Source organism: Thalia democratica, chromosome 6 (assembly GCF_965202585.1).
Source record: "Thalia democratica chromosome 6, ktThaDemo2.hap1.1, whole genome shotgun sequence".
In the NCBI taxonomy this organism is placed as follows: Eukaryota; Metazoa; Chordata; class Thaliacea; order Salpida; family Salpidae; genus Thalia; species Thalia democratica.
Genome location: NC_139170.1, coordinates 21,627,472 through 21,691,457, shown reverse-complemented (window position 1 = coordinate 21,691,457; position 63,986 = coordinate 21,627,472). Strand labels below are relative to the sequence as shown.

Genomic DNA, 63,986 nt, shown 5'->3' with positions numbered 1-63,986 from the left:
AATTAAATACCTTAAAACAACTCTTTCAAAATATTATATGGACTTATAAAGTTAAAATGTAGACTTTAATATAAGCTTAGAAACTTTAGCTCGAAAATTTAGTTTTAATTTTCGCTGTACTCATTGGATGTTGAAGTACTTAGACTGCACCTAATTAAATAGTATTAATAATTGCTATTAAATAAAAATTAAATACAACAAAAGAGTGGTATCGTTTATTAGAAACTAAATAAACAACACTATAGAAACTTTAATTAATTAATATGGTTACCAGAAAAATGTTCATTAATTCTTTTTTCAATTAGAATTTGTTTTAAAAACAAGCTAATCTTAACAATTTTTTTTTACTACTACAATCTATTTAATTATTTTTCTCAAACAAATGTTAATACTTAAACAGTTTTACGTAAAACATATTCTTAATGTTAGCTTGTTTTTAAATTATTATAGTTTCGACTTAATGTCTTTATTTATAATTATTTTCTTATATTATTCTGCTTAATTCAATATTTTTTTATTTTAAGTATATGTATTTACTATATTATTTGACTTTTTTTTAACTTCCTGCTTAGTAAGACTCTTAAAGTAATCTGGTTTATATTTTTTATTGAAGTTAAGATGTTTCTCGTTTACGTAGCTAGAATATTTTAGTGCAAGTAAGTTTTAAAACTAAAACCTTTGCAAATGATTTGTTTAGATACAAAATTCTTTAAATTATAGTCTAGAAACTACTCTGTAAGTCTAGACTGTAGCGCACCCGTTGTATAGTTGTTATCTAATCTATTACTATTTAGTAGTCCGTTATTTTCAAGTTTCAGCGTAAAAACTTACACAGATTGTTCTGCAACTTGCAAAGACCTATATTGATAATTGAGTTCAAAAATTACATTTATATATCTATTTATAATAAAAATAATTTTTTCAAGTAATTTAATCTATAAAAATTGAAAATTCATTAAAACAAATGTTTAGACTTATACATCTAAATTAAAATATCTTTAAATTATTATTAAATTTTTGCCTGATGGTGCAGGGATTCTAATGATGGTTGTAAAATCTCTCTGAGTTGAAAATTTCAAAAAATCAAGAATTAACTTTGGGGCCAACACATATACAAAAATAAAACAACTTAAATAAAAATTGAAATTTCACTAAAAAAAATGTTTAGACTATTACAATTTAATTACATTTTAATTATTTAAATAAAATTATAAGTTAGAAAATCTTTAAGTTATAGTTAAATGTTTGCCTGATGGTGCAGGAATTCTAATGATGGTTTTAAAATACAGTAGACTACCGCTTAAGTACGCACTTTTTTTGGTACGCACCCCGCCTTAAGTACGCACTTATCAAGAAAGACAAAATCGAGAATCCATTCTCATTTCAGCATTGAAAGTCCTAAGAAGTTCCCTCATATTATCACGGTAGACACATGTTGGCTTTGGTGGTGCAACTTTACCTTTATCCTTAGACTTGTTCCATAGAGTCATTTTCTGACGCTTTCCATCCATTTTTTTAATTTTTCTAAAATTTCTAAATTTGTTTTTATTCAAAAACTTTCAGAATATCTGCAAAAGAAAGGCTAATTTTAGTGTGACATAGTATAAAACTAGTTAACCACAAAAACTAGTTACAAATTTATAAATTCAAAATAAACATATAAAAAGAAACAACAACAACAAAAAACTAAAGTTAAAAAAAAATTAATGAGCATCTTATCATTGTGCACTTATACTATAAATGTTTTTACTATAAACTTTCTTACAAAAACAGTCCTGAAACGTTTTTCTTTCAAATAAAAAAAAATCAAACAATTTTTGACTAACAAAAAATTTATAATAAACGTATTTATCAATTATTTAGAAACTTTTTATAGAAAAAAAGAATCGTTTTAAAATCTATTAAACAATTTTGCAGATTAAAATTATGTATTAAATGTTATTTAAAATAAAAAGACTTGTTTATTTGGCTTAATTATTTGGTGGCTAGTTGTGAGAAAGAAAACAAACAACTAAATTTCATATTATACTTTGTCGTCAAAAAGTACGCTCTACCCGTGCTAAGTACGCACTTTTTGGTCAGGTTCAATTTGCGTACATAAGCGGTAGTCTACTGTATCTTTGAGTTGAAAGTTTTAAAAAATCAAGAATCAACTTTGTGGAAAACAGATATACAAAAATAAAATAACTTAAATAAAATTATTAAAATACCATTAAATGATAAATTAATAAATTGCTACGTGGTGTAGTCGTCTAAAGATGATTTTGAAAACTCTCCAAATTGAACTTTTCAAGGTCTACAAGCTTCACACAACATTGTTATATACAATCAACTAAGTAAAATAAAACTTTAGTGATGATATTGGACATATTTTAACTAAAATTGTACTTACTAGTTGAAAAACAATACTTAATCAAAAGTTATATACACTAAGTAACTATTTATAATGGGAACTAAGAGCATCTTAGTAAAACGTTTCCAAGAAAAAAATGCTACTTTAAAACTTTTACCTATTATCACGTGACAATCAAAATTTTATTTTAAATTTATTTCAGCTGGGCAAAAACGAGCATTTTTTGTTACGGAAACTTATAATCTTTCAGTGTTTAAATTCAACATTCATTATTCAAAGTTTTTCAAATAACCAAAACAAATAAATAACGTTTTTAGTGATACTCTAAAAATTGTTTTTTTTTCAGGGGGTTCACAGGAAAGCAATCAAAACACGCCCCTGGTATAATATATGAAAATATCATACCTATACTTGTACTGTTCTAAACAATATGCTCGTAAATGTACGTCATAAAAGACTGTTACTATGTGCATGGTTCTTATAACTTAAAGTTTAACCAAGTCAAAATTTAATTCTTTGCAAAATTGTTTGTGTTCAATAAATGCCTAGATAAAAAGAAAACAATCCTTCATTTACTTTTTATTTTAATGATATGACAAAGCTGTTTAAAATCATAATAAGTTTAAAATTAAAAGAAAACTAATATTATGATTGCACAAAAGCATCTAAGGAAGTTACTAAGACTTTTTTGAAGAAATCTACGTTCCAAGAAAGGAAATTGAAATGGTCAAAAGAGCTTGGAAAATTAATACTGGAGGAATTAAAGATATGTATCAGAAAATTCTTGAAGGTTTGTATGAAGTTTTTTTAATTTTAATATTTTGTTGTATTCGGCTATATTAAAACAGTTTCCCGCATGCTTCTAATAATTATATATTTTCTTTAATCTAGATAAAACTGTCATATATACAAAGCAAGACAAATCGCTTAAGATGTTTTTTGTCTGAAATGAATAAGAATTGTAAGCTCCAAAAAAAAATTGTTTGGTTTATATAGAATAAAAAAGAAATAAATTAGTTGAACTTATAAACCAGGGGTCGGCAAACTGCGGCCCGCGGGCCAAATGCGGCCCGCAAAGGGTAAATCTGCGGCCCGCGAGCACGTTATTTTTTTGAATGGAATGCGGCCCGCGAAAGAAAATTTTGCGGCCCGCGAGCATGTAAATGTGGCCCGCTGAGCAAAAATATATTTTAATTTAAATTTATTTGATAAATTTAGTTTTAAGTTCCTGTATAACATTTTATAACAATTAAAAGACTTTACTGATTTAGCTTAAAAATGTGAAAAAGATAGGTTTGCATTCCACCAGGTTTTTTTTTTCTCAGTTTCGTAATAACTTTCTTCTTTATAACAGCAAAATATTATTTTTTTTAAAGAGTGTAAAAATTGCTTGGAATTAGTTAAATAGTTATTTAATACCTATTTGGTAAAAACTAAGTGCAAATTTTTTCCGTGTTGTACAAAAGTAATACACAGTAATTATTATTATTATTATTATATTGTTTATTGTGCAATGTTGGACTCAGGCATCAAAACCTGAGCCACTTAAACAGGACACACAAAAAGAAAAAAGAAAATAAACTTATATTCAAAACTTTAAGATAAATTATACATATATATATATACAAACATAATTTAAATAGAAACACAAAGTTAAACACAATATGATAAACAAATGAACTAAATTGAAAATTCAGTTCAAAAAGTTCAAATTTATATATTACTTAGTACACACAGTAAAGAAGTTTGTCTAAAATCATGGCTTATAAAACAATATTCATAACTACAAAATATATAAGTAAACTAATAGTTTGTAGGGGGGAGGCGTAGGGAAACGAATATTTTTCCTTTTGTTACAGTGGAAAATTAGTTAATTTTACTGGTATTTATCGTATTTAAGTCAAATCTTTTTAGCTTTAAACGAAATTGTTCTACCCTCTCACAAGATACTATATCCTGAGGTAGTCTGTTCCACATAGCTTTTGCTCTGTGAAAAAATGCGCCTTGCCACTGACTGTTTTGAAAATCATGTTTACATTTTATTTTCAAATTATTTCCTCTTAGTTGATATTTATTTTGGGAAAAATTAAAAAACTGGTCAAAAAAACTTTTATATTTGCCATTGATAATTTTGTAAAGCATTAATAAATCAAATTCCCATCTTCTATATTCCAGTGATTTCAATCCAAATTTAATCATTCTATCATTATATGACGTGTAAGATATGTTGCAACGATTACAAATATGACGGGTAAAACTCCTTTGCACAGATTCAATTTTGTTAATATCCCTTTTTAAATGGGGTGACCAAATTTGGGTACTAAACTCAAGTTTAGGGCGAACGTATGTTTTAAATAGTTTTGTCAGAATTGAAGCAGAATTAGTTTTAAAACTTTTCAATATTTGATAACATGTAGTTTTTGCAATCTTATATAAATAGTTGATATGTTCATTCCATTTCAAATCTTTGGAAATATAAATTCCTAAATCTTTAAAAACTTTAATTTCTGGTAACTTGATGTTATTGATTAAGAGGTCAGTTGGAGAAGATTCTTTTTTGTTAATGGTTAGAATTTTACATTTGCTAGGATTTAAGTTTAGTTTTCTTGTTTTTAACCATATGTAAATATTATCTAAAGATAGTTGTAATGAAGTATTTGATTGACTAAAGATTTTGGCATCATCTGCAAATAAGCTTAACTCACTTTTAATATCAATGTTTGAACAAATATCATTAATATAAATTAAAAAGAGAAGGGGACCAACTACACCACCTTGTGGTACTCCACTGTAGATTGTTAAAGAGTCAGAAAGCGTATTATTGATGAGTACTCTTTGTGATCTATTATTTAAAAAGTTATCAAACCAATCTTTCATGTAGCCCATACTGATTTAAAATTTTTAATAATCTTTTGTGTGATACTGAATCAAAGGCTTTTTGAATATCCGTATAAACTACTTTAGTAAATTCATTTTTGAGATAAGGAACTAACCAAGAATGTAAGCATGTTAACAGTTGAATGGTTGATGAGCGGTTTGGAACAAAACCAAACTGTTTGTTAGTTAATAATTTGTTATCAAAGAGGTGATTGAGAATTTTTACAGATACAATATGTTCATAAATTCTTGAAAAGCCACTTGTTAGAGATATTGGTCTGTAATTTAATGCATCGTGTATATTACCTTTCTTGTGCACAGGAATAATAAAAGATGTTTTCCATTGTTTAGGAACATCAGATAGTTCTAGAGAGCAATTAAATATTAATGAAAGTGGAAATATTATTGATTGGATAACATGCTTGATATAATAGGGTGGAATGTTTTCTGGCGTTCTTATGATTTTATCTTTTAAGTGGTTAATTGAACTTATAATGTCTTCATAGGTTATGAAAAAATTTTGCATCTTACTACAATTCTTTTGGGGTACCTTAAAAGACTGGTAACTCTCGTCTTTTTTAAAAACTTTTTGAAAATTTATGTTAAAAAGTGTTGCTATTTCAAAATCTGAGGTTACTGTTTTGTTTTTATCTTTATCATATAAGAGATGTATGGAATTATTTAACTTAAGTTTAGATTTCACGTAGCTATAAAACTTTTTTAAATTTGGGTTTTTGCAGAATTTGTTTTCATATTCAAAGTTGTATTTTTTAACAGCTAATTGATATTCTTTAGACTTGTTTTTGTATTTTATCAAAAGTGATTTATTTGTCTTACTTTTTTTGTATAGATTCGCTTTTTCTTTTAATAACTTTTTAATATGAGATGGATATTTTTTACTTTTGTTATTTTTAGAAAAAATTGGAACAAAACGTTTGATTGAGATTTGGATTGAGCTGATGAATTGATCGTAGAAATGCTGGAGATTTTCTGAATTTTTAAATAAAGAGGTCCAATTAATTTTTGACAGGAAATCATTGATGCTTTCAAAATCTGCTTTTTTATAGTCATATGAGACTTCTTTAGCAATAGGTACTATTTTATTTTCAATTTTAATTTTTAGTGAAAGCAAGTTATGGTCACAAGTGTTTGTTAATGGAAAATTAGTTGAGTGTGATATGATTCTATCTAGACCAAAATGATTGCAAATTATGAGATCAAGAATGTTACCATTCTTATGGGTTGGATTTTCAATTACTTGGGTTAAAAAATTGTCTGTACAAAAATCAAGAAAACACTCATGGGGTTTATTGAAATCTGTGCTAGGAATCCTCCAATCTATATTTGGCATATTAAAATCACCAAGAACATAAAAAGAACACTCTTTTGGAAAAACCATTTTAATCATTTTGATTACATTTTGAACAGTCAGTGCGCATCTAGCAGACAGTGGAGGAAGGTAGACACAACAAAATCTTAATTTCATCTTTTTAAAAATTACATCTACACATAGGTATTCAAAATTGATGTTGCTAGTAGAGATAGAATCGTTTTTAACTTTAATAACTTTAAGCGAATTTTTGAAAAGGATAGCAACACCTCCACCCCTACTAGACCTATCACTTCGGTAAATGTTATAGTTAAAAGGACACACTGTGGCATCGTTGACCTTATTAGTCAACCATGTTTCAGTCAAAAAAAATAAATCAATGTTATTCAAATTTATATAGTTCTCTAAAATATAAAATTTATTTAAAACAGATCTTATATTAGTGTAACAAACTTTTAAATAGTTGTTGTTACAATTAATTAACTAAAATGTATTTTTTAACAGTTTATTTTTACATATTTTTAAACACCTAAGTTTCTATTACAGATGTTTTTTTTCTAAACGTTATATTATAGTTTATACAAAAGAAATTAAATCAACATAATAATAATAATAATAAGAAGAAACAAGGTTAATTTTATTTTGGTTATGACACCTTTGATTTATTCGAAGTTATCTTTGCATTTTAAATTAATTCCTATGCACACCAATGAACAAAGATGCTCATATTTAAAACCTAATTTTATCTAATGCTTAACAAGAGAAAACTTAGTTTATGCATAATTTTCTAACATTATTGTTTCATTATTGGTAATTAAGTGTGTACACTGTACAGTCACATTTTAAACAATATATATGACATAAATTAAAAATGTTTTTGTTAGGTATACTTTTTGAATTTTTAAACCATGTTTTTTGGCAAAATAAATTAACTTTTATGCGTTGCATACTATTATAAGATTAATACAAAAATTAATACTATTGTTTATTTAAGGACAAAATTAAAAGCCGTCAAAAATATTTGATACGAGGACTTGAAAAACTTATCGGTTATCGAGTCAACATAAATAGTAATACTTTGATACTAATAAACAACTAAGAAATACATATATGTTATACACTTTAATTTCATGAACAGTTGCTGTTTTTTGGAACTACCTATTTAATACAAACTAGATTGAGAAATGGTAATTTATTAAGTTTGTGAATTTTTAATCAAAATATTTAAAATTCAATCAAATAAACAAATAAAAAATTGCCACACACTCAGACTATGACTATTTGAGGACTTCAAATCTCAAGACAATTTAGTCATCTTTCAGTTTTTGACTTTACATTTTGTATGCTAAAATATCAGGCTAGTTTTAGTCACTCGGATTGCCTTTTTAGATTTAAAGAGTGGTAAACTAAATTTATGATGTATGTTTTGTTCAATGCACAGTGTTGGTTTGAATTAAAATATATTTTAAATTTCAAGTCTTGCAGCTGATGTAATTTAAATTATTATTTATATTAGTTGTATACATATAAGTGTGAACAATTAGGGTTGCCAAAAAATCCGGAAAAAGCTTGGTATTTGACAATTTTTATGTAAAAAATCTGAAAAAGCCTTGAATTTGAGAATCATCCAAAAAACCTGGAAATTAAAACAGTTTTTACATGTAAAGTAATAAAATTTCGATTTGACACAAAAAATCTACCATATAAATATTTTTATTAAAAACACATTTAAAGTATCTTAACAGTACCTTTTAAACTTTTCTATATTATTTAAGACAGTTTTTTTAACCTTTAACTTAATTATATACTAAAAATAGAAGAAAAAAGTTGTACTTTTAAAAACCTTATATTGGTGCATTGCACCTTTGCTTTTAAAATTTATTTACCTTTTGTTGTGCTTTGTATTGGAATTAAACCTAGAAATTTTTCTAAAATGTTAAAATTAGTAAAACCACCAATGATAAAAACTCTAAATTTGGCAATATCTTTTGTATCAATTCTCGCATCTTATCAGATTGATTTAAGTCCTAATTTATTTTATGCGGCTTTATAATCTTCAGAAATTTGCTAAACACGACTTCTTGTTTATATTGAAGTTATAAACAAAAATATTTTACTAACGCAAACACAAATTATTTGAATAAGTTTTCAACTCTCAACAGTATCATTTTTTAGTAATTACTTTTGCTACTTTATAACTTGCCTTAACAGTTTATTCTGATCAGCCTGTAGTTACTGAAAATAATTATGTGCGTTGCTGAAACTGACTTTAGCGATTTGTTTTTTTTTTGTTCTCGCAATAACTCGAAACTAACGTACTATAGTTCTTATAGGTCGTCTTATATTTCACTTTTTCTCTTTTTAAACACAATATTTTTATTGCAGATAAAGAATTGCTATAACGTTAGATAATAAATAAGTTTTCTGATTCATTAATAGCTTAATAAGTTTTTATAAATTTGTTGAAAATGTTTAAAAACTTAATTGTCCATTCAAGCTGAATTAAAATAATTTTGTTTACTTATATAATAAATTTACTGTTATTAAACTTCGGTATTTCTTTATTTTGTGAATTTTATTTGAAACAGGTTTGTCAAACAAACAGGCTAGTTTCAAATTTTCTAAAACTCAGACTAGGTTAAAGCTGTTTAAGAATTTTTTTTTAAACTGTGGTGTATCTTAAACTTTTATTTCAAACACTTTGAATAAATCTTCAAGTTCTCAGAATAGTTTTTATGAATGTAGTGTAGTTCATTAATTGTAGTTTTTTGTCTATTTACATATTGTGCTTTTTTATAATACTGATATTTTAGTTACGTATTTAAGCTTTATTAACAGAAAGTTTTTAGCTATTTTAACTTTTTGTAAACTTTTTATATAATTCAGACATTTTTGCCTTTAAAATAGCAACCGTGTAAAAGACTAATTAATTACTAATAAGGTATCATATTAAAGTTTTCAAGCATTAATTATGCTATAAAAATATTTGATTTAGCTTATCTACAGTATAAATAGGTATTAATTTTATTTAATTAATTAATTACTGAACTTTCTAAAGAGTGTATTTTAGACCCAAAAACTATTTTCGAAAGTTAGTTTTTTTTTTTAATATGAAAAGGTGGTTCATAATATAAAAAATGTATAAAAGTGATTCATAAATGTTTTTCAAGCTCGGTATTTATAGAGAGTTAAGGTTGTAAGTAAAATATCAAAAGTACTTTTTTAAGTTTAACTTATTAAATATTTAAGAAAGTACATAGTTTATTAAGACTTAAGTATAATAAACAATGATTTTTTTTTTTACAATAGACATTTATATATTAAATAGACATTCTATGTGTAGCCAAAATTCATTTAAGTATTCAATTATTAAAAGTAAAAGTATCTCTGGTGTGACCGATACTAAAGCCAAAAGATTATTCAAATATCACTAAAACTAAAACTGTGGCCCGCGAAGATTTTAAAAACTTGAAATTTGGCCCGCGAGCACCAACTGCCTGCCGACCCCTGTTATAAACCAAAAAAAAAATTTTTTTGGTGTTTTTATTTAATCTAATCCAAAAACATCATATTTACAAAGAAAGACAAATCGTTTGAGATGTGCATAGTCTATAATGAATAAAAATTGTAAGCTTCATATTTATTTTACAAAAACGTGTTCATAGCGAATAATTGCTCAAAAACGCGAATTTTAGATTTTGAATATCTGCAAAACTTTAGCTTCCTAAACTAAAGGGACTCATTCGTAACTAATTGTTGTTCGAACAGTTACAATTAAAGGCAATATCGAATTTTTTAAAGGTTTTTAAGGTTTGCTCCTTTATGAGCATGTAGTATTATAATCATTAACATTGAAAAAACGTCTGTTTTATAAAATAAAATATAAATAAATTAGTGTTACGTGATTATCAACTTCTAGTTATTAATAACTATTTTAATTAACTTTACGTAACTTTTTATGGGCTATTAAACTTGAAGCTCAGTCGTGAGCATAATAGTAACTCATATTTGCCGAGTCAGCAAAAATTAAATCTTTTTTTTTTTTAATTTAGCTGTAACAACTTTGTTTTTTTTTAATAATTTTTAATATGTTCGGGTAAGGTGGGTTAGGGATAAAGATATTAGAAAAAAAAAACTTTAAAATCTTTTTGCTGACTCAGCTGACTCAGACTGAGCTTTAGGTTTACTTTCCCTTTTTATGTAAGTTAAGATAAAGCTATCTTTTTAGTACGGGAATTATTTATTATGAATTTTTTTTTGTATATTTGTTAACCATAAATTTTGATCTTGCAATATTTAACTCAGAGTCTAACTCAATGAGACCCCTTCACCATCAGGCCACACATTTTAAAATTGCTTTTAAGAAAAAAATGAAATTCTGAAATATATTTTGAAATATTTTTTTTAATTCATATATGTGTAGTAAAGTATTTTAGTTAATTTATAGTAAGAAAAACAGGTATTCCAATTTTTATGTAAGTGTCAACCACTGGTATTCAATTTTGCAATGCTCAAATCTCAAATGTAGCAGAGATTTCGTTAAATTTATCAACAGGACCTCTATTTTACTAGTTGAAAAATAATGTTGAAATGCTTATATAATGTTTTGTTGTTACATAATATTTTTTTTTATTACTCTTTTGTATTTAAAAAGTAAAGAGTTCCATTTGAATTTTAAAACAGCTTTCATGAAAGTATACAACTTTTTTAACTTTAGTTTTGCTAGTAGTACTTATTATTATACAACATACTTATATATTAAGTTTATTCATAAATGGTTTAAAATTAAGCAGTTATTTTTCTTTATAAATCTTTACTCATTTTAATATTCAGCCTGTTTAAAATAGTATAATTAATTTGCTTGGGGATTTAGGCTAAATAATTTTCCAACACTTTGTTGTTTTAAATTTTGAAATTTTAACCATGCAATTGTTTACAGAATGACGTTTCAACTATAGGATTTTTAGTTAATTTTTTTAGGATAAATTTAGTAAAGGTAAGTGTTAAATAAAATGATGAAGTCTTATTTCTTGAATTAGTTTGTATTAATATTAAAGAAACAATGACAGCTGATGTTTAAAAAAAACAAAATAACTTTAAAAATAGATATGCACAATATTTTAAACTTATTTATTTTACATATTTATATAAATTAATCATAGTATAATGCAAATGGACATGACTAAAACGCTACAACAACTCATAGACCACAGAGTACAGACAGCATTTGCCACCTCAAATGACCAGGGAGCCTATAGAAGAAGATCCTTGACCAACTTTAACATGGTCGCTCCTCCTTGTAGCAATAAAACAACTAAAGTACATCAGACTGAAGAACGATGATGAGCTTTGAAACATGCCCAATGAGTACCTGCTAACTGTAGATGGTTGATACATACAGAGGATTAAAACTAATTATCTTCATAATTTTATATGTCTTCAGCAGTACTAAATTTTTTATGTAAAGTTTTATTCGAAGACTTTTATACATCATAACAATAATACACTAAATATTTAATACGTTGTAGTTATTTCAATTTCTCAGTTTTTATTTTGACTAATTATATAATAAGTAATTTTCTTAAATGGTGTATGAAAAAAATGAATAATTGTTTAGTTTTTAATATCATGGTATTTAGCATCAAAAAGTTTTAAACTCATAATTTTTTGTTAAGATTTTATTTAAAAAATTTACTGAATCTTTTTTTTTACGTTATTTGTTTGTTTCAACGATTTTTCTTCATAAAAAATATAAGTCTTAGTTTTGAATGAACATAACTACTGTGTTATTTTTATTTTTAAAAATTAACAAATTCAAACATTTTAATTTAAGTGTTTTTTTTTTTAAGTTAATTAAATGTTAAGTACAGTTTCATCAATTATTTTACAATTTTTCTGTTAGAAATATATGTACATTAGTTTGTTTTTTAAGAAAAAGTTTAAACTTGTTTAGTTGTTTTTATAGTATAGTTATGTTGTTTTATAAGCAAATAAACATTTGAAATTAATCAACAAAAATGTTTTATTTTACTCTTTTTGTGAATTTAAATTTATTTTAACATACATATACTAAGAACTATGATATTCGTTAGTTTTTTTTAAATCAAAATTTTTTATCAATTTAAAAATACTATGCTTGTTAATTAGTTTAATATAAAGATTCTTGTATACTTAATTAGTAACTAATAATGTTTAATTATATTTCTAGTTTTATTTTTTTAACTTGTAAAGCAAGCTTTTTTATGGCTATAGAGGAGTAGTTGGAGTACTACATTTTTTTTCCTTAATTTAAAGTTTCAAAAGGTATGGTCCGAACTAATCTTTTTTTTTTGCATATTTGTTTTGCCCCTTCCATTAGAACCTATTGAATTCACCAACTTTGATCGCTTATATTTCAAAAGTTATTTTAAATTTTCTTAAGCTGTTAAAAACTTCTGATACCTAAGATAAAACTCTTAAAATAAGATAAACCATAGGCAAATCTCCCTTATGGTCTTAATTTATAAAATAATTCATATTCCTAATTGTCTTTGTTCAACTGATTTACATATTTATGTTAAACAAAACTGAATTGTATAATAGACACATACAATTAAAATGAAATTAAAATATGTTGCGTTTTACCGCTTGTTGAAATTTAAAGTAACTTCTAAGATATAAGCGATCAAAATTAGAGCATTCAATAATTTCCTTATGGGAGGCTCAAACTTGAAGGCCAAAAATAGACTTTTTCACTATAAATCTATCTCTTTATTCAATTTTTGAACAATTGTTAAAAAAAATTCTGAGTAATTATAGTAAATTTTAAACGACTTGTAGAAGACATATTTTTAAATATTTGTAAAAAAAACAAATTTTATTTTTTTTTTAGTTTTGGTCATATCAAGCTGTTTGTAATACTGAAAAGTTTATTTCCTGAAACTTTGATTAAATTTCTTTAAAAATGGAGAAGGAGATAGGTTTTCAGTGAATTTTTTAAATTCACTAAAAATTGCCCTTGAAATTTTTTAACTCTATACAGTTGTATCGGAATTATTTTACAAAAGTTGTTATATCTCAAAAGTTACTATATTTTCTTTTTGTTCTGTAACAACTATCTTATAGTATATACTCTAAGCTTAGACATAAGAACCATTTTTGTTTATTTTTTAAATGTTTAAAAAAAAAAATTATAAATGTTATTTAAATACTGTGATTATTTAAACTAAATTAAGTAAGGTGAAAAAAATATTTTTATATTCAATACTGTTTATTTTTGCTGTTTTAGCATTTTTTTATGGTTAACTTAATTTTTTACAAATATTTACTGTTGTTTTGTTATAAACTAGTTTTTTAAAGTAATTGTTATAATTATTTTCTTATAAACTATTTTTTAGTACTCTTTTCTTTTTATACCTTTAAATAACTAGAACTCGTTAATTAGCAATGTTTTTATAAATATTTTATTTTATGTCTTTAACTCCACACGCGATCAATTCCCAACCCACTTAATTTTTCGTTCTTCGCTCTTTATTTTTTTACTTCTTTTTCATATCTTTTTAACCGTAAACCCTTACTTTGGGTCGATAAGCGGTTTTCAGATTTGATTGGATGGGAATTTTTCATTCTTCTTTTATTTAATTTTTTACTATTTTTATTACTATTTTTCTAACTCTAATCTCTTACCATTGGTCGATCTAACATCTACAATCGGATTTTTTCTTTCTGTTAGTGTAGTTATTCCCATCTCACTTAATTTTTCGTTCTTCATTTGTTTATTTATCTACTTCTTTTCATTTACTTTTTACTATCTTTATGACCCTAAAGTTTAAACCCTTACCTTTAAGCGGTTTTGAGATTTGATCGGATGGGAATTTTGCGGAATAGTGTGGATAATTTTTACAAAAAAAAAGTTTAATTACTTCTTCAATTGTCGTTTTTGTCCCTGATAATGTAGTTTTAACTTACTTAATATACACTTGAAGTTTTGTACCTGATATGGTAGTTTTAATTTACTCATTATATTTAATTACTTCTTCAATTGTCGTTTTTGTCCCTGATAATGTAGTTTTAACTTACTTAATACACACTTGAAGTTTTGTCCCTGATAAGGTAGTTTTAATTTACTCATTATAGTAGGGGATTTCCTGTTATTCTATAAAATGATTCAAGAAAGAGAAAAAAATAAGTTGAACACCAGGACAAAAAATGCTATCTATAAACAAAAATAAAAGCAACCTACTGTTTTAAACAGATCAAAAAAAAAAAAAAAACTAATCCAGAAAGATTTAAGAAAGAGAAAAAAATAAGTTGAACTCTAGGACAAAAAATGCTATCTATAAAAAAAAATAAAAGAAACCTATTATTTTAAACAGATCAAAAAAAAAAAAACTAATCCTAACCCTTTGTTGAAAAAACCCCTGGTGACAAGTTTTTTGGCTCACACACAAGGTTAAAATCTCAACATCATAAAATAAAAGCACCATAAACCACAAAGTGTGGGAAAATCATAAAGCTCTAATCCCCAAGTAATCTACAAGATAACAAATCAACAATCCAGTCATGTGATCACTGCCACCAGTGTAGACTCACAATCAGCTGTTTCAAACTCAAATAAACCAGTATATAATTAAAAGTTTTATTAAGTTGTATAAAAATAAACTATAATAAAGAAATACTGTAAGTAGGAAAAAATAGTTTGTATTTGAAAAAAATATCAATATTAAAATCAATAAAATGTTAAGTATTACATAAATTTGATGTAATTACCTAGGATGATGTTGCACAAATATCAAACTAAAAATATTTTTAATTTTTTGTATTTTTTAACCAAATTTTTAGGCTAAAAATTCATGTTTTATAATTACATTAAAGTTAGTTATCATAAATTAAAAAAACTAGAATAAAAATGACCAATCAAAGAACTAGAGGAATAAATAATCAGCAGAATGTCTAGTTGGCAAATCAACAAATTGCAAAGCATCAGCACTAGAAATACAATCCAAATAGTCACAAGTATGCTGATATCCATAAAACAAGTTTTTATTTATTTCACCACCAAATATAAAATATATATTCTTTTCATTTAATAGGTCTAAAACATTAAGGAAATTTTCTTTAAAAGTATCAAGTTCAGTGCTTGGATGTCTATAAACATTACCAACTGTAAAATATTTGTTATTTCAAGTTTAAAAGAGATCCACAGATCATCTACATCACACTGTTCAAAAGCCACACCTTCTACAACCTCATAAGAGTGACAAGCTCTAACAAAAAATGCAACACCACCAGATTGATTACTATTAGACAATTTATCTACAAAATCTACAAAATCATATCCATACAACTTACCTACAAAAGGTCTTGGATTAGTTAGCCATGTTTCACACACAGAAATCACAACATGCAACCCCTCAATTACACTTGAAATCTCCTCAATTTTATAAATATTTGCATTCAAGCTTCTTATATTCATAAAAACAATACTAACACATTTTTTTTTGTTAAATTTCACACTATACAAATCTAAGTAATTCTCATTGTTTATTTCATAAATACTAGGTTTAGCAGATTCATAAAAAATATCATAATTTAATAAATATCATAGTTATTAACATTCTGAAAGGACTCCTTGCATATATCACAATAAAACTTGTAATCACCGTGTTTGTGTAGGCTTAGTTTCATTTAATTTTCAGAAGCACATTCAACATGATATTTTTTGAAGCATAAAAAACAGGTTAAACAATTTTTTAAGTTTTTACAACACAATTTACATTTAAAACATACAGATATTTTTAGTTCACAGGTTTCACAAAAATAGGGTAAACTATTTTTGCGCATTTCTGCAAAGATTTTAATTGATACTTTGAATATTTAAGATTTATCCATTTAAAGCAGCCTTCACAAAACAAACAATCATCTATATAAGAAAATTTTTAAAACAAGATTTGCAGAAATCATCACTCCCAACATTAATTAGTCCTAGGTTATTTACACAGTCTATGCAATAAAAATTCATCATTATTAACATTAAAAATTAAACTCATGTTCAGATACTCCACAACAATTTAAATAAAACCATCTCTCGCAATTATCGCATCAATTAGAATTGGTTTTTGGAGGTTCAAAATCTTTTTGACATAAAATGCATACAAAATCAAAATTTACTAAACTATCTTACTCCAAATTATACGCACTCATCTAAATATATTTAATATAAAGACATGCAAGTTAATTATAAGTTATCTTCTAGAATATTTTTCTAGATCTTTTACAAAGCAAACTAAGATAGCCTTGCTTGTTTCCTTCTCCCTCATCAAAACAACCCCACCAGACAACCAAGAGAACTTCAAGCCATTAGCCTTTTGGAACTTTCTTGTACTCTATGTATGGAACCTCCATAATAATTCTTTCCAAGCTCTTTAGTGTTGTTTTTTGTAAAGACATTTCAATTTATATTAAACACCTTATTCAAAAAGAACCAAATACACTTAAGAATGGTATGAAAAAGAGAGCTTGAAAAAAAAATTATTTGATCAGTCTGACTCTTATAAGGGAAGTGTCAAATAAAACTTTGGATTTAATACTGGGTCAACAGGGTACAAACAATATAGTAAATGCTGCATTGGTCAAAAAACTTATAATTTGTTCATATCTTAGTTTGTTATTTTTAACTGTTTGGCTAAATTGCTATAATTTATAAAGTTATTAGGATATTTTTTATTTGATATTAGGTTTAATTTGTATACCTTACATATCTAAAATAGTTATTTTGAAGTCTGAATATTTAATTTAATCATTTAAACTTTTATTTGTTAACAGGTAAAAATAAAAAGTATGAAATGTTACAGTTTTGGCCAGAAAATAATTCCACTTGGCCATTCATTTTTGGAATCCAAGCTTAGCTATGCTTTTGTTAATTTGATGCCACTTATACCTGGACGTAAGTTAGATTACATTTGTTAACATAGTTTTATTACAATATATGACCTGATGATGTAGGGGTACTATTGGCGGATTTTTTTGATTTAAGTTTATCATTAAGTAAACTAATATAAAGTCAACATATTTTAAACTAAGAATATAAAATTAAATTCTAAATTAAAGAAGTTAAAAAGCTGCAAATTTTTTGAAGCACAGTATGAAAAAATCATGTGAAAACTTTCAAATAAGAAATATTTTCTTAAATTCTACTAAAAAGATCTATGAATAAATTCTTTGTTTCTAGAAAAACTAGCGTTTATTATTGTATAGTACAATTAAGCATATTATTTTTATTGTAAACAACTTTTTATTTTTTAATTAAGTGAAATTTTAGACTTGTTTAAGCAAAAATGAATTACTGCTGTGTTGCTTTTTTTGTGTGTTTTGACCTTTGGGTTTTGATTTTGCAACTTTCAACTCAAACAGTTATTAATGTTGTCTTTAAAACTCCTACCCTATAAGGGTAGATGTCAAATATGCACCAAGAAACACTTTTGCTCAAAGGGAAATTTTTTAATCAAGGATCACTTATGCATGAAGGGTCACTTTTGGGCAAAGGGTCATCTATTTTGCAGGAGTTGAAATTTTTTTACAACTATTAATTTTTTTTAATAATTGAAATTTTCTATTTATTTTTTTTCTGTCCCTGTTACCCCTAACCCTAACCCTTGGTCATAAATATTTTTTATTAATAAATTAATTTTCATATATTATATTTTCTTGTTTTTTTTTTATAATAATAATAATTATTTTTTTAATTTTTACTATCACTGTTACCTCTAACCCTTACCTTTGGTTGGTAACTTTTTTTTTTAGATTATTTTATTATTAATTCATTTTTTTTTAAAATAGTTTTTATTACTTATTTTTTACTTTTACTATCATTGTTACCCCTAACCCTAACCTTTGGTCGGTAACTTTTTTAAAAGATTAGTTTATCTTTTTGTATTTATATTTTAAATTTATTTTATTTTTTTAAAATTTTATTTATTTTTTTACTCTCCTGCAAAGATGACCCTTTGTGCAAAAATATCATTCTGTTCAAAAATATCCTTTTGTGCAAAAGTATTTTTTCATGCATATTTAACCCTTTGTGCAAAAATGTCTTCTTGCATATTTGACCCGTTCCCACCCTATAATGCTATACAATATTCCAGTCTAATAAATAGAAAATAGACTTTTTACACAATATGGTAGAAAAACATCAGTTTTATTCTTCCTTCTACAATAGTAAACGTTACTATTAAGCTGAGGTTTAAATAAAAAAATGTAAATACATTTTTTAAGTGTTTTAAAATTTAATTAATATTTATAGGATTCTTATTTCCTTGGATTTCCCAGATGCATAATTTTTTTTGAAATCTAAAAAAATATATTACTAATAGTAAGATTGATATACCTAAATAAGTTAAAACGTATAAAAGTTATAGTAATAATATTAGATGTGCTTGTTTGTCCTCAAAGGGTTGTAGAAAAGTTTGAAAACTTAACTCCTGATGAAGTAGCTGATTTGTTTCAGACAGCACAAAAAGTTTCCAAAGTTGTAGTTAAGTACTTCAATGGAACTTCTTGTACCTTAGCTGTGCAGGTTGTTAGACTATATTGAACACTTTTTGTTTTTTCAATTACAATATTTTAATAACTAGCTGTATATATATGTATCTATAAAAGTTTTTTAGTAATAAGTTTATGTTTTTCATAAGTAAATGATGTACAACTTCAGACTTAATCAGGGTTCGTGCGCGTCAGGCTAAATCAGGCTAAGTCAGGCTAAATCAGTTTTTTTGAAAAAAGTTGAAAAACGTCAGGCTAAATCAGTTTTTTTATTTAAAAATTTGAGAATCTCAGTTTTTCTCAGTTCAAATGCTTAAAAATTTTTGATAAAAAAAATTGAGAAACCTTTTTAAGATCAAATTGAGATGTGAATTTATTTCTAAATAAAGATTTAGTTATCAAAGACAAAATCAGTCAGTATTTGTAAAAATAAATGCTTAAAACCTTTTGTAGAATCTCTAAAAAATTACTAAGAATCTTCATTATTTTGTTTTGAGTAGATTATTTACGTCATAATTATCAAAATTCCTAAAAAAATACAGTTTAAACATTACAGTTTAGTTCAACAACTTAGCTGTTTGTTTGAATTGTAATACTCGTATAAGCGTTTCATTTTGAAATTTAATAAAACCTGACAATGCACTCGTTTTAATATAAATCTTCTGGTTATAATGCTTTTACTTAGTGCTTAATTAAGTTGAACAATTGTGTTTAGTTATATATAAAATTTTTACACTATTAATAGATTAGACATAATACTTATTTCAAAACTTATCACTAAATTTGTTTAATAAGGGCATAGGGGGGTCAATCACCTTTTCCACAACTTAGTCTTATTTTATTGAGTTGTAATTAAGCTATAAGTTGCTTTCTCTAGAATTAAAAAGCTCAAAATATTTTTGAGATAAAGCTGGTTGAAGTCGGAGACTACAATATAACTAATCAAGACCCCCCCAATACCTAAAATGACTTTTAAAGGAGGTTTTACTTACTTTGAAAAAAATGTCAGGCTAAATTGGTCTCAGTCAGGCTAAATGAAAAAAAAATCGCGCACGAACCCTGTTAATGGTAATTTAAACCTGTGTAGCTAAACTGGAATAAGAAAATTTTGTGCTCTCAGGCTCAAAAATCCCCAAAAATATGCCAAAGACCTTTTTTTGCTTTTCATTATAAACTCTAGAACATCTAGTGTAACTTTCAAAATGGATTTTGAGTACCCTATGTGGTTTTTGTGCACCCAAAAATAAATTTAGTGCACACTGTGAAGACCCATCGCTTTAGAGAATACTTTATTTAGGGCATAGATAGGGGAGTAAAACAATTTTTTTACATTTGCGTTTTGTTTTGTAAAGTTTAAACTAAGCTATAAGTTGCTTTTTACAGCTTTTTGATATTGAAAATAGTTTTTACATGAACATGTTTTTTACAAGTTGATCTTATTTTATAGAGTTTTTTCTAAGCTTCAAGATGCTTTTTATTGTTTTAAAAAAATTCAAATTATTTTTTGAGATATGACCAGTCAAAGTCGGGCCTCATAATAGGTTCCCTATGAAAAGGGAAAACTAAAACAGCGAAAAAAGACTGTTTCATTTAAAATCTATCTCCTCCTACATTTTTCAAGCAATTTTCTTCAAACTTTCACAGTCTAATCTTTATATAATAACAAAAAAACGTTACTTTGGAATTGAAAAAAAAACACCTTTTTTTTTAATTTTTATGATAAAATTTTGATTTTTTTAAATTTCTAAAATTCTAAAATAACGTTTTTCCTTTTATTATAAGGAACGTATCCTGAAAATTTGAAGAAAATTGCTTGAAAAATGAAGGAGGAGATAGATTTTTAGTGTTTTTTTTAAATTTCCGAGAAAATTGACCCCGAAAAATTTGCATTCCATACGTTTATATTGGAAAATTTTTACAAAAAATTAAATATCTCAAAAGTTAAATGATATTTTTGAATTCTATAAAAACTGGCTTATAGTTTGTACTTAAAGCTTTCATATAAAAGCTAAAGTTAATTTTAGTAAAAAAAAATGTTGGACCCCCCTATGGCCTTAAAGGTAAACTTTAGGCTCATTTCATACCTATCAGTAACTTTGATTATATTTTATTATAAACTGTACAAATTTTATAATTTTGTGTGACATTGACATTAAGTTTAGGTTTCTCATTTCACTGGAGTTCCCTGTATAATCACAATTTTACAATTTTAAGTTAATGTAAATCTTGTGAAGTTTTCAAATTTAGTTTATTTGGCGTTAAAATATGATTAGAACTTACTGACTAATCATCTGATGTAAGTCTCAAATGATAAAGCTCTATAAACTCTAATTAGGACGGGAAAGATGCTGGTCAAACAATTCCACATGTGCATGTACATGTTATACCTCGAAAGCCAGGAGACTTACCATGTAATGATGACATTTATAAAAAAGTTGGTTTGTGTTTATTTGTCCCAACCTTTTATACTAATCTCTACTAAAGCTTGTTTTGTTTTAATAAAATTAGATATTTGGTGTGTAGATGTTTGTATAAGTTGTAAGTTAAGATTAGTATGTATGATGTAAATTATAATAAATATACTTTAATACTTTTGACCAAATAAAAAGCTTTTATGTGTGTATTCCAATTAGTTTAAGATATTTTTTTATTTCATTTTCATCAAATTTTACTATTAAATGTTTTTAGTATACTCAGTTTTATTTGTTTAGATTTTATGACTTAATTTACCAAATAGTTACAGGGTTGCCACACACTCAGGTTACTAAGGATAACTCAGATTTGAAATTCTATAAAATCTCAGGGTAGCTTAGGATATTTTGACTTTTTTTAAACTCAACATTACTCACGACAGTTTTGATTTTTTATAAAAATCTCAGGACATATTTTTTTCTAGATCTAGAATAAGATTTAGTTGATCCAGTTTTAATATGTTGTTATTTTATATAATTAATTTTATTCAAGAACAGGGTTTTATTGATTTTGATATATTTAATAAAGATTTAATTTTGGCTATTTCTTCACTACAATTAGAAAATACATTGTAGTTTTTATTTAAAATTTTAAATTAATATTTATCATGATTTGAGTTTATACTAAACTGTTAAATTAAAATTTAACTCAACAGTTTATACTGAACAGTTATTACAATTTAGTATTAAACAGTTTATACTAAACTGTTGAATTGAAATTTAACTTAACATTGAAGTTGATAAATATGCATTCAAGTTAACCATCCTTAATGTGGTAAGATTAAAGTTAGTTAATCAAAATGAAATAAAAAAAATTCAAACTATTTTCTGTTAAATATAAAGTTAACTAACATGATTACATAAAATTATCCAAAAATAATTTGTTTTTATAATCTCAATTGATTTAAACTTGTACTGTTGAATCTTCAAAAACAGTATTTCTCATAATTGAACATCTAATGTAGAAGTATACACATACAACCTTCCTTTTAATTATTTAGAAGAAAAATTAACATGAATCATGAGTATTTGCTCCAGAAGCGAAATTTTTTTCAAGAATTTGAAAATTAAACTTCGGATGACTTAGGGCAGTTTTTTTGAATTAAAGAGTGGCAACCCTGTAATTAAAAAAAAAAACTAAAACAAAAAGATTTTGAAATTAAAAAGAATATTTACAATATTTTTTGTTTTTAAATTTTATAACTAGTTTTAAACAGTTTTCAAGTTATTATGAAATGAGTATTTTTCTAGCTTCAAACTCATGATGAAAAATTAAACTTCAGCAATGAAAGAGTTGCCAGAAGCTCTAAAGAAATGCAAGATGAAGCCACCTCATTGAAAAACTTCATCAAACAATGGTCATTTTGAACAAAGTTTAGCTTAAAGTTCTGTTCTATAATGTACATATATTTTTTCTTTGTATATTGATTACTTCCTTCAATTCTTTGAGAAAAATTGTGTACTAATAAACTACATAAATATAATGGTAAAAGCTTGTTCATAATTTATTTTATACAGACCTTTTTTGAAAGTAACAAAAATCATTGCTGCCAAGTGGTTATTGAATTTTAATGTTATTTATAGTAGTTTTTACAAAACTTTGTGTAATTAATTGTTTTTTTTAGAAAGAGCTTTAAAAATATACTATAAAATTTTAAATATACAAACTTTAAGTCATTTTGGAAATATTTAGTTATTTTTTTCAAATACATATATACATTGATTATTATAAATGCTTATAACGTTTAAGTAATTTTATTATAACTGATTGCTAGCCTTATAAACTATATTTAAAGCAAAGTTTTTCAAGTCACAGAAATGAAATTAATTTTCACAAGATGATTAAAAGAAACATCACAATACTCCTTTAATAAACTAACATATATTTCTGTGTGTCAAGCAAGTTAAGGCCATAGGGGGGTCCAACATTTTTTTTTTACAAAAATTAACTATGGCTTTTTTATGAAAGCTTTAAATACAAACTACAAGCCTGTTTTTATAGAATTCAAAAATATCATTAAATTTTTGAGGTATTTTATTATTTGTAAAAAAATTCGGATAAAAACATATGGACCGCAAATTTTTTGGGGTCAATTTTCTTGGAAATTAAAAAATTTCACTAAAAATCTATCTCCTCCTTCATTTTTCAAGCAATCTTCTTCAAATTTTCAGAAAATGTTCCTTATATTAAAAGGAAAAAACGTTACTTTAGAATTTTAATAATGTAAAAAAAAAAAAATTATCACAAAAATTAAAAAAAAAGTATTTATTTTTCAAAAAAAAAAAATTACAATTTTTTTAAATTCCAAAGTAACTTTTTTTTGTTATTGTATAAAAATTAGACTGTGAAAGTTTGAAGAAGATTGCTTGAAAAATGTAGGAGGAGATAGATTTTAAATAAAACAGTCTTTTTTCGCTGTTTTAGTTTTCCCTTTTCATAGGGAACCTATTATGTGGTCCAACTTTAACTAGTCATATCTCAAAAAATAATTTGAATTTTTTAATACAATAAAAAGCATCTACAACCTTAGAAAAAACTCTTTAAAATAAGATCAACTTGTAAAAAAAATGGTTTACCCCCCCACCCTATGGCCTTAACACACAGGGTTCGTGCGCGTCAGGCTAAGTCAGGCTAAATCAGTTTTTTTGAAAAAAGTTGAAAAACGTCAGGCTAAATCAGTTTTTATGTTTAAAAATTTGAGAATCTCAGTTTTTGTCAGTTCAAATGCATGAATTTTTTTTAATTAAGATCAAATTGAGATGTGAATTTATTTCTAAATAAAGATTTAGTTATTAAAGACAAAATCAGTCAGTATTTGTAAAAATAAATGCTTAAAACCTTTCGTTGAATCTCTAAAATAATTTTAAGAATCTTCATTATTTTGTTTTTAGTAGATTATATACGTCATAATTATAAAAATTCATAAAAAAAGTACAGTTTAAACATTACAGTTTAGTTCAACAACTTGACTGTTTGTTTGAATTTGTTTACATGAGCTTTGTTTTTCAGAGCTTATTTGGTTAAACTGTTTTAATTTCTAATATAAAGGCTTTATACCAAATACTTTATAGATTAATACTCTTAGCAGTTTGTTCATATATTTTATTTTCTGTTTATTCAAAGTTATTAGAGATATTCACAAGACTAAAAAATTACTTGTGTAATATCATGGTTATTTTAATTAGTTATTTTAAAAATTAAGATGCTTTAATAATAACATAAAGTTTTTGAGAGATGTGTTTAATTACATTTTGTTTTTCTTTTACAGACTTATTCACATTTCTGTTTTAATTAATAAAAGCTTTTGGTCCAGTCATGTAACTTATAATTGACGAATTCAAGTACTAATTGACACGAACCTTGTATATGGGTGATAAGTGGTGGATGTAACTAAGCCCCAAAATTTAATAAAGGTATGAATTCATTGAAGCAGAAATTATAATGACCAGTTAAAAATATTCAAGTTGCTGGGTGAGGGATTGATAGATGTTTAAAAATAATTCATTTATATTTTTATTTTCTTTAAAAGTAGTTTTGTGAATACTTTTATTGTGTTAATTTGCTATTTAAGACCCCCCGATACCCAAAATGCCTTCTGAAAGTGATTTTTTCTACTTTGAAAAAATGTCAGGCTAAATAGGTCTCTGTCAGGCTAAATGAAAAGGAATTTCGCGCACGAACCCTGACACACTTCAACAGAGTTATGCAAGTCCAACAGAAACAGATTTTTTCAACTTAAGTAACTCCGTTGAAGTGTCTTAACTAGCTTGACACACAGAATTAGTTTAATAAAGAAAAAACGTACTGTAAAAATTTGTTTTTAATGTACATTCCAGTGAACTTACTTCGCTCGTATTTTTATTTACAAACGAATAGCTTGTAATTTTAAATATTTATTCCAAAGATATAAATGCAATAATAATGGTAGCTCGTGAAAAAATAAATTAATTTAAAAAATTTATCTTCTATGATCTATTTAAATTTTGTTATAAAGCTATAATGATAATTTTTTTTGTACTTTGTAATAAATAGTTTAAGTTTATTTAATGTAAAAAAAAGACCATCTTTAACTCTTTAAAATTTATTTTTTAAATTTGCTTAAGGTTTGTTATACTTTTTATTAAGTATAAATATTTAATAACTAAATGAAATACAAATAAATAAGTATTAATTTCTAAAGTAGAATGCTTCATACACTTAGCTAACATACATAATTTTTAACTAACCTCATCACTAAGTCAACTTGCTTATAAAATTACTAGAATTTTATATTTGGAATAAATTATTGAGTATCTATTTCGGCCTATCAACAATAAATAATGAACTTCACCTCAAGACCAACAACAACAGCATCCTAGACAACCCACGACCAGCTTCGTTCATATTAGGACTCATCAGGCAGGCATTGTCGCGAGAAACTGCTGTTAAGATCTTACCAAGCGGGACTAAGTACAAAGTACTAAAGCGACCGTTTGTGGGTAAAATTGAAAAAATTGACACAGCTAAATCATTCGCGCGATTCCTGCCTGATGAGTCCTAATAAGGACAAAACCAGTCGTAGGTTGTCTCGGATGCTGTTGTTATTGGTCGTGAGGTGAAGTTCATTACTTATTATACAGTAAGTTATTCGTAATTCACTGGTGGTATGCTAATTTCACTATTAATAACAGTATAAACACTAGAGTTAAAGTGGTTTTAAATAAATGGGTTTAAATTTCCAATTAAATTTATTAGAAGTTAGTTAGATATATAATGCATTTTGAACACTTTATTAAAGAATTGCTTTAGTGCGTTAAGTTTCTTTACTTACTATTTTGATATTTTTGTGGTAAAATATCATAAAAAAGTGTATAGTTTGTTTAAAAAACATAATATAATTTTGTTAGGAAAGAAGCCCATTACATATCATTCAAATATTAAAGTGCATTAACAAAAGTTATTTTGAGAATGAAGTCTAATGCATTTTGCTTATATAAGTTTACAAATAGTAATTAAGATTGGTTTAAAAAAGGTTGTGGTGTGTAGCTGAATGAACGAAAATTCTTTCTATACACCAGGTCCTTTAACCAAAATTTTGAGATTAAATTTCTTTACTATGACAGTAAACTTACTTTAAAGCCAGATAATTTTACACACACCCCTTTTTGCTTAATTATTTCTGATATAGTTTATTGTTTTATTCTATTTTTATTACCCCACCTTACATATAATGAGTATTTATCTGTACATACTGTAGTTTTTAAACAATAACTTTCATTATTTTGATTGTAAGTTTTTTATATAAATTTTAAAATTTACCTTATTTCTATAAAAATATATTTTTGTTTTTATAGCTTTAATTTTACTTAAATTCAACTACAAAATGGCACAAGGCAAATAATATTTTTTTTTAAACTGAATATTTCTATAATTAACTTTTTTTAGTACTTAATGATTTTCAAAAAGTTTATAAATAGTTGTTTAGTATTGTTACTTTTTTTAGATATATATTTTTTATTCGTAATATAATAATTAAAAAAATAAAGTCTCTGAAAATTTTTTAAACTAATAAAAAATAAAAGTGTAGTTGGATAACTAACTGTGAATTTTTTTTATAAAAAAATTTAAGGGCATGGGGGATTAAATGAATTTTTTAACAATTTGATCTTGTTTTGTAACATTTAACTAAGCTACAGGTTGCTTTTTACAGTTTTTAATATTTAAACTAATTATTGAGATATAGCCGGTTACAATCAGAATACAATAGGTCCCTTATGGGAGGTGCAAACTAAAAAGACGAAAAAAATAATTTTTTACTAAGAATCTATTTTGCTCTACGTTTTTTGAGATGAGAATCCTAAATTTTTAGGAAATGTTCCTTGCAATATTCTGTCGCAACAAAGTTTAATAAAAAAGAAAATTTATAGGAGATAAATTTTTAGTAATTTCTAGTTTTTGCCGTTTTAGTTTTCTCCTCCCATAGGTAACCTATTGTGCTCTACGACTTTAACCAGCTATGTATTTTTTTTAAATATATAAAGTGAAACTTGTAGCCTAGTTAAAACTTAACAAAATAAGATGAAGTTGTGAAAAAAGTGGTTTACCCTTCCCCTATGCCATATATAGTTTATTTAACTAAGTATTTAAATGTTACTTTTTGTTAATGTATACATTGTTTTTTATTTTAATACAAATGAAGTAATGGGAAGGTGTCAAATATGCACAAAGAGATATTTTTGCACGAAGGGTCACTTTTGCACAGACTGAATTTTTTTTCAATTGTATTTTCAATCCTCGGTCAGTAACTTTTTATTTGTTTTTTTATTAATTTTTTTTTATGAATGATTTTTATGAGTTATTACTTCCTTATTTTTAATTTTTCTAACTTTTAATTTAACTTTTTTTCTTTTAGTTTTATCTATTCCTTATTAATTTCGTGCAAAAATAACCCTTCGTGCAAAAATGTCTACATGCATATATGACCCGTTCCCAAAACAATAGTATGTATAGAAGGTCAGGTTTTAAAATATGCAATTTATATTAGACTATAAAAACATAAAATATGATTAATTACAAGAACTAAAGCTAACAAATTTAAAACAAGCTTGCTTACAATGAAAAACACAATGTTTATTTAAAGTTTTATTTTAAAGTAATATTTTGTGGTTTTACTCACTTATATTATATTGTTTAAAGTCCTTTTATTTTCTTCTAATTTTTTATTTATTTACAGAGTTAGTTATATTATTTAACATGAAAAGTATAAAAAAGACGATACATGTTCATTACTGGAAAATAATTTTGTCAGCTATTCCAGGTAAGTATTGTGGGTTTGACAGCCAGCAACCCATGATAGCTTACATGGCAATATTTTCTCCTGATGTCCTTGGAGCTCTAGAGACAGTGGAAGTTAAGCAAAAAATTATTGATTCAAGACAGTGTTTCAGGGCTATCTTTGTTAGATGCCTTTGATTTGAAACCAGTTGATCCTGCATTAAACTCTCTTCATAAAATTTGGAAAATAAAAGCTAAAAATACTATTGAAGTAAACAAAAAATCGACCCTTTAGATATAAATTATAAAAATTTAGCTATTGCAGTAATCATAGGAATTTCTCCAGTTTTAATTGAAAAATATATAATTCATTGTTTAATCAAAATAATTAACATAATTCTTAACTTAAACAAAATTATTGCTTAAAGACAAGTCATCATTCAATCAATTTTTACTGTATTTACAAAAATAATATTATGTTTATTATTTTGCGATTATTATTGGTTGCTTTTAATTTTGTAACAACTTATTTTTTACTCCAAAGCCCTTTAGCACATGGGAGGAGTCTAATATACAAAAAGGGACTTTTTTTCATGAAGGGTCAAATATGCACGAAGACACTTTTGCACAGTTTAGATTTTTTTCTTTTTAAATTAAAATACAGGAGGGGATGTTGGAGTTTTTAAATACCATTTAAGAGAGATACACATTATAGATTTATAGTTTATTACATACTTTTGACAATGTTTGTAAATATAAAAGAATAACTGTTAACAACTTTGATACTTTAAAAGAATGTAGAAACAAACTTGAGACCCTGATCAGCAAAGCTATTTTAATTAAGGTTATAATTTAATTTTAAACAAACAATTAACTAAACCGGGTATTACCCACACACTAAAAATTTTTGACTAGTTATATATAATTTCCTTTAAACAATGTATAGAAATTTATGTAACCTGTAATTTTACTGTAGTTTATAATTTTGTCATATAACTGATTATATATATCTTGTTATTTAATTTATGTTGTATATTTAGTTGTTTTTACACTAATTTTTAGTTATTTTGCACAGCTTTTTATTTGAAAATAACTGATAAAAAATGTCGAAACATTGTCAAAAGTATGTAATAAACTATAAATCTATAGCAGGGTTGCCACACGGTCAGGAAAAGTCAGTAAAAACTAAAAAAATAACAAATGTCAGGAAAAGTCAAGAAAAATGGGGGTTTTTGAAAAAAAGTCAGGAAATTTGACAAAATTAAAAAAAAAAAGGTCAGATTTTGTCAGATTAACAGGGTTGCCACTCGGTCAGGAAAAGTCAGGAAATCAGGAAAAGTCAGGAAAAATTTTAAAAAATGACAAAAGTCAGGAAAAGTTGGGGGATTTTGAAAAAAAGTCAGGAAATTTTATAAAATTTAAAAAAGATTCAGATTTCGTCAGTTTAAATTTACAAAATTCCTTGTTTTCCAAAGCCTTCAAATGGTAAAAATTGATTAAAAGTCCTTTAAAGTCAGAAAAAAGTTCCAAAATTTTCCTAGAAATTTACAAAAATATTTAATTTTATTTCCAATGCCTTCACCTGGTATAAATGAGTGAAATATCCTTTATAAAACTGCAAAAATTTTCTATTAACATATTGGAAAAGTACCCTACTTGAACAAGCAGATTTTTTAAGCTTTTTAGTATTGATGATCTGTAGCAAGTACACTTCCATAGTGAAACTGTGATATATGCACAAAAATTGTAAAAGTTCCTTATATGTCATTTGTTTATCTAGATACATTTATGCTAGGAAATTCTAAAAAATTGTGTCTTTTTTCAGACAAGCTGTGTTTATAAGGTGATAATACAAGTATTTTGCTGATAGAGCTATTTATTACAAACATGAATCATACACAGATGGTTTAAGTGATGTACTGGAAGTTTGATAGTATTCAGCAAAAAACTGTTGTTTTCAACCTGTATTAAAATTAGATTGAAAGATTTTTATAGTTTTCTATGTATTTTAGAATAAGTTTAATTTAATAGTATGATTTAGAAAAGTCAGGAAAATTTTGGTAAAAAGTCAGGAAATTTTTCTCAGCTTGATCAGTGGCAACCATGGATTAATTTACAAAATTCCTTATTTTCCAAAGCCTTCAAATAGTAAAAATAAATTAAAAATCCTTGAAAGTCAGTCTAAAATTGCATAATTTTCCAAGAAATTTACAAATTTATTTAATTTCCAATGCCTTCATCTGGTATAAATTAATAAAATATCCTTTATAAAACTGCAAAATGTTTCTATTAACATATTGAACAACTACCTTACTTGAATAAGCAGTTTTTTTGATGCTCTTTAGTATTGATGATCTGTGGCAAGAACACTTCCATAGTGAAACTGTGATATATACACAAAAATTTTCTTGCAGTTCTTTAGTTATGTGATATCTCTTATGCAGCCTTTTTTGACATTGTACCAGAATACCCAGCCTGTTTTTTCCTTTATGCATGAGAACATTTTGTGCTTGGTAATTAAATTGCTGTGCATCATTATGAAAGACGTGATAGTTACGAACCTCAGCTTAACCAGTTCAAGGTTGAAATGATCAAGCATCCCTAAAACCTGCCCTTGATCTTGGTTGTGCTGCAACCAATTTGCTTGCAAATTTGAGGAAAAAAGACCTAGTTGAGGGACAAAATGTCTTAAATTCAACAAAAAATATAGATTATTTGTTATAAAAGCGGTTGAAAATCTCTGGAGCAGAATGGCTATTGGAAGTACATTTATAAAAATATGTCATGCCTAAATCCGCATAGCCTTGAAAAAATTCCGAGTCACAATTGTTGTTAAGCGTTTTAAAACATTGTGCACTCCTTAACATAGTAAAAATGTGCTCCAACTCTGAAGGTGATAAGAGCATTGAACAATTTAGAACTTAAATTGGTAAATTGTCCAATTAATGCATTAAAGTTCAAGAGCTTCAAGCAAAAGGAAGATTGTTTGGACCAGTTCTATTTTGAAACATTAAAATTTCCTGCCAAATCTTCTCTCGGAAAGTTGTTGCAAGCAGCATTTGTGTTGCACAATGACCAGGCTGAGGTTGAACTAGATTAAGTATTAACAAAGCTCTACTTGAAAACATTATGAAATGAGAAACTATTACATCCAGAAGAAGATTTAAAGATTATATGTATGCATACAAACTAGAGCTGTATACAAACTAGAACTTGTTCTGTAGAAAATACAAGTATTTTGCTGATACAGCTGTTTATTGCAAATACATCAATCATACACAGATGGTTCAAGTGATTTAATGGAAGTTAGATGTTGAATTCATCAAAAAAACTGTTGTTTTAATCTGTATAAAAATAAGATTGGAAGATTTATATAGTTTCAAGTGTTTGATTATGTATTTTAGAATAAGTTTAACTTAAGAGTTTAGATTTAGAAAAGTCAGGTAAGTTTTAGTTAAAAGTCAGGAAGTTTTTCTCAGCTTGATCTTGGCAACCATGCTATAGTGTGTATTTCTCTTAAATGGTACTTTTAAATTTAATTTTATGTAATTTTTTTTATTATCACTATTTACCCTAACCCTTTCCCTCGATCGGTAATTTTTTTTGTATTTTTATAACTTCTTGTATTTTCTTGTTTTTTTTAATTTAAAAGTTTTATGACGTATTTTAATGTTTTTTTCTTTTACTGTTACCCCTAATTCTTACCCTCGGTCGGTAATTTTTCTTTTCTTTTTTTATTAGTTTATCTTTTAATTTTTAATTTTATTTTTTTTAATTTTTGCTCTTATATATTTTTTATTTTTTTACTCTCATGCAAAATTTACTGTTCGTGCAAAAGTGTCCCTTCGTGAATATTTGACCCGTTCCCAAAGCACATATATATAGCATTTTTTGTAATTAGTATTATAATTTTTTGTTTATTTTCTGAAATATACTATTTAAGGGCATAGGGGGGGGGGGGGGGGGGTAAACACCCTTTTTTGGTTTTTGATCTTATTTTATATAGTTTTTACTAAGCTACAAGATGCTTTTTACAGATTTAAAAAATTCAAAATAATTTTTGAGATATAGCCAGTCAAAGTCAGAGGCGACAATAGGATCCTTATGGGAGGCGCAAACTAAAACGTCAAATAACTAGAAATCACTAAAAATCTATCTCCTCCTACGTTTTTTGAGATAACTACCTCAAATTTTCAGGATATGTTCCTTGCAGTATTTAGAAAATTCTTTCGGAACAGAATTTAAAAAAATTAAAAAATAAAAATTTTATAACAAAAAAACAAAAAAAAAACTGTTTTTTTTGTTTATTTTTTATATAAAATTTCTATTTTTTGTTTTTTTAAAAATTCCTTCCGACAGAATTTTTTAAATATATCAAGGAACATTTCCTGAAAGTTTGAGGTAGTTATCTCAAAAAACGTAGGAGAAGATAGATTTTTAGTGAAATAGTCTATTTTTGCCGTTTTAGTTTGCGCCTCCCATAAGGATCCTATTGTCGGCTTTGACTTTCACCGGCTATATCTCAAAAACTATTTTGATTTTTTTAAATCTGTAAAAAGCATCTTGTAGCTTAGTAAAAACTATATAAAATAAGATCAAAAACCAAAAAAGGGTGTTTACCCCCCCTATGCCCTTAAACAAATATAAACAAATATATATATATTACTATATTAAATAATTTCATAACAATTTCTGGTCGATAATGCTTGACAAATCGAATTGGAGCTAAACATTTATTTGATTATATAAAAACAATAGGTTTATACGACCGTTTCCTATATGAGATATATAACCTCATAAAGTTTAATTAAAAATAAATTTTAGCTCACTGATGAGTATATGAGGTTTTATATCTCATATACGAAACGATCGTATAAACCTATTGTTTTTTATATAATCAAATAAATGTATATTACTATATGTATAATCTAAAAATTAAATTTAAACTGTTAAGGCTATAAGAGGTAAGTAATTTATTTATGTTTATAATTAGTCTTGTTTTTACATAATAAATTAAACCACCAATTTTGTTTTACCATTTACAAAATTCAATGTTACCCTTGAGATATAAGCAAACAAAGTTAGAGAGTTCAACGCGTTTGTAATGGAATATACAAACTAAAATGACTACAAAAAAGTATTTCACTAGAAATTTATCTCCTCTTAAAGTTTTTGTGCAATATTTTTAAAAATTTATCAATCTAATTTATAATAAACTTTGCAAAACTTGTAGAAATCATACTTTTAATTTTTTTTGTTCTATAAGTATACAAAAAAAAAGAATAACTTAAAAATTTTGTTCATTAGATCATTTTTTCAAAGTCTGCTTCCTGCAAGTTGTTTGTGTAATTAGGCAGTATATTTCCTGAAAGTTTAAAATAAATTGCTTTTAAAATGAAGGAGGAGATATATTTTTAGTTAATTCTTTTTAAATTCCAAAAACATCAGCCATAAAAATGTTTACTATAAACAGTGGTATTGGAAACTGTGAACAAAACTAATTATATCTCATAAACCTCTTAAAGAATTTTTTCAACAAAAAGTATGTAATAATATATACTTATAACTATTATATAAACGCCAATGATATTTTTGTAAAAAAAATAACCTCCATGGTCTTCAATTTATTTTAACTCTATATTACATACAAAACAACTGAAATAAAATAAACCAAGTTGAGTTATGTTAAAATGATTTTATAAATCTTTAGTTCCAAAGTATAATTTAAATATTTCCTTGCATTTTTTTTTTAAATTTAAACGTTTTTTTAATATTAAAAACTTTTTAAATTCTTTAAACTGAAAGACCTTATGTATGATTTTAGTAAGCTTATGCTATTAGAAAAAAATTAAAAAATAACTTTTTAAAAATTAGTTGATTAAAATAATATTTATTTTATAGATCTAGATAGAATGGTTAACATAATATGGTTCATTCAATTCCTTTTACTAGCTATCTAAGCAGCAGTTTAAATTTGAGAAGATTTAATTACCAACAGAATGTTAGACTTCTCGCTCACTACCACAGAAAGTCTTTTTACTCGATGCAAAACCTTGTTAAGCTGCTTATCGTAGTTCTTTTGTTAGCATGTTGTGCTTTTAACATGAAGATAGCTTTGGAGCAGAAATTACAGTACGAAAAAAGAGCATTTGTTTATCACCATTCTTTTGAGAAGCCTGTAAAAAATATTGAAAGCGGTTTACCGGTTTTAAATTTTCAAAAAGTTAATGTTGAACACATAATTTTCTGTCTTGATGTCACTTCGAGCAAAAGCCTTCTTCGTATTTCTGTGAACAACAATACTGCCTATAAAGCATCCGAACAAAACGGGTTACATGTAGTTGTAATTGACCATCACAATGGTGCTTTAAAAACTTCAAAACACTTCACTACCTTTGAAGATTTTTCTAGTGCTTTAAATGATGTTGTTAGTTTTGTATTTGGCTATGATGACTTGCTAATACTTGCACTCAATGGAAAGTTTTCACCTAAAAATATAGATGAAACGTTTAGCAACTTTTCATTATTAAGTAGAAGCAAAACTTTAGGGCAGTTAAAGTCAGGTGATACAATGGTCTTTATATCAACTGGAAGAGGAGTTTTTATTGCTGAGGAGCATAAGTCAGTCGACAGCTTTTTTGATAATGCGGATCCTGTTAATTTAAACGAAGATATAAAACTTTCCAAATTGCACAATTTTAAATCTTGCAACTGGCCACAAACAGAAGAAAACTTTAACCGTATCAATTTTTGTTCAAGTTATAATGGGTATGGGGAAATATGCGCTTGTCACAGAATAAATCTGTTTAGTTTGGAAAAAAATGATGCCAATGAAAACTACATTCAAGTTGTCCCAATTAATGTAATAGCTTCAAACAGACCACATTATCTATTTAGGTGCCTGTCTTCATTGTTGAAAGCTGACGGCGTCAACCTTGATGCAATCACAGTTTATATTGACGGGCAGTACAATGAAACTTATGATCTTGCCAAACTATTTGGTTTGAGCGCCGTATACCATAGACCAGTTGGAATTGGTGCTGCAAGAATCTCCCAACATTATAAACACAGTTTTACAGACGTTTTACAAAGACACAAAGATGCTGAGTTTGTAATAGTAGTAGAAGATGACTTGGAAGTATTTGTTGATTTCTTTAAGTATTTCAACCACTTAATGCCAGTGTTGCGTGAAGACGAGTCTTTGTACTGCATTTCTGCTTGGAACGACCATGGCTTTCAACATACATCCTTTGACCCTACTATCTTTTACAGAGTTGAGACCATGCCCGGATTAGGTTTTATGATGAAAAGGTCTCTCATAGAGAATGAACTTTTACCAAATTGGCCCAGGTCAAAACTTGATTGGGATTGGGACATGTGGGTGAGAAAAGTAAACGTTAGAAAGGACCGAGAGTGTGTTATACCGGACGTGTCCAGGACGTACCACTTTGGACAAAAAGGTTTACACATGAATGATAATTTCTTTGATAAATATTTCAAAAAACGCAAATTAGTTACAAACTCAACAGTAAAGTACCAACCAGCAAATCAAATGTTTTTAAGTAACTATGAGCAGCTTATGAATGAATTAGTAAAAAAAAGTATTTTAGCTAATCACAGTCTTACGCCTTGTAATCCAGAGTTTATACCTACATCTGCAAAAAAGTATCAGAAAGTATTTGTTGCTTTTTACAGACAAGGTAGCACAAGCGTAGAAAACTTAAAAAAGGTTTTTAGATGTCTAAAAACATGGGATTTAGATGTTAGAGGTATACACAAGTATTCGTTCAGAACTTTTGTAAATGGTAGTCATGTCATTTTTGTTGGCTGCCCGTTATCTCCTTATTGTTCTTACAAGCCTGATCATGTGAAGCCAATAGTAGTTTAGTTTTTTTTTTAATTTTTATAGGTATTTTTGTACTAGGTTATAAAAGAACCATTTTTAGAGGTAGCTTTTAAGTTTTGCCTTTTAAAAAACTATCTTTATTTTATTTAGAAGCTGATCTAAAGAATAAAAAGAAAACATGTTTATTACCCTTTAATAAAGCTTAAACAAGACTGTATAATAATCATAGTTGTTTTTTATTTGCACATTTAAATTGTATTTTTTAGAATTGTCTACTGTGGATTTAGTAAGTTATATAAGTTTGTATGTTTTTTCTAATGATATATGTCTAAATCCAGTATAAACATTTGTGCTAATATATCGAGTTTTTATGTTTTGCTTAGATAATGTGCACTTTATGTCAATTTTTTTTTAACGAATTTTTATGACATATAAAATAATATTAATCAATCAAAAAAAAATTGTTGTTACACAGTTATACTCAACATTAAATCTCCAATATTTTCTACCAGTTTTAAAAGCTTTATTTAAGTTATTTTAATCAGTTTTATTTCTCTAATTTTAGGCTAATTAAGATTAATTTTTCTTAAGCTTGTCAATTACTACGATATTTATTATTGATAATTAGTAAAGATGTTATCAAGTTTGTTTTACGTACTATGTTAAATAAATAATTACTTAATTGTTTCAAACAACATAAATTGTTTCATAAAGCAACATTTATTTCTACTTAAACTAAGTCTAGTTTCTACTAGATTTTTCACCAGGTAAAGAATTATTATAATGCATTAAATAAAAGCAAAGTAGTATGTAATGTTAGAACTTTAGATTTACTAAAATACATACAATGTTTTACATTTAAAAATTTTACTTTGATTTACTGCTAGTTTTTTTTGTTTTTGTTAACTCGGAACACTACTAACTTTTACTTTTTTTAATGAGTATGTATGTTTTAATTCAGGGGTTTGCGGCATTTGTGGTTTGCGGGTCAAATTTTTTAAATAAAAATACTTGCGGGCAGCAGCTGTAATTTTAGTATTTACTCTCCATAAAAGAACCGAAAAAGCTATTGCAAATGTAAAATTTTCCACGAAATGTACCTAATTTTTTTTGCTTTTAACTTTGAAATCCAGAACATCTAGTGTAGTTTCAATATTTTTTATTACATGCTACATTTGCATGTTTGGAGGCCGTATGTATTACCTTTCATGGGTCACATCACATTTAAAATAAAAACGTTCTAGCGGGCTGCACTTTTACCCTTCATAGCCCGCAGTTTGCTGACCCCTAGTTTAGTTATGTACTTCAGTTGAAGTTTTGAGTTAATTGTAGTTTATTTTATTCAAAATAATTTTTCAGTAAGTAAAGTTTTTTAATAGAATATAAGTTTATATTTAAATAATTTGACTGAAAGGTACAAGTTATTAAAAATGAAATAATAAATTTGCAGTAGTGTTAAACATGAACAAATGAAAACCAATTTAGAAATAGAGGTAGATTATGTTGAAAATGTGGTACATTTAAACCAAATAAAGATAAAATTAGGAATAAAAATGTAACAAATGCTAGACTTCTAAAGTATTTATTTAAAAAATCCGAACGAAACAAATTTGTTGGAGTATACAGGGTTGCAAAAAAACCTGGAATTTGAGAAATTTTGAAAAAAAAACCTGGAATTTTGAACAAAAATCAATAAATTACCTGGAATTTTATACAACTTTTACATGTTAAGTAGTAAAATTTCGATTTGACACAAAAAATATGTTGTATAGATTGAAAAATTTGTCATCGAAATTTTTTTCATTAAAAAACATATTTTGTGAAGCTTTAACATATGTTTTCAATGTCGTTATACTATTTAACACAGTTTTTTACCTTAGACTTTATTTTTAACTAAAGATATAGCCTAAAACGTGTAGTTTTAAAAACCAGAAAGAAATTTTGAAAACCTGGAGAAAATTTTCTAAAAGCATTTGTCAACCCTGAGTATAACAAAAACAACAGTTTGCGAAGTACTTGTTTTATTGAAAGTGGCTTATTCTATCTCTGTTCTTAAAGAACTTTGTAAAGCTTAGTTATCAATTTGATATAGAGGAACTTATGTCAATAAAGCAAGTACTTCCAGGGTTCATACGCATAGGACAAAGTCAGTTTTTTAGCAATATTGGCAAAATGTCAGTTCAAATGCTCTTAAATTTAAGAATTAATTCTTTTATTCTTTTCTGAGTTGGTTGTTAAACTGTAATTTTTTCTGTACAAAAACTTGGTTTTTATAGCCTTACATAAAGCTATAAAATATTTTAAATAGATATTAATTAACATAAAATTAAGTTAATAGTGGCAGAATGTCAGTAAAATTCTAGAAAAAAATCCGAGTAGGTTTGTTCTGAATAGATGTTAAATTGTAGATTTCTTTTAAGTAAGTTTTGAATTTTGCGACTCGGCACTCTTTTATCTAATACTCTGAAAGTAGAATTTTAAATAAGTCAGTAGTGGTTAATGGACAATTTAAGCTCAGAAAACTTGAGTTCTTATGATACAAACGCCATATAACTAATAAAATAACTAGAAAAATATAAATTATTTTTAAATTTTTATTACTAGTAGGCTTCATTTAGAACTAGACTGATAGGCTATGTAGTTTTATATGGTTATAAGCCCTATTGGGCGTCGACCTACAGGAGCTAGAAATTTTCAAAATTTTACCAACGAAACCTGTACTAAGCTCATAAATGTTATTGTGATTTCAGATACATCATTCCAAGTTAACTTTTACTAAAAAAAACCAATAATGTTTTTTTATTGGTTTAAAACAAATAACCTAGAAACCAGTTCAGAAAAGGAAGTACAGAGTTGCAAAACTTAAAAATGAATTAAAGTTAGAAACGTAAGATTGATAAATTATTATACTTTAGTTTAAATGAAATTGGTCGCGCACTGGACTTATAAAATATTATTAAGTTTGCATTGTATTTTGAGGTCTTCTTGGAATAATCAGATAGTAAACAAGGGTGTTTAATAAGTAGAAAGTGCAAAATGTGGAGTTTTCAACATTTAGCTTCACATAAGTAATAATTTTAAAATAATGATTAAATAGTATTGCCTAAATAAATTTAAGGCTAACACTAAATTATTGCTTAAATAAATTAATTTTCTTGGGTCGCTTTCCAGAAATGCAGTATCTTTTATTACCTTACTGACAGGGTTGACATAGGTTTAAAATAGAATATCACAGATTCAAAAAGTGTTTTCCAGGTTTAAGAAAATTACCTTTTGTTCATTTTTGGTATATAAATGTTGAAAAGATACTGTAATGCTGATTTAAATGTGTAGTATAATATGTAAAATTACAAATACTATAAATAATTGGTATATGGAAGATTTTAGTATTTAATCTAAGTTCAATTATTTTATATGTAAAATTCCAGTTTTTAGTGATTTTTGTTCAAAATTCTAGGTTTTATGGCAACCCTGCACTGATATAAAAATAATAACTTTTCAAGTTGTTATTTTAAGTCTTACTTTTAAAAGTATTACACGTTTTTTAAGACTAAACTTTAAGCTAGTCGGTTAGAGTTTTTTTTTTTTTGCATAAAGTTTATGTAAATACAGGGTTGCTACTATACCTGGATTTTGACAATTTAAGCAAAAAAGAACTGGAACTTGAGAAAAAAAAACCTGAAATTTTGAACAAAAAACCTGGAATTTTTCAAGTTTGAGTTTTTAAAAATAGATAAAATTAAAATACTTGTAGTTTTTTATGACGTATAAATCCGTAGTTTTAGCTAAATTTGTTGTTATGGAAACAATAATGTTTTAACATTAAGTTTTTGTTGATATTGTTAGTGACAAGAAATCATTAGGAAAGAATAAAAAAACATTACTTTGTACTTGTAAAAAAATGTTACAAATTTTTTACAGAAAAATATAAAGTGAGCATTAAACTCTTTAAATTTTTTAAACAAAAAATATAGTAAACTGAACAATACACATTTTCTATTTTATCATTCTTCTATTTTGGCACAAGATGAATTTAATATACTTCAGACAAATTAATTTTTTTCTAAAATTTTTTTTATAGTTATTTGCCTTAACTAAAAAAGAATGCTCAATATACTGGGATGTGAAGAGCTTATTTAAATACAAAATTTATGCAAATTGTATATTTTATTCGCGACCGGTTTCGGTGGCAAGAGATTACGACCTTTTCAAGTAAAAATAAAATATGAAACTGCATATAACAATGTTAGTTAATTATACTGTTGTTTAAAAACTTATTCATGCGTGAAGAATATAAACAAAAATGTTGCATATTCGAAAAATCAAGCATATCAGAGTATATTTAGGTAAAATTGGTACTAGTTTTTAAAAAAACGGATTGAATTAATACTAATATAATGAGTCAAATAAAAAAACTTAATCCAATAAAAAAACTGAATCCAGAGCTTTAAAAAAATTAAAAAAATAAAATGTTTATACCTTGAAATTTATCTAAATGAAATTAAGAATTATCTAAAATTGTGGTTTTAAGCCAAGAGTCAACAAAACATTAATAATACTCAAAGTCGCTGAAGATTTAAATTAATGCTAACAGCTAAACATAAATTTTTTTGAGTGAAACAGCAAAATCTTATAATATTTGAAGTTATAAACAGTAGTAATGGTGACACAGTTAACAGCATATAGATATATAAAATTGATGTTAGCCTAATCTAAGAATGTGATAACAATGTGAATATTAAATTATAGTATTATAAGTCCATTTGTTTAGTTAAAGTTCTCATTACTTATAAAATATATTTAATTAATATCAGGGTTCGTGCGCGAAATTCCTTTTCATTTAGCCTGACAGAGACCTATTTAGCCTGACATTTTTTCAAAGTAGAAAAAATCACTTTCAGAAGGCATTTTGGGTATCGGGGGGTCTTAATTAGCAAATTAACACAATAAAAGTATTCACAAAACTACTTTTAAAGAAAATATAAATGAATTATTTTTCAACATCTATCAATCCCTTACCCAGCAACTTGAATATTTTTAACTGGTCATTATAATTTCTGCTTCAATGAATTCATACCTTTATTAAATTTTGGGGCTTAGTTACATTCACCACTTATCACCCATATACAAGGTTCGTGTCAATTAGTACTTGAATTCGTCAATTATAAGTTACATGACTGGACCAAAAGCTTTTATTAATTAAAACAGAAATGTGAATAAGTCTGTAAAAGAAAAACAAAATCAGGGTTCGTGCGCGTCAGGCTAAGTCAGGCTTAATCAGTTTTTTTGAAAAAAGTTGAAAAACGTCAGGCTAAATCAGTTTTTGTGTTTAAAAATTTGAGAATCTCAGTTTTTGTCAGTTCAAATGTATGAAATTTTTTTTATTAAGATCAAATTGAGATGTGAATTTATTTCTAAATAAAGATTTAGTTATTAAAGACAAAATCAGTCAGTATTTGTAAAAATAAGTGCTTAAAACCTTTTGTTGAATCTCTAAAATAATTTTAAGAATCTTCATTATTTTGTTTTTAGTAGATTATATACGTCATAATTATAAAAATTCATAAAAAAGTACAGTTTAAACATTACAGTTTAGTTCAACAACTTGACAGTTTGTTTGAATTTGTTTACATGAGCATTGTTTTTCAGAGCTTATTTGGTTAAACTGTTTTAATTTCTAATATCAGGGTTCGTGCGCGTCAGGCTAAATCAGGCTAAGTCAGGCTAAATCAGTTTTTTTGAAAAAAGTTGAAAAACGTCAGGCTAAATCAGTTTTTTTATTTAAAAATTTGAGAACCTCTGTTTTTCTCAGTTCAAATGCTTAAAAACTTTTGATAAAAAAAATTGAGAAATCTTTTAAGATCAAATGGAGATGTGAGAATATTTCTAAATAAAGATTAAGTTATTAAAGACAAAAGCAGTCAGTATTTGTAAAAAAAAAATGCTTGAAACCTTTTGTTAAATCTTAAAAAAAATTTTAAGAACTTTCATTATTTTGTTTTGAGTAGATTATATACTTCATAATTATAAAAATTCATAAAAAAATACAGTTTAAACATTACAGTTTAGTTCAACAACTTAGCTGTTTGTTTGAATTTGTTTACATCAGCTATGTTTTTCAGAGCTTAGTTGGTTGAACTGTTTTAATTTCTAATTTAAAGGCTTAGCTTATACCATATACTTTTCAAATTAAAACTCTTAGCAGTTTATTCATATATTTTACTGTTTATTTAAAGTTATCAGAGATATTCACAACACTAAAACTTAGCTTTAAGATATAAGTACTAAGTTTTGTGGGAGTACAAATTTTAGGTACAATTTAATTTTCTATGCAAGAACAAAATATTAAAGTTTCTTTTTAATTTAAGTGAAAGCTTTTTAAATCTGATACGACATCAACAATCATTGTATTTATTTAGAGTTCAAGATTTATAATTATGTATCAATATTAAGTATTAGTCAAAATACTATAATAAACATTTTTTACTTATTTTATACTCGTGTAAGCGTTTCATTTTAAATTTTAATAAAACACGACAATGCATATTGTTTTATTATAAATCTTCTGGTTATAATGTTTTTACTTGGTGCTAAATTAAGTTGAACAAATGTGTTTAGTAATTTATATTAAATTTTTACACTAGTAATCGATTAGTTATAACACTTATTTTAAAACTTATCACTTAATTTGTTATGTAAATGGCACAGGGGGGTTAATCACCTTTTTCACAATTTAGTCTTAATTTATTGAGTTGTAATTAAGCTATGAGTTGCTTTTTGCAGATTTTTAAAGCTCAAACTATTTTTGAGATAAAGCTGGTTGAAGTCGGAGATCACTTTAGTACTAATCAAGACCTCTCAAAACCTAAAATGACTTCTAAAGGAGGTTTTTCTTACTTTGAAAAAATGTCAGGCTAAATTGGTCTCAGTCAGGCTAAATGAAAAAAAAAATTGCGCACGAACCCTGTTTTTATAACTTTGTTTTCTTTTAAAACATTGTTGTAAACGCTTACATTCTGACTTATCACAAAAAAAAAACATCTATAGGGAAGAGTGGAAAAACATATACATTATAATTAGTATCTAAAAATTTCAGTAAGGTAATTTCAATTAGCCCTGTTTAATATCAGCAGAGCTAATGTGATTCCTCTACTGACTTAAAAAAAAAATACAAGTTTTAAAGAAACAAAAAATTTGGACTCAATACTTTTTGAGGAAAAAGGTTAATACCAGGTTTTTTTATGAACCTGGATCCACTCTTATGCTTTTTGAACCCTTTATCCATTTTCTTTATTAGATTAAAATATATTTATGAAAGCTAAAATTATATACCATGAGATAATTTATTACCATATGATAATTTTCACAGAATAAAAATTGTTAATTAGTTTTTGTGATGAAGTTATAGAAGGACAATTTTTCAGTGGTAATTTCCTCTAAATTAAAAAGAAAATTACTAAAATTCTGTCTTCTTCCTAGTTTTTTAATAAATTGACCTAATATTTTCATGAAGAGTATCATGCATTAGTAGAAAAAATCCTATTTGAACAGTTTGAAAAAAAATTAAGAAGCTCATGACCAAACTAGTCATTTTTTAAGTCCATAGGGAGTTGGAATATATTTTTTACAAAATATAACATTGACTCTTCTTTGAAAGTTTATAGTATATACTTGAAGATAATATTTATATAAAAGTATTGTTATAATTAATTTTTTTAAATTTTTTGTTTCTCATTTATAATTAAATGAAACATAAAATGTTTTGAATCCGGTCGGATCTCAATTTACAAATAAAATCTGGATCGGGTCGGATCCTAAAAAATGGGCTAGCAGGTCTTCAATTATTGATGAAAAATGTGAGCGAAATGGGTGTTGAACCCAGGCATGTGCAAATAAATATTGAAATGTCTGGCGTCTCAACCGCTCGGCCAAAGGGCCTTTCAAACAGTATCATTTTTAGCAATTATATATTTCATAACTTAAGAAACTTTTCACAAATTTCTGCACTGAAATTATATTTTTAAATGTAAATTTAAGATATATATGATAAAACAATTAACTATATATCTATTTTGCTACTATTACAAAAAAAAACAAAATAAAAAATGAATTCATAAAACAAACATAAGATACAGACTTATTTATTTTTAAAATAGTTTGTTTAAAATAACTTTAAATTCGTTTAAAATGTTCTTTTATGGTTGTTTAAGCCTAGCAGTTTATTTATTGTAAATTTTATTATTAAACATGCTCAACTTAAATTTTTTAACTATTTTTCTAATTTATTTGATAAAAACCTCTACTTAAGACGTTTTATAAGTTTTTTTTTATTTGTTTTTACCAAAAAGTTTGTACTTTGTAAGATTATCTTTTTTATAACTTCTAACCAAACCATTTTAAATTGTTTATTGTCATAGGAAATTATATTAACTACCCAAACTGTTACAAAGTTTAACTACCGAACGGATTATGAAACTATCTGAATTGTTATATATGTTGTCAATAAGGATTGTAGATATAAATTTTTGTGAAAAGTTATTTTCTTTATTAGATACAGCAATTGATTTTTGATAATAAGTTTAAAGACGCTTTAATTGTGTTTTCGTTTCTGTTAAACATTTTATTTTTTGTAAGTTTATATACTATACCTGCTTAGACTGCATTTTTATAACTTTATGTAATTTTTGTGCTAAAAACCTCTACATAAAAGGTTTTATAAGCGTTTTTATAAAAACTGTTAACTTACCATTATAGATGTCTGTCTAATTTATGTAAAACAACATTATCTTAGAGTTTTGGATGTTTGTTTTCGTGTCTATTAAACCTTAAAAGTACATTTATTCTTATATTCTCTATTTAAATTGCCTTTAAAGCTATGCCTCGACCAATTAATAAAGTTAATTATGTACAAAAGGGTTCTATTAAGGACGTTTAAACGGTTTTTCGTGTTTATTTTTACTGAAAGACTATTTATTAAAAACATTTAATTGAAACTTTTAAAATAATTACTTATAACTACTAAAAATGAGTTCTAGTTATTACATTTAAACAGTTTTTTTGTTTTTTCAACATAAATTTTATTAATGTCATTTTTTAAAAAAAGACTGATCAAAATCCAACCTTTTATCAATAAATTTGTTGTATTACAATTCAACAGTTTCTTTTTAGTTTTAAGAGAAAACGTATATTCGTTTACTAGTTTTAATCAAATTTATATCTTAGAGTCTAAATTATTTTCTATATACAATTTATTATTATACTATAAGTAAGTAAATACTATTTTTTTTAGTTTATGTTTAAAATAGGTACAATTAATATATTAATTTATGTTAAAAATATCACTTTGTGCAAGTAGATTTATTTTTAAATATAATACTATAATTTATGGTTTTATCAAAATATATTTAAAAATTGTGTAATTTTATTTTACGTTAAATGTACCATAATTATAAAAGTTTATTGTTTAAAACTTTTGACTATTATTATAAGTTTTATTTAACAACATTAATTTTATCTTAATATTTTATTTATATATTAATGAATTTTTGAATAGATAACGTTGATCTTACATGTAATTTTGAAATAAATTAATATTTATATAGATATTTTAACCTAGAAAACAACATACTTAATTTGTTTCAATAATGAAAGTTAGATAAAGTATAGTGTAAGAATACAGTAAAAAACACTTAAAAATATGCCTGTTTAAAATTTTTATTTAAACTATCCAACTCGCATTGGTTTCATCGTTACTTAACTATTTACGATAATGAACTTTCATATTAGATAACAGTTAGTTTTTTTAAAACGTTGAATAATCTCTTGAAAAAAGCTATCTTTTGTGTTCAGTAGAGCGAAGGATTTTGTGGCTAAACGCGAAGCCATCCGTGTAAATTATATTAAAACGCAAAAAAGTAATAAGTCTCGTAATAGCCGTGTGTTGTGGTATAACCTACCTACCATACTGTTCTAGTATTAACGTAAACTTGGGTAAAGAATTTTTAAAATTAGTAAATAAACATTTCCCAAATAACTATTGTTACTGTAAAAAATTTAATAGAAAAACTTTAAAAATTTCTTATAGATGTATGAATAATGATAAGTCAATGATACAATCACATAATAATTTTGTTTTATCTAAATATAATGAGTTGACAGCAGAAATTAATAAAAATAATAATAATAAACCTAACACTATTAAAAATAATAACAATTACTCAGATAACACACACGCAATTATAATTAGTTTAGACAGAAAGGATAACAATTGTAAAAATAACAAGGTTAATATAAACAATAATGATAACGTTAATCTAATTAATAAAAACAATTATAATAGGCCTATAACTAGAAGTAGCAGTAAAAACCTAACTTAAAAATATAAACTCAATTGTACCTAACGACAATAATAATAACAATAATGATAACAATAACAATAACAATAACAATAATAATAATAATAATAATAATAATAATAATAATAATAATAATAATAATAATAATAATAATAATAATAATAATAATAATAATAATAATAATAATAATAATAATAATAATAATAATAATAATAATAATAATAATAATAATAATAATAATAATGATAATAATAATAATAATATTAATAGTAATAGTAATGATAATAATAATAATAATAATAATAATAATAATAATAATAATAATAATAATAATAATAATAATAATAATAATAATAATAATAATAATAATAATAATAATAATAATAATAGTAATAGTAATAGTAATAGTAATAGTAATAGTAATAATAATAATAATAATAATAATAATAATAATAATAATAATAATAATAATAATAATAATAATAATAATAATAATAATAATAATAATAATAATAACAATAACAATAACAATAATAACAATAATAACAACAATAACAACAATAACAACAATAACAACAACAACAACAACAACAACAACAACAACAACAACAATAACAACAATAACAACAATAACAACAATAACAACAATAACAACAATAACAACAATAACAACAATAACAACAATAACAACAATAACAACAATAACAACAATAACAACAATAACAACAATAACAACAATAACAACAATAACAACAATAACAACAATAACAACAATAACAACAATAACAACAATAACAACAATAACAACAATAACAACAATAACAACAATAACAACAATAACAACAATAACAACAACAACAATAATAATAATAATAATAATAATAATAATAATAATAATAATAATAATAATAATAATAATAATAATAATAATAATAATAATAATAATAATAATAATAATAATAATAATAATAATAATAATAATAATAATAATAATAATAATAATAATAATAATAATAATAATAATAATAATAATAATAATAATAATAATAATAATAATAATAATAATAATAGTAATAACAATAATAATAATAATAATAATAATAACAATAATAATAATAATAATAATAATAATAATAATAATAATAATAATAATAATAATAATAATAATAATAATAATAATAATAATAATAATAATAATAATAATAATAATAATAATAATAATAATAATAATAATAATAATAATAATAATAATAATAATAATAATAATAATAATAATAATAATAATAATAATAAAAATAATAAAAAAAATAATAATAATAGCAATAATAATGATAATAACTCTAGTAACCAGAAAAATATCAATATCAGTAATACTTATAACAATAAAGTATTTAAATGTGGTTTTGAATTTAAGAACAATGTAGGTAAAAATTGTAACTGTCGTAAGTCGAACAAAATAAACTGTCCGTTACATGGTAACTGCTTAATTAAAAATGTTGTGTATAAGATGCGTGTTAAATGTAAACTTAGTGAAGATAATAACAAAAGTAATAATAATGTTAATGATAATAATAAGGATAAAGTGTATATTGGTTTGACAGGAGGTCACTTTAAAGATAGGTACACCGGGCATAAGTATACATTTAAGCATGTAAATAAAAAGAATAACACAAGATTGTCAGATTTCGTTTGGCAGTATTTTGATAGGTATGGAACCAAACCAGAAATGGAATGGAGCGTCCTTCACCACGCCAACAATAACATCAGTAGCGCGAGCAAGATCTGCCAAACATGCAACTTTGAACGAATGGCAATTTTAGCAGAAGATAGTAAACAATTACTAAATAAAAGACGTGATATTTCAAACAACTGTGCACACAACCGACGGTTTTTCTTCAAATAACACCTTGGCGCCTTCTCACCTTTCATATTTTTCATTCACCTTCCACATACACACACAAATTCACTTAACATATACCAATATAACTATATATCCTAAGTAACATATAGTTTTATTCATTTATTATTTACACCTATTTCACACAAGCCACTTTCTATTCTACGAAATTTCATATATTCACTTTACCCTCCGACTATAATTCTTTACACCTTTATATGTTAAGTTCCAAGTTTAATTGGAAGCCTGTATTCAAATCACAGATAAACCGTGCTTTTTTACCTACTACGCCCAAGAGAGCTAGTAGGTTTTTTACTGCAGGTTTATACTTAGCATATGACTACCTTGTTGTTTTACATTTTAACTTTCATATATAACACAATTTACTTAGTAAATATTTAAAATATCTGTATGCAATATTTAAATTAAACAGCCGACTACTACTTTACCAATTAGTTATTTTAATAATTATTAAATACAATATATATTTAATTTAAGTCATTGTGATTTCATGTATGTCGCTGTAAGTTAATTATCGGTCAGTACATTATAAACTCAATAACAATTTTTTTGTGTTTTGTTTTCTTAAAGTTTAATTTTTTCACTTTTGATTTTTACATTTGAACTAAATCTGCTTCCTAATTGTATATAACTTTGATTCAATCATTACAAACATTCAATATATAATATACATGTTACATCGAGTTTCTGTGACTTTTATTGCCTTCACCGTTATTAAGTTTTATTAATACACTAACTAATGGTTAATGTTTGATTTTTGTTCAAAATAGATTACATAAAAACTAAATTAATATAATTTGCAATACAAATTAAATAGTTTAAATAACCTCATTTATATTGTGACGTAATTATTAGTTGTAATGAAAGTATTTGTTTCATTAGTTAACAACGATAAAATTTGAATCAGTTATCTTTTCCATTAACGTGAGTTGTTTGTTTATATTATGATCTGTTGTGTAATTTAGCTTACTTTACTTATTTTAGACTTTATAATCACAAATATTATATAGTTTTATAACAGTCGGATTTAATATTAAGTATTTTACCTATTATTAACTATTATCTGTAGAAAATATCTTATTTTAATAAAAACATGTATACACCTACTTTATTCTATGCTTCTATTCTCTCATTACAGTAATTATTTTTTTACAGAACCCAGTTGAAGTGTGTTGATTAGTTAACACACAGAAACATATGTTGGTACAATAAAGGAAGATTACTGTATAATTTGTTTTTATTTATATTCCAGTGAAGTTACTTTACTAGGATCTTTTGTTAACAAACGATTAAACCTATATTTTTGAACAGATAAATTAAAAAAAAATTAGTTCTGCATACTTGTTAAATTTTATTTCAGTTCTAGGACTTAGTTCTTGTTTAAAAATAATAATATTTTAACTAATTATTGCAACCTTTAAAATATCAAATATTCATTTATAAAATTGTTTAACAAGAATTAATAAAAGATAACACGTTCAAACTAAGAAAAAAATTAAGTAGACTTATAGCTATTTGTATTAAACCAACATAACGGCTTTTGAACAACCATCTTAGAAGAATTTAGTACATGTTCCAACATTATTAAATAAATTGCAATACTTACAGTAACTCTTAAGTAATTTATATCCCTTGAACAGCAGTTTTTTAACTAAATAATAACTTACTACTAAAAATTATTTAAAAAAAGATGTACTTTCAAAAACCTGGATGAAATTTAGAAAACCTGGAAAAATTTTTTTTGAAAAAACAAGTGGCAACCGGGTAAATATCAATATTGTCAAATGTTTTTAATGTAAACTTTTGTGGAACCTCACCTTAAGAGTTAGAAAATAATATTATTAAAAAAAAGGTTCATACGATAAAATAAACAACTTATATTTTAAAATAACAGTAAACACCGGTATATAATATAGAATAGCAGAATAAATCATTCCAAACAATAAAAAATTGATTTCGTTAATTTTACATAACCTAATGAAAAAATATTAATTACTATTAGCTTTGCTAAATAAGTATTCATATAAGATAATTAAAATATATCTTGTACGGTTTATTTTGTTGTTTTAGTTAAGTAGATAATTTTGCAAACAATATATAATCTAGTACAAATCAATAGTGTATTACTTTTAGTCAGTTAAATGTGGCATTTAAAGCAGTTGTAAAAAATATAATAACTTAATATTTAAAAAAATATGAAAACTAATTTAGTAAAAAAACTAAAAGCTTGTACAGTGTTTTTTAGATAGACAGTGAAAAATGCGAAACACAGTGAAAAATAAAGTAAAGTTATAATAACATGAAACACCTTATCTGTAACTTAGAAAAATCTAAGACATAAAATTTACTCCTGAAGGTTGTTTATCTAACGGAAGTTACAGTAAAACTAAACTCAAAAACGTGTTTAACAATTGAGTCTCTTATATTTATAAGCATATTTTTTCTGCAGTTATCATTGTATTTATTTGTAAAATAAATTAGAGCAATAACGACTACATTACACAACGTTATAAAAGGTACAGTATGCGAACTTGATTTTAACTGCAAGTTACTGGCCTGCCACTGCCAATCATGTTGTATTCTGTTTTATACATGTGTGGTACTTGCATAATTTCTTTTACTCCGGCTTTTGGATTGAGATACTGCTGATCGATTGGGCAATACAAATTGAATTTGTGCATTAAATGATTTCTACTACTATGAACATCTGCTGTTGTTGTTCTCATACCTATTTATTTCACTTAGCTCTAGTCAAAATTATTTTAGGTAACATCTTATGTATTAGATAATTACTAGTTTTGTATACAACAAACTTAAAAAAAATGAAAGACATACTACTACTCTAGCCAGCAATTTAGTGTTTTTGAGCATTTTAGACAAACATATCTTTTCCTACAAAAAACTCAATACGAAAATAAGTCAATACTTTAGTAGATTTAAATATTTTCTATACAGCTTGTACTTACCTTTAAAATTATAAGTTTCATTTTATAAGTATTAAATTTAATAACAAACTTTCTCATTAGAAAACTAACCCATAAATGGAACTCTGGGTACAACTCTAGGAAGATATGATGTATTACAGGCTAACTTCTTATTGGAACAAAAGCTGTTACATGCTGATGATTGTTTGTACAAATTTTTAGTCCCGTAAGCTAAAGGTTTTCTTTTTGAGCCATGACCCCATACTTGAGGGTAACCTTCACTATCCCAGTAAGTTGCACAGTTTTTTTTTGCAATACCATTTTTCTCTGACCTAAATAACAACAAAAATAAATAAAATTACACGAAAAATCTTTCAAAATTCAAAAAAAAAAATTCTAGTATAAAATATTTTAGAAACTTAAAAAACACTTCAAAAAAGTTATAATAAAATGTATTATTTCTACAATCAAGTAATAAACTATTACTTGGTAAATCTTCGATGGTTTTTGTTAGTAGTAGTTAAGTATATGTCATTAAGCTTGAAAGTTCCTTGATCAGGGACAAAATATTCATGACCAGTCATTGCTGAGTTGTGAGTTGATCCAATAACTTGTTGAGATGGTCCCTGATTGTGATGGTTTTCTAACTTGTACCCCTTTAAAGGAGCTGGATTTTGAACATTAAAAGCGTACGGGTTTTTCTCAACAAACTTCGCTGATGTTTCAGACGCTTGGTATCCCATTGTTAAAGGCAAACGATTTGAGTCACTATCTTGAAGCTAAAAGACAAAATATAAGTTTAAAATTAATTTTCTGAATTTTTAATATCATAATTTAAAAGAAATAAAATTTATTTTAAAGTAAACAACAGTTTAATTATTGAAAACCTTTACAAACTTAAACATTTAAACTGCTTAGCTCACATAATCTAAAAGAAAAAATTACTAATTACTTAACTATGTATGTGCAAATAATGTTTTTGTTTGTGAAGTTCAATCTGTTTTTGACTTCTTACTGCAAACTTACTACTCTTTGAAATTGAAAAATGAAAAAATATTATTGTGCAAGACAAATATTATTATTGTTTTTTTAAGAATTATAGTAATTTGGGTGCACGACTATTTAAATTCGGACAATTTAAACTCGGATAATTCAAAATTTTAAAATCTTTTTAGAGGGCCTTAACTCAAAAAGTAATGACTACATTAAAAAAATATGTATGAAGGTCTTATTAATATCAACAAGGCATTTTTTCGTTTTTGCAAAGTTTTAAGTATTTTTTGAGATATGGCTAAAATAAGTTTTAAAATGTAGAAATTTTTGGTATTTTTTAAATATCTCAGAAACCATTTGAATATTTACGAATAAAAAAAATGGCTTTTAAATATTAATAAAACCTACATACGTATTATTTTTTCAAATATATATTACTTTTTGAGATATGGTCTAATAAATATTTTTTAAGAGTTTGAATTGTCGTAACTTTAAACTGTTCGAATTTTAATTGTCCTGTAACCTAATAATTCAAGCATAATACCTTTACGTTTGCGAATAACTAATACATTTTTCATTGTAATAAATTAGAAACACTATAAAAACCAAATTTTTTGAATTAACATTTTGAAAATAATTTCACAGATTTAGAAATGGCTCTAGTTTGTTACAAATAATCAAGCAAATTTCAAAAAACTTTATAATGCAGAACGCGTTTAAATGTTTCTTAACAAGGTAAATAAAGTCATACAAATTGCTTCAAATATGTATATTACAAAAATACTTAAATTTTAAAAGTTTATTTATATTAATCATGAATTGAAGTAAAAATATTTAAATAGTAAAATCTTGTTACTTAAAACAGCTTCTTAAAACAAATTCTTAGTTAAATTTAATCATAAAACGCTTTAATTAAAAACTTTGTTACAATAAAACCTAGTTAGTTTTTATTTTGTAAAAAATAACTTTACATATGCTATGAAAACAAAACCTTAAGTAATTTTTCATACTTTGTACAAGCAATTTAATATTTTAACAAGAAACTCTCAAAATATAAACATATTATCTATTGTATTTCCAAACCTATTTTAAAGTTTCTAACAATACTTAAATCAAGAACATTCAGATACTAACGTTTAAAATTTCAGAAAATTTACTTAGAAAGTAAATGGACTGCAAGAAACAATTAATACAAACAAAATAATATTACACCTTAAGACAATTAATTTAAAGGCATGGAGGGGGAAGGGGGTAAAACATATTTTTTCAATTTTTTTTACATAATTAGATAAGAGCTACTTTTGTTACTTTTTACCGCTTAATAAAATTCAAAATAACTTTTGAGATATAAGCGATCGAAGTTAGAGCGTTCAATAAGTTATTTATGGAAAGTGCAAACTAAAAGGGCAAAATAGACTATTTAACTAGAAATCTATCTCCTCCTTCAGTTTTTGAGCAATTGTTTTCTAATAATTTCTAGGAATCAAATTTTAATTTTTGTTAAAATATTAAAAGAAAAAAAATTATAAAAAAGTTTTTTTTTTTTAACTTTGGTCATAAATCTATTTATGGCTTTTTTTCAAAATTACGCTTCTACAAGCTGTTTGTAATATTAAAAAGTACATTTCCTTAAAATTTGAATTAAATTGCTAAAAAAATAAAGGAGGAGATAGAATTTTAGTAGATTTTTCGAAATTCCAAGAAAATATGCCTTAAATATTTTTGATTCCATACTGTTATATTGGAATTCTTTTACAAAACTTGTTATACCTTAAAAAGTACTTGATTTTTTTTGTTCTATGAAAAGCATGCTATAGTATATACTCTAAGCTTTAAAATAACATCCAATGTTAATTTTTGTAAAAAAATGTTAGACACTCTCCCCTTTGCCCTTAAGTGAATTTATACAACAATTTTAAATATTTTTTTAATGTTTCTGATCAAACATTCAAAAGTATTTTAATACGTTAATAACAAAATTTTACAACTAGAGTTTTGTTTAGTTCCTTGTTTGTCTTTGTCTTTATTTATTTTTTCAGAATTTAAACTACAACCAACAATTAGCTCTATTATTTCTATTAATTTTTAAAGGTTTTGATTATAAATATTGTAATACTTAAAAGTAAAAATTTAACAATTTAAGTTTTGTTTAGTCCCTTGTCTTTGGTTTGACTTTTATTTATTAGTTTTAATTTATAGACAACAATAAGCTTTATTAAATCGAATAATTTTCAAAGTTCTTAAGCTTTACATTGCAAAACGAAATCTATATATTTACAGTTAGATAAAAAAGTTTACAAACCACAAGGTTCATTTTTTATTTTGTCAATCAAGTCATATTATTTTTTATAACTTTACTACATAAAAATTTATGTTTTTTCAGTTATTATTTTTCTTGCTTGATGTTAACGCATTTGAAAATATTTCAAGCAATAATAATGAGTTTAAAATAAAAGCCTTGTAAAATTTAAAATAATTTTTTTTTATATATCGTAATTAAGATAAAGAGAAAATCACAAACAACAATTGGCATACCAGAAGGACAATTTGAGAAACTTAAATATTACAACAATACCACTAGGAACTTTTATATTGAAATAAGCTATTTAAAAAAAATATTATGATTTCTAATGTTTCCACTTCCCGTTGAACCACACTTTTGGGTTTTATTCAAAGTGTGCACTCAAGAGGAAGACTAATTTATACATGGTTGCAAAATGTTTTTGGCAAATTCCCCAGGTTTTCAAAATTTCTTCCTGGTTTTTAAAACTACACGTTTTAGGGTATATTATTAGTTTAAAATTAAGTTCAAAAAACTGTCTTAGATAGTATAACGACATTGATAACCTATGTTAAACCTTTCTAAAATGTGTTTTTTAATTAAAAGATTTTTTGATGATGTCAAAAAATTATCTATACAATAGATTTTTTTGTGTCAAATCAAATTTTACTACTTAACATGTAAAAGTTGCTTACAATTCCAAGTTTTCCAGGTTTTTTAGTGGCTTTTGTTTGAAATTCCAGGTTTTCTAGTGATTTTTGTTCTAAATTCCAGTTTTTTTTTTCTCAAATTCCAGGTTTTTTTAACTTAAATTGACAAACCCAGGATTCAAGGTTTTTTGGCAACCCTGTGTATAAAAAAATTATAAGTTCAATAGTTCTTAATAAAGTGCAAAAAGATTTATTTTATTTTAAAAGTTTAAACTACAGTAATTAACATAAATAAAATTCTGAAATGCTAACTAAGATGAACTAAAATATAAAACTTAACATGTTTTATTTTATTCATTTTCTTTACCATTATAAGTTTTGAAAAATAGGTAAAAACAGCCTAAACTTAAAATAATTAAAAAGGTGAAGAAAAAAACAACTCTGTATACTAACTTAATTTTTTAAAAACATATACAACTATATTAAATAGTGTTACATAGGTCAGTGAATGAAACAAAAACTAATTTAAATAAAAACTTAGTCTATAAAATTAAAAAGTCATTAGTATTTATAACATACAAAATTGAGTATAAAAACTGTTAAAAATAAATTCTACATACAACAATTATCAATAATAATTAAATTACTTTTTCATACAACTGTCTGCAGTAGTTCACATTTTTAGTACCAATAGCTAGTTTGTATTCTGGGTTTCTTAATACAGAACCACTGAAACTTTTTTCATTGTGAAAGTATTTGTTGGTTGTTTGATAAGGAGACATAACTTTATTCTTGTTAGTAATAAAGTCTGGAACTTGTTTATTTGGAGGCAATACATCGGGTAAAATTCTCTAAAAATATAGTTTAATTTTAAACATAGTAAATAACAACTTTTTAAGTTTTAAAGAGTCACATTACGGTTTATTTATAACAAACTTATTTGTTTTGAATTATATGTAACATTTAGATTTTTATATAAAAAGAAAAAACTAACCCTTTTAAGTAGTACTTTTATTTATTTATCTAATAATACTTGTTATTTAAAAGTTTTAGTTACATATATGTTACAATTAAATATAACAAGTTCAAATATTAAATAATTTTACTGATCCTAAACATAGAAATAAGTTATTTTATTTTTATGTTATGTTTACACATAAAAAACATTTAAAATAGCGAAATAAAAATAATAACTATTAGTTACACAAAATATATGACAATTTCAATAATTTAAACGAGTGTTTTGTAGAAGAAAACAAATATAAAAATTTATAAAAAAAAAATTAAGCTTTACACATATTTTGTATTAAACAAATACAAATTAAAACAACTCTGTATAATGATGGCGGAAAGTAGTATCCTTTAGTAGTATCATGACCTTTTCCAGTACTAGTTAAATGTAAATCATTTCTGTTCATGCTAGAGCCAATAACTCCAGGATCTAGATGCAGAGACATATTCAGACAGTTGCAAAAATGGTACTAACTTTTTACATGCACAAAACCCTTACAAGGCTATTTATACACTTATCATATATGTTTAGTCTGTAAAGTAATTTTTGTTAAGTTACAATTAAAAATACTTAAATAAGTAATATTTAAAAGTTGTAATTTATTATTACGTGAAAAACTGTTATGGTTGCCACTTTTCGATGCAAAAAGTCAGCCTGAGTGAACAAAAACTAGCTGGAGTTTATAAAAAACATTTATAAGAATCTATAAGATTTAATATTTTAAAAACTCATAATAATAACAAATCTAGAGGCTTAGGAAGTAATTCAAACTCTAAATTGAAAAGATTTAAATATTAGCAATGGACTTACTGTGTAAATTTAAAGAAGATTGGTTAAAAAACAAAGGAAAAGATAGACTTAAAATATTTCTTTTTTTTGGCTTTTTTTGCTAACACTTTCAATAAGCAACCTTTTAAACTTAACATGGTTGCAAAAGGTTTTTGAGAAATTTCTTTCATGTTTTGTGAATATTTCTAGGTTTTTAAAAGTGATTTTTTTGTTTGTTTTTATTATAAACTCAATTTTATGTAAAAAATATAATAAACATATTAAAAAGATATGTATGCTACTTTAAATGTGTTGTATAATAAATAAAATTCTAAGTGACATAAAAAAGTAATTAATTAAAATATAATTTCCAGAAAAATTCAATGTTTATTCAAAAAGTTGTAGTTATTTATAGGAGGTCCAGGGAAAAAGGGAAACCTGTATAAAACATATTTTTGTAAAATAAAAAAGGGTTAATAATAAAAAACATTTTAAAAGTCTATGTAACGAATTTAAAGTAATTATTTTTTACTTTGTAATGTTCAGTTTTAAAATATCTAAATTTTGATAAGCTACAATAACTTAGTAATACATTGTTGTTAATTAAGATATTGATATTTCTGTTCAAAATATAGGTTTAATCGTTTGCTAACAAAAGATCCTAGTGAAGTAACTTCACTGGAATATAAATAAAAACAAATTGTACAGTAATCTTCCTTTATTGTACCAACATATATTTTTGTGTGTTAACAAATCAACACACTTCAACTGGGTTCTGTAAAAAATAATTACTGTAATGAAAGAATACCTCAATAACTACTGTAATAAATAATTACTGTAGTGAAAGAATATTTCATAATGTGTTGAAATAACCTCATTTATATTGTAACGTAATTATTAGATGTTTTACAAGCATTTAATATATAATATACATGTTACATCGAGTTTCTGTGACTTTTATTGTCTTCGCCGTTGTTAAGTTTTATTAAATTTTATTGATTCACTAACTAATGGTTGATGTTTTATTTTGTTCAAAATAGATTACAAACATAAAAACTAAATTAACAAAATTTGCAATACAAATTAAACAGTTGAAATAACCTCAATTATACTGTGACGTAATTATTAGATGTAATGAATGTATTTCGTTAATTGATTTACAACAGTAAATTTGAATCAGTTATCTTTTCCACTAACATGAGTGCTTTGTTTATATTATGATTTGTTGTTTTGTTGTGTATTTTAGTTTACTTTACTTGTTTAAACTTGATAATTACAAATATTTTATAACAGTTGAATTTAATATTAAGTATTTTACCTATTATTAACTATTATCTGTAGAAATTATTTTATTTTAATGAAAAACATATACACACCCACTTTATTCTATGCTTCTATTCTTTCATTACAGTAATTATTTTTTTACAGAACCCAGTTGAAGTGTGTTGATTTGTTAACACACAGAAATATATGTTGGTACAATAAAGGAAGATTACTGTACAATTCGTTTTTATTTTATAGATATTGATATTATCAATAATTGGTTGGGCTATACATTGTTTTGTAAAAAGAATCCAATCAAATAAAATTTCAACACTTTGCCTTGTAAGATTAGACCTATAATTATTCAACTTAGAACTAAAAGTATAATATTAACAACACTTAGTTAGTGGGATATGAGTTAAGTAAAAGAACAAAAAGTATTAAGGTATAAAGTTGGGGAGGCTTATCTTTGAAATATTATGAAAAACTTAGGTAATTACCTAGGATGATGTCACACTAATATCAAGTTGAAATATATTACATTCGGTGTCTTTTTTAACCATAACTTTAAGCTAAAAATCAATCTTTCAAGCCTAATATGTTTAGTCTAAAAAGATACTTTGTTTTAAACAAGCTATTTAAATTCATAAACATAATTAAACTTACTTATCATAAACTAGTAAAACTTAAATATTTAAATGTTTTTATTTTACAATATTGTCCTGGACAATACATTAAAAGGTATCCAAGTGGTGCAAAACTCGATAAGCAAAAAATTTTTTGTGCACCGGATCTTTGGACCAAACATTTTGAAAGCTTTTTTTGTTCAATTAACATTAAAATAGTGTAAATGGTATAAAGTATTGTATTGATTTGTTTGCTCTATAAAATAAAATAAAAGCAATTAAATATTTAAGTTTTATTATTTTATGAAAAACAAGTTTAATTCTATTTATGTATCTATAAAACATCAACTTTTAGCCTAAAATTATATCAAAATAGACTTTGAATATACTATATTTCAGTATGATATTAGTGTGGCATCATGCTAGGTAATTACCAAAACTTTAACTAGTTTACTGTTAGAATTTACTACAAAAATTTTTTAGTTGAAATTTTTTTTTTTAGTTTAGTTGGTGTATTTTGCAAAAATTTTTAACTAGCTTAAATGTAAAAGTTTTTTGTACACCAGGTCAATGAACCAAATTTTTTGAGCTCTTTTGTTATTCAATAAACTATTATAGCAGACCTGGATTATATTTTAATAAAGCTGAAAAATAACATATCCAATTGAAAAAGGTACAGAAATTTTCTATGATATAACTCAATTTTTTGTTAAGTATTAGTTAATATACATCATAAGATAAAATTAATAAAATATTTAAAAAACTTATACTTAATTGGATGGAATTAAATACCTAGGACTATAAACTTTTGAAAAACTTGAAAATTTAAATCTTTTTTTTTATAATTTTTATTTCAGCTGCACTTTGTGTAGCAAAATCATTATTGTGGGGTTTGTAAAAGTCCTGGATTTTAAAAGGTATCTGTGGTGTTTAACTTGATAACTGAAAGGTCATGTGCACCAAAACGTAGGACCAAACATTTTGAGCGTTGTATTAGTTGTTCAATAAACTATAACTAAAGTGTGAGGAGACTGTACTACAACTAAAATTGAAATAAATCTAAGTTGAAATAACATCCTTATAAGAGGTAAAGAGATATCTTAGTTAATTGCTAAAACAGCATCATTAGTGATTAACATAACTTTTATATGTTTTTTTTTTGGTATATGTGTTGGCTATGGGTTTAAACCTTAAAATGTACAACTCAAAGAATTTTCAAAGCAGTCATTAGAACCCCTACACCATCACACCACACACAACTTAAAATTTTCTGCAAAAATGGTAAAATAATACTCAAAAATAAAAACAGTCATACATAAACAATTGCAGTTATTATATTCTTAGTTGATAATTAATTATTCAAAACAAATTAATAGTCAAAGTGATTGATTATTTTCCTAATACTTTATTCTGAGACGAGCATAAAGTTAATTTTATAGGCAAATTTATAAATTTTTCAAAAAACATAAAACTTCAATGTCAATTATTTTCCTTATCTTAAAAGCCATCTAAAAATTATTTTTTTATCTTAGAGAACGCACCTTTGTCTTTAAAAAAAAAAAAAAAATTGGTTTGGGGTTTGAATTATTTCATGGGGTCCCTCCAAAAACAAAGTTTTTTTTTTATCTTTTCCATTAGTATGGTATTAAAACCACAAAAAATATTTTTTATTTTATTATTTTTTATTTTTCCCTTAGTTTGCATGTTATTTAAACTCTTAGATGTTTATTTTATAAATAATGTTAATATCTTTTACGATTTGGCCCCAAAGCAAAATGATGTATATTACACTATCATTTGCCTTGGCCGTTTCCTAGATAAAAAATTGATAAAAGGAAAAAACAAATCAATAAGAATATGAATTACAACAAATTTTATTAAATTATTTTAGTTTAATTAAATTTGTTGTAATTCACATTTTTATTGATTTGTTTTTTCCTTTTACCAATTTTTTATCTAGGAAATGGCCTAGGCAAATTATAGTGTAATATACATCATTTTGCTTTGAGGCCAAATCGTAAAAGATATTAACATTATTTATAAAATAAACATCTAAGAGTTTAAATAACATGCAAACTAAGGGAAAAAAAAGTAAATAAAAAAATATTAATTTTTGGTTTTAATACCATAATAATGAAAAAGATAAAAAAAACCTTTATTTTTGGAGGGACCCCATGAAATAATTCAAACCCCAAACCAATTTTTTTTTTTTAATTAAAGACAAAGGTGCGTTCTCTAAGATAAAAAAAAATTTTTAGATGGCTTTTAAGATAAGGAAAATAATTGACATTAAAGTTTTATGTTTTTTGAAAAATATATAAATTTGCCTGTAAAATTAACTTTATGCTAGTTATTCTGAGTTAGTTGATATGTTAATTATTGATTAAAATATTAATAATGAGTCCTTAGTTACTTGACTAATATAATTTTTAATATTTTTTAACTACATACCAGGGACTAAAATTTCCATAGTTTATAAACAGATTTATATTTGAGGTTCTAAATTGAACAAAAATAGTTCTTAACTTATTTGATAAAAGGTATCAAATATATCCATGTTTTGTTTAACTTTTATTGTTAAGATTTAAATTGTAACTGAAGACCCCTTAAAGAGTGAAACTTAGTTTTGCGTACAAAATAAAAGTCTTGATTAGTTAAACTTGTATAGTTTATAAACTATAAATTCAGTTGTCTTTTATTTAAATATAAAATTATTGTTATTTGTTTTGTTTATTGTTTGTTGTACTTTTGTTCGTATGTTTATCTTAGATGAATTAGTAATTAATTTATAATTATGTAATTATGTTTCAATTATGAAATTATAAACTGTAATCTATCTCTAATTAATTTTGCTTAGTTTATCAGTTGTAAATTTTCTGATGAAAATAAAACTGTTAACTTTCTCAAAATTTATTTTTAAAATTTGTCGCTAACTGTAATAGTTGATAAGATTTAGCTTTAATATATCTAACTTGTCTTTGCGCAATAATTTTTTTTTGAATAAATTGTGTCTAAAGTTTTTGTCAACTATCTGCTGCACTTTGCACGTCTGCAGTACTAAAAGTTATTTAAAAATTTTAAATCTAACCATTGCCCTCACATCCTCACCTAAACGTAGAATAAAATTTGTAATTTGTACAACCTAAACAAACATATCTAGTTATAGCTATCAAAAAAGCGCTTTGATTTTGCACTGACAGCGAGTAAAGTCAATGTTTTATAATTCATACATATAAAAGTATGCTTGTGTTTTTTTGTATTATTAACAAATACCATATTTAAATTGTGTTGTGCAAGCTTAACAAATTATTTTTCCTAACTACTATATGCGTAATTTTTGAAGATAAAAATATCTGTATATAGGTTCGTTTCATACTTTATAGTTATAAATTGCATTATCGTTTTTTATTCTACAATTTTTAACCTTTAGTTTTTTTATGTTAAAAACTTAGAAAAAGTCATTTTACTAAACAGAAAAAACTAAATTAAAGTATCTACCGTTTTTACAAGTTAGTATGTTTTTTTAACCAAGGTCTCAACGAATCTGCAGGCTGGACATGCTAAAAACTTTTCTTAGCAGTTAGCGTAACTTTAAAAAGCTCTATAATATTTTTTTTTCGTTCAATTTTTAAACTTAAGTTGTATTGTAATAATCATTTTAAAGCACTACTATTAATTGTACGGAAAATTTATTTTAGCACAACTGCTATAAAAAAACTCAAATTTACTTGTTTTAAACAAATTTTAAAACTAGAAAATATTTTCCATGCGAGAATTTTCACGTTAGCGGGTTAGGTCCAGTACGTTTCCCATCGCTTAGAAAAATAAATGTTGTATATAATAGATAAACAATTGATGATCAATTAATTTTCAACTAAGCTTACTTTCTTTAAAATAGGGTTATGCAACATGCGAACTTAAGTAAAATTTAGCCTGTGACTAAATAGTTAAATATTTATATTGATTTTAAACAAACCAATTTAAACGAAAAATTTAAATTCTTAAAATTCCGTTTGAACACGAATAAATAAAGAGCTTAAAGAAAAAGAAAAGCCGTGGAAAAATGTGTAACTTATTAATATTCACCATTAAGTTCCTTACTAAAAACAATTTTTGCAAAAATTTCATAAATCTTATGGATAAAACTCCTTAAAAACTGATAATTTCAGAAAAATTCTATGTAGTAGATCAATTAAAATCAGAAATGCTTATACTTTATATTTAGAGTCTTAAATTTTCATGTAATATCAAAAAACACTAAAGGGATATAAAAAACTGAAAAGTTAAGAAAACAAGTTTAGTTAAAAAAAATAAAGTGCTGTACAAAAAGTGCTGGCTTTATGAACTAACATAAATGGAAATAAATATTATTTATAACCTTTGGTTAAAAAATAATCATGTATTTATTTAAAAAATTAATAACTCTACCATGAATTAGTTGTAACTAAAGATTTCATTAGTCTTATTGATTAATGAGGGGAACATTACTTTAAAAATAAATTAATAAATCAATAAACTTGTAAACATAGACTAGAAAAGTTGCATAGCAAAGTAAGTGTAACGTTTACCTTGTGTTTTTCATTCAATTTTTTCTAAGTTTTACAAAATCGAGATAAGATTTATAAAAGTTTTTAAACCTACATGCACAGCTTTTAGTCAACAAATACAGCTTTTAAAATTATTTTTAGTCTGAATTTGTTTATGCTTAATAATTTTACTTACTTCTTTGCAATATATTTTTTAGTATTTTCATTGTGTTATCGTTTTTTTTTTTTCTAGACATTTTGTATCAATAGTTAAGTACATACTTCTATTTAAATGACTCCAGATCTTGCCAGATACAGATCTTAACAAAAAAAGACAGTCCTGGAACCGGTAGATGACCAATATAAAGTGAAGTTACAAAAAAAAGACTAATAAAAGTAAAAACATTATTTGGATACCTTATATAATTTAAACTTTATTTAAACTTTAATAACTTTATTTAAACAAAATTAAAAAAAAAAATTAATCCTAATGTGTTTATTACAAAAAAATAAATAATAA

The 63,986-nt window shown here is 24.9% G+C and overlaps 3 protein-coding genes across 3 annotated transcripts; 2 read left to right on the top strand and 1 right to left on the bottom strand.

The window, feature by feature from the left end:
* Window positions 1–17,367: 17,367 nt before the first annotated feature.
* Window positions 17,368–23,034, top strand: LOC145837974 (bis(5'-adenosyl)-triphosphatase-like). Its single transcript, XM_082945481.1, has 4 exons — window positions 17,368–17,484; window positions 18,968–19,113; window positions 21,415–21,513; window positions 22,802–23,034. The coding sequence occupies exons 1-4, from the start codon at window positions 17,379–17,381 to the stop codon at window positions 22,916–22,918; spliced, it is 468 nt and encodes a 155-aa protein (XP_082801607.1). The 5' UTR covers window positions 17,368–17,378; the 3' UTR covers window positions 22,919–23,034.
* An 11,171-nt stretch (window positions 23,035–34,205) lies between these two features.
* LOC145837855 (protein O-linked-mannose beta-1,2-N-acetylglucosaminyltransferase 1-like) lies at window positions 34,206–36,650 on the top strand. Its single transcript, XM_082945316.1, has one exon. It carries the CDS (start codon window positions 34,231–34,233, stop codon window positions 36,190–36,192), a length of 1,962 nt encoding a protein of 653 aa, XP_082801442.1. The 5' UTR covers window positions 34,206–34,230; the 3' UTR covers window positions 36,193–36,650.
* Window positions 36,651–50,560: 13,910 nt separating this feature from the next.
* Window positions 50,561–56,811, bottom strand: LOC145838368 (stabilizer of axonemal microtubules 3-like). Its single transcript, XM_082945945.1, has 5 exons — window positions 56,603–56,811; window positions 55,919–56,122; window positions 51,834–52,126; window positions 51,459–51,679; window positions 50,561–51,151 (listed from the first exon to the last, which is right to left on the bottom strand). The coding sequence occupies exons 1-5, from the start codon at window positions 56,726–56,728 to the stop codon at window positions 50,961–50,963; spliced, it is 1,035 nt and encodes a 344-aa protein (XP_082802071.1). The 5' UTR covers window positions 56,729–56,811; the 3' UTR covers window positions 50,561–50,960.
* Between the last annotated feature and the right edge of the window lie 7,175 nt (window positions 56,812–63,986).

Coding starts and splice junctions, on each gene's coding strand:
- LOC145838368 (XM_082945945.1), bottom strand. CDS start 56,728: ATGTCTCTGCATCTAGATCCTGGAGTTATTGGCTCTAGCATGAACAGA. Junction 56,123..56,602: donor TTCCGCCATCATTATACAGA/GTTGTTTTAATT, acceptor CTATATTTTTAG/AGAATTTTACCCGATGTATT. Junction 51,680..51,833: donor AACCATCGAAGATTTACCAA/GTAATAGTTTAT, acceptor GTTGTTATTTAG/GTCAGAGAAAAATGGTATTG.
- LOC145837855 (XM_082945316.1), top strand. CDS start 34,231: ATGGTTCATTCAATTCCTTTTACTAGCTATCTAAGCAGCAGTTTAAAT.
- LOC145837974 (XM_082945481.1), top strand. CDS start 17,379: ATGAAATGTTACAGTTTTGGCCAGAAAATAATTCCACTTGGCCATTCA. Junction 17,485..18,967: donor GATGCCACTTATACCTGGAC/GTAAGTTAGATT, acceptor TAATAATATTAG/ATGTGCTTGTTTGTCCTCAA. Junction 21,514..22,801: donor ATGATGACATTTATAAAAAA/GTTGGTTTGTGT, acceptor GTATTTTTCTAG/CTTCAAACTCATGATGAAAA.